Source organism: Diadema antillarum, unplaced genomic scaffold (genome assembly GCF_040938485.1).
Source record: "Diadema antillarum isolate AM-2024a unplaced genomic scaffold, OU_Dant_1.0 scf00000104, whole genome shotgun sequence".
Taxonomy (NCBI): domain Eukaryota; kingdom Metazoa; phylum Echinodermata; class Echinoidea; order Diadematoida; family Diadematidae; genus Diadema; species Diadema antillarum.
Genome location: NW_027270993.1, coordinates 1,608,017 through 1,680,105, shown reverse-complemented (window position 1 = coordinate 1,680,105; position 72,089 = coordinate 1,608,017). Strand labels below are relative to the sequence as shown.

Genomic DNA, 72,089 nt, shown 5'->3' with positions numbered 1-72,089 from the left:
GTTTGAATCATATCAATTAGGAAGAAAGCAATTAGTGTCATACAAAGGTATAAGAAGTGATTTTCTTCCAGTATCTTCCGGTGTACCGCAGGGCTCAATAGGCCTACTGGGCCCGCTTTTATTTTGTATGTACATTAATGACATAAGCAATCTACCTTTTCATATTAGTACGAATATTTCACTGTACGCAGACGACACAACCGTTTTTTTCTTCAGGATATGGAGTACAGGCTGTTCAAACACAGTTACAGAATGATGTAAATGTTTTATGTAAATGGTTGAATGAAAATGGATTGGTTGTTAATACCGATAAAACTAAAGTTATGTTAATTTTTGGTAGAAGAAAGAAAAATCAAGTTAAATTACAGATTAGAATGCAAGACAAATTGCCAGAAAATGTAACCAAATTTAAGTATTTAAGTGTTATTGTAAATAAGAATTTAGATTGGTCTTTTTCAGATCAATGATATTGTTAAGAAAATTATGAATTCTCTTATATGCAAAGGATTAAGCACTGCCTGACGAAACCAGTACTCCTTCATTTATATTTCACTTTGACACTTCCTTATATTGATTATTGTTCAACTGTGTGGGGCTCACTGTCGAAGAAAAACTTAGGCTATACAAAGGTGTCAAAACAAACATTGTCGCTTAGTGTTAGATGCACCTTATCATACCCCTGTTCAAATTATGTTAGATTCTTTGAAATTGCAATCCGTTAAACATAGAGTGGAATATAATTATAATTTATTTGTGTATAAGATTTTGAATGGCCTTGCTCCCGAATATTTAAGACGACATTTACCTCAGCGAACTAATCCATACTCTACGAGATCAGTCTCCATGCACCAACTGTATCTAGCTAAAGCCAAGACCAAGTATACAAAGCAGTCTTTTTCATACACAGCAACGAAGCTATTTAACTCACTACCCGTTTTTATCAAATCCTCCCCCTCACTGCCCATTTTTAAACGCAATGTCCGCAACATCCAGGTGGTTACCCGCAGTAGTTAATTTCTCGTTTCTTTGACATGTTTGAAAGTTGTACACATGTATTCTTCCTGTCACCTTCCTTTCTCGCCCTGTGACGCCCTCTCAAGCTTTCTCTCCCCCCCTCTCTCTCTCTAGCTCTATCTACAGAGGCTCTCCACTTTTATGAAGTGTGTTATTGTGTATGTTTGTATATGATTGTTATGTATATATTTTATTGTGTCATAAATGTGATTTGTTACTGCAGGGCTCCCTTGGAAAGCATTCCTTGAATGGGACTACCCTGCTTTTATAAAGAAGACAATAAATAAAATAAATAAATAAATAAATAAAACAAAAAGCATTATCTACAATCAAATAATTCCTAACTGACATTGTTAGGCCTACATAGTGTATTTATGAACTTCTTCACCCACTTCGTAAGAGAAAGGGTTATCTAAAGATGAAGACCATAGCAACTAACTGCATGGTCAAACTTGTTGAGCCGCTATAAGCGTTCCTAACAACTCTGTCGCACTGCCGTGGTCACTATTTTTTCCTTACTCCCCTATAGTAGCGATTCTTGCGATTTTACCTGAATGCCAGCAAATTTTCACAACATATTGAACATAAACCGTTTGGTTCATACACAAACCCTACACAACTTGACAGAGTGATTTATCACCTTTCACGAAATACAGGTTTCGCTCTGTAATGTTTGCAGGAATCAAACAGTACAATGAACTGTCTCTTGAAATAACTATAGGAGCACATCTCTTTGTGACTTCAAATCTATTTTAAGATTTATTCTTTTAATGCTTAATGTGTTGCATTTTTATAACTCTTGAATAATACTATTGCAACTCGCGTTCCATGACGACATATCAAAGGGCATGTTGTGATTACCGTGTGTAAAATATTTTACCATATCTTATCTCGTATATTGCGATGTAGTGAGTTATCGGAAACCAAAGTACAAATACATAATTTTATGAATGTGAACTGAATGAAACAAGCAATATTAGTAGAACATCACATCAGTGCTAGTTTGATGTTTATTAGATGATTAGAATCCGATCGCCAATCAATTGAAAGTTATGATTTTTTAAAGTTTTGGACTTCATCACTGGATGAAGGAGACTACTACACTTCATAGCGTAAGTACAGACAACAATGTAACGAAAATGTAAACAAAATTTAATATTTTTCACCTTCCAAGCACAATGAAAGAGCACTCGACTTTCCTCTTTCACAAAGCAGGGGAAGTCATATATTACCTTCAACATGATGATGATTATGTCAGTGTTAAAGGTACTAGCCCACATTTGTAAACCTGCAGCAATTGGTCTCATAGTTAGCATGGAGTTTGGGTATGATTGCAGTAACACCTGTGCAAAATTTCGTTCCAATTAGTCCATTACTTTCATAAAAATAAATGAAAATGCACCGTATGCATGCGTATAACGCTCGCTAGCTCCGGTCCACGTACGTACTACATGCATGCGATACATGTGTAAGTTACATGTACGTAGCTAGCTCGGGCTCGTAATTCGATTTTGGGTCGGGTTGACCCGGTTTGAAAATTGATTTTAAAACGATGATTTTCTCTCTTTTATCGAATGGTATAGACAAAGAGCAACAGGTGAGGTATGTTACTGTTATAACTTGTACTTGAAGTCATATTGGACCTGTTTTATGCAGTTTTGATTTTCGTGGGTTTGCAAATGTGGGCTAATACCTTTAAGTCGACGGAATGTGTTCTTTATACAAAATTTCCTTTTTTGTGTGGAATTTCTTTACATCTTCTTTATATATGTAGCCATTATGACGTCACGAACTGTTAGTCTTCTTATCCCGTGATGACGGCACCAAAACTCTAAAGACCATAACTTGAATCGATTCTCTGATGTTCAGTAAATCTTCACTGATGTGGTCCACTTGCTTTTCTATTTTAAATTAATTAAGATTTATATTTGGGTTTTGCTTTCCTTTACCTATATTACCACGCTTTCAATCCAACTAGTTTATTATTATCATTATCATTATTATTGTTATTATTATTATTTGCCCCTTGGTAGGCCAACGCTGAACACGTCGAGAAGGGAAGGGGTGCTGAAACCATCATTTGACCCTTGACCTCCGAAGCATCCCCTTAAAATGCTCCCGTTGCACATGATCCGCGCCGACTGCGTTTACTATCTGGATGCATAATAATTTTTTCCCTCCATTACCTGCGAATGAACTACAATGAACTTTTTAACATATGTTCAAAAAGAACCGTCTGGTTAATCCAGTAAGCCCTATACCACACATCCCACTCCCGAGAGTGGTTAATATGTATCATCTTCTAATGTCCGTTACATGTACAATGCTTACGCACGCAACTCAAACAGTACCTGGACAACGTGCCGCTTGATATGTTTTAGAGGAGTAGATAACTTTAGGTGAAAAAACAAGGTCACGCTAGGACACTCGAGCTAAGTTGGTTTCCAATACTGTAACATATTTGATGTTGAATCGAGGCATAAACATAATTCTCCATAACGCCATATGTTCATAAAATGATTATATTCAATATGGGGTACAGGACATTTTTCCATTGTTGGAGAGTTGATGGTGTATATAGTGTAATCATAGTTCTACTTTCATTTTAGATGGGGGGGGGGGGAGTTGAAAAATCACTCAAATTGACTTTCGGATATGTTCAATGACACAATATAACGCGCAGAACCTACACATATGCATTAAACGTCATATCTTGATTTTTTATAAAAAGTCACAGTTCCCAAAGGTAAACAGGACCTTTAATAGATATTGAGACATGATAGAACAAACATCGAGAAATTCAATCTACGAATACAAAATGATTCCGAGGTGTACTGCTATTATTCTCTTTTGCGAAAATCCCTTTGAGGAGACGAAGCTATAATTATCTAATCCGACAGCCTAGAAGAATAATTCCGTCTGCTCGGTACAGCGGATAAGATTCTGAGTTAAAATTAAAGGGTCCTGTGTTCCAACAAAACATTATCATTGACAATTATGCTGGCCGCAAACTAAATGTCATTCCAAAGAAATTGTATTGAATGTGTTGAGTAAGCTCGCTCATCATCTTACAGCCACTTCTGTCACTCTGGCAACAGTAGAAGCTATTACGGTTACCATGATCAAAGAAGTTATGGGAAACGACAAATTTACTGTAACATTAGCATGATAAGCATGTCATGTCTCGCCAAGTTACCAGCAGACCTACTAAAAAGTGCAAGTACACAACGTTTCCTATTTCTAAAATAAGACGAGAATTTGACTTACCTTGAGAACCAGTTTTGAAATGAGCGTATATCGCGCATCCCTTATTATAATACAGGCTGCTTGATTCTCTGCGCACTACACAGTTTTTGGCGAACAGATGACAAAGACAGGGTGTTACAAGAGTGAAGAGGATCCCAAGTTAAAACAATCGAATTCACCATAAGCCAAGAGCCGCCATAAGAGTCCGATCATACAAGTTTTTATTGTTTTGCTGATTTTAGGCCCTAGAATAACTTTTTTTTGTGCTGATTTCGTACCAAAATATTCATATTAACCTTAGCAATATTTAAGGAGCCTTTTGGTTCTCTCTTGCCTGCTCGGGGATGTTGTTATCGGCTTGTTTTTCACTGAGCTATTGGCGGCTGTAGTGTTAATGTTGGCTACTGTAGGCTGCTTTTAGTAGGACCGATTTGGGGTATTGAAATCTTACAAGGAATTGTTTATTTTTATGCATAGAATTGAAGCAAAATGGTAGCCAAAGGCTAGAAATAGCAACTGCTAAAAGTTAGACATTTTTGCTTTTGCAAAAAATTGCGTTCGGCCCAATGAGTCTAATTTACCGTTAAGTTAGACCCTCTCTCTATTCAGTTGTCGGAAATGCATTTAATTAAAGTACATTCCAAAAATATAATTTATTTCGGGTTAGAATTCATTATGCGTTTGTCCAATGTTAGATTTTAAGTCACTTTTAGCTGTAACACGCTCGAAACGCTATATCTGATAGCGTTTGATAGTATCAATGAACATCAAGCTTCCAAGCCACACACACTCACTCCACCGTGGCCTACGTGAGATACCATACCAAGCCCTTGTGCGGACCGGGCCCTGACCCTTCAACATGCGTGATTGTTCACTGGTGCTTACCTCTTCACAAGCATCCTCAAGGTCACTGCGAACAATGCCTTTTGGCATCATCTTTTTTTTCGCGTGAATTCCATATTTGAAGAGTATGGGAATCATGCTGTCCTCGGCCTCCTTTTCGGAATCCATGATTTAGCTGTTAATAAGACTAAGTTGGTAAAGAGACTAACTTGTTAGACTGACAAGCCGGCTGACAAGTTAATAGACTTTGTTAGTATTGTAATAGATCACCATCTTCATGAGATCTCGACAACGTGCGCGCATGGTGTTGACAAATTTAATAAAAACAGTCATTTAAGTCGACTTGGCGAGATAAGTTATGTCGCCATGACTACATGTAATTTTCTGTAAGTCAACTTGGCAAGATACCTTATGTCACCATGACGACATGTAACTTTTTAGATGTCGACTTGGCAAGATACCTTATGTCACCATGACGACATGTTACTTTTTTACGGAAGCTTTAAAGTGTCATTCGACTTGGAGACTTGGCGAGATAATCTGTCTTGTCAAGTCAACATAATAGCTCTATCATGTCGACTTATCAACTTTATAAGTTGACATGGAGACAAAAATTATCATGTCAAGTCGATTTCTAAAAATGTAAATGTCGTCATGGCAACATAACATATCTTGCCAAGTCAACATCGAAAAAAGTTACATGTCGTCATGGTGACATAATGTATCTTGCCAAGTCGACATTTAAAAAGTTACATGTCATCATGGTGCATAAGGTATCTTGCCAAGTCGACATCTGAAAAGTTATAGTCATCATGGTGACATAAGTCATCTATCCAAGCTGATATCTAAAAAGTTACATGTCGTCATGACGACATATGATATCTTGCTAAGTAGACATATCAAAAGTTGCATGTCATCAGAAGATATCGAAGTTGACTTTCTTTGTGAGATTCGTTTTCATCATTCCGTACATGTGGTCTGACTTATTATGGTTAGGAGCTTTTTCTACGGTATACAGTCAACGTTCCGGTGCTAAGCTTGATCTCCACCTCATTGTAGGCGTAAATCATGGATTTTGTCTCCGTTTTGTGGGTAAGAATGTTTTTTATTGCCTTATAGGGAAAAGAGAATAACACCGTCCAATTTTTACAGCAGCACTTAATTCTAACTCCCATCATTCTGGACGGGTTGGTTAGATTCTATTAAAGGGGAAGGGATTGGAACCCAACAGGCGCGCCGGATTCTGGATTGGGGGGAGGGGGGCAAACACCCCAGGAGGCTCACTTTTTTGGAGGGGGGGGGGGGGGGGGGGGGGGCTCGTGTCAAAAATTTTCGGAGGTGACCAGAGGTGTGTGCAGACTTTTTGGAGTTATGCTGAGTCGAAAGGAAGGTGCATTCCAAGGTCTTTTATTAAACATTTCAGTACATTAGCAATGATTGACAGATGAGGTCATCTCAAGAATATTGGTGTTGAAGGTTTTTTTGTGGGCGTTCCCAAGTAATCTGAAGACAAATAGAAGAAAAAAATAGTTAAAAAAGATATGGAATGTTTCTAGATATTAGTTCCACCGCAAAAGTGATGTTTAGGGTATCATAAATCAACACAAATCAACATGCATTTGGATTTCAGGACCCTTAAGTTTAGCAACTTTATCATCAAGTATATATATACATTTTTTTGAAAATGTTTATTTTCCGTTCACATCCATGACACGCATGATTTCATTTTAACTAGTTTTTGATGATTAGGCATGTGTTTATTTACAGATAATACCAGTTTTTGTTTTTCTCAAAATGGAGAGCTACAAGTACTTCATTCTACATCCTACATACAAGTTGAGGCCAGCGTCTTTCATTCTTCTGTAAGTAACTGTACCACGCGTTTTATCTCTCACGTGACATTTCAGAACAAATAAACACACACACACAATATATATATATATATATATATATATATATATATATATATATATAATATATATATATACAGTTAAACTCGCCTAAGTCGACGTCGCATATGTCGCATAATCGCGCAAGTCGATGATTTTAAAAAGTCCCGATTTTTCCCCATTGACTTGCGTGTATTGATTCACTCACAAGTCGAATTTTGTAAGTCGAATACTCGCCTAAGTCGACGAAATTGCACGGAAAAACCATTGAATTCACTGTGCCTAAGTCGAATAAGATTTTATTGTGTAATAAATCACTGTCAAAATTACGAGACGCCAGTTTTTGTTTACATACAGTATATATACCAAAAGAAACTTTGCGTTGATAAACATTAACGTTTCATTAACGCAGGCGGTTTCACCTGAATCGTTAGTAACGCAAACTAACGATAGGGAAAATTAACGTTTTTAGTAACGATGAGTAACGATGCGCAAATTAACGATGTTTCGTTAACATTAACGATAGGTAACGCAAGAACTCACGCGAAATTTTGGTTTTGTAACGAGACCCGATGAAAGGACGACGAAGCCCCTGCCGAGTGTAGCGATCTATGCCTCATATTTAGCAGAGTCTTTTCGCGAATCGAATCACGATTTCGCGAATGGTTAATTTGCGACCGGGGTCACCAAACACGCACGCCGGGCCACCAAAAAAGCCGGATGTGTGCCTTCAGTTTTGGAAATTAACAGCGGTAACAATCGGCTCCATAAGATGCTAGAATAAATGTCAGATGTTTGCTCTTAATTTTGGAAATGAATAACGGTAATATTCGACTCCGTATGATACTAAAATGAATGTCGGATATTTGCTTACACTTTTAGAAATGAATAATGGTAAGATTCAGTTCCGTACGGTGCTGAAATTAATGTCAGATATTTGATTTTGCGTTCGGAAATGAATAAGGATAAAATACGGCTTCGGAAGATGCTGAAATACAAGTCGAATGTTTGCTTTGACGTTCGGATATGAATGATAATGATATTCAACTCCATACGATGATAGAATTAATGCCGGATGTTTACTTTTACATTCGAAAGTAAATAATAACATTCAGCTCCGGAAGATGCTAAAGTAAATGTCGAATTATCTCTTTGACGTTCGGAAATGAATAACAATAATAATCAATTTCGTACGATGATGAAATAAATGCCGGATGTTTACTTTTACGTTCGAAAGTAAATAACAATAACATTCAGCTCCGGAAGATGCTAAAGTAAATGTCGAATTATCCCTTTGACGTTCGGAAATGAATCACAATAATAATCAACTTCGTACGACGATGAGATAAATGTCGGATGTTTGCTCTTACTTTCGAAAGTTAATAGAAATAACATTCGGCTCCAGAAGATGCTAATATAAATGTCAGATGATTGTTTTTACGTTCGGAAGTGAATAGCAGTAATATTCTTCTCCATACGATGCTAAATAACTGTCGGATGTTTGCTTTTAGATTTCGAAATGAATGATAACAGTAACATATAGCTGCGTTTGATGGTAAAGTTAATGTTTGATATTTGCTTTGACGTTCGGAAATGAATGACAATAGTATTCAACTCAGTACGATGATGAAATAAATGCCGGATGTTCGCTTTTACGTTCGAAAGTAAATAGCAATAACATTCAGCTCCAGAAGATGCTAAAATATATGTCGACTGATCCCTTTGACGTTCGCAAATGAATAACAATGATATTCAACTCCGTACAATGATGAATAAATGCCGAATGTTCGCTTTTACGTTCGAAAGTAAATAGTATGTAACATTCGGCTCCGGAAGATGCAAAAATAAATGTCAGATGATTGCTTTTACGTTCGGAAGTGAATAGCAGTAACATTCTGCTCCATAATTAAGATGCTAAAATAAATATCAGACATTTGCTATTCAACATTTCGAAATAAATAACAATAACATTCAGCTGCGTTTGACGGTAGAATGAATGTCGGATGTGTGCCTTGACGTTCGAATATGAAAAACAGTATAACATTCGGCTCCTTACGATGCTGAAATAATTGTCAGATGATTCATTCACTGTCGGAAGTGGACAGCAGTAAAATTCAGCTCCTTACGAATTTGGAGATCGAATAACGGCAATATTCTGCTCCGTACGATGCTAAAATAAGTAACAGATTGTTTCAGTTAGATGATGAAATAAAAGGCGGATGTTTGCTTTCACGTTCGGAAATGAATAAGGATGATATTCAGCTCCGTATAAGATCCTAAAATAAATGTCGGTTGCTTGTAACGGTAACATTTGGCTCCGGAAGGTGTTAAAATACTTGTAAATGGTGGATGATTGCTTTTGTTGCTTTTACAATCAGAAATAAATAACGGTAACTTTCGGCTCTTTACGATACTAAAACAAATGTCAGATGTTTGATTTTGATTTGATTTTGATTTATTTCTGCTTAATTCCGTTACATCAGATATGATTATGTACATGTCATTTATGACAAACAGTATATTTTCACTGAATATCATAAATGCGACTGAACCCGAGCGAGTGGAGCGAGCGAAGGGGGAGGGGAGGGTGTGGGAGGGGGGTGTCCCCCTCCCACGATAAAAACTTTTTGCATTTTGATATTGCAAATGGTGCAATTTGATGCACGTTTTTGCGCGTTTTATCGACGTGAAACAGTCCCACTTGTTCAAGGTATAGCAGTATATTTTAGTGTAAATTATTATTGAACAATTTGCCTATAAAATGGTATAATTTAAATACACTATAGTCTTCTTGTATTAATTCTTACACTGAATATCATGAACGCTGTCTGTTCAGCAATCAAACAGAAAAAGCATGCACACGAGGGTGTAGATAGGGGCATATCCCCTGCCACACGAAGGTGATTTTGCGTTTTCAGACCTGAAATTCAGCGATCTGGTGCAAATTTTTGGAGCAATACTTTTTCATCGAAGTGTTAAAATCACGGAATTTAGCTCTTATTCCGAATGTGCACCATCTGGGTGTATGTATAAAGTCTAGTGAGGTAGAGCTTAGGGGAAGGGGGATTCCCCCTCCCGCTCGTGGAGCTTTTGCGTTTTTAGAATTGAAATAAAGCGATCTGGGTATAGTCACAGTCTACTTCTATGCATGGCGGGGGGGGGGGAGGGGGGGGGGGGCGAGCAGGGAGAAGACGTGGGCGAGTGTTATCTCCACCCTTCCCTTCCGATGGAGCTTTTGCCTTTTTAAGGTTGAAATTGAGATATCTCGTATACGCATATTTGATGGAATCAACATTTGGGAAATCCCCCCCCCCCAAAAAAAAAAAAAAAAAAAAAAAAAAACTGATGGGGGGGGGGGGGCTGAGGGAGGAAAGGGTCGATTAAAAGGGGAAATTCCCCTTATACATGTGGGAACCTTGAGTTTTCGGAATATAAGAGATAAGTCTTGTGCACTCAGAATTATTCATATTTTTTTTGTAAATCTAAAAAAAAGTACTTAGCTAGGGAAAGAGGCACAGAGGGGGAGGGTTTGGGAGGGGGATACCCCCTCCCAAGCACGAGAGATTTTGCATATTTTGAATTGAAATTCAACGATCTGGTGCACACTTTGAGTGAAATATTTAAAAAAAATCTTATTTGATGAAAGGTTGCAAAGGAGACCCGCTTCATGTGCATGCATACAGTATACACGCATTTTTTTTCCGCCTCCCAAATCCCCGGTCCAAATCTTAGGGGGGCGACCGCCCCCATCGCCCCCCCCCCCCTGGCTACGCCAGTGGTGTATTCAATATTGAACCCTCGCCAGTATAAGTCCGATTCGCTAGAATATAGGTCCTACTGCTCCCAATTGTGAAATGCATAATCGGCCCAAAATGTGCTAGCTACATTGAGAATTGACTGTACCCCAAGTACATTTCCCTTCTATCAACTACGTAGCCTTAACAATAGTACAATGCATAATTATCACGACGTGACTAAACTCTGATATGTGAGAATGATTGTGCCTACAGGCACTCAGCATTCTTGGCTACAACTAGTGAGGAAGAAGTAGACTTCAAAATCATCATGTGATGCACAATTCTCTGACAATGCAGGGATTCGGGGGAACTTGAATCCCTCCCCCCCCTCACCCCACCCACCCATTCCCTGCACTCTCTCCAGTACCACAACCCACTCCATGCACCTGTCGAGTTGATGGCTGTGAGTGCACATGAACAAACATTCTAGTATGCTCCATGATATAGGTGTGCCTTTATACTTCGATAGGTGACCCATTGACTCTCTCAGGTACGGCGACCCTCCGGCTAGGCGTACCTAGAAACAAAATAAAAACGAAAGAAAGAAAGAAATGTGGAAAAAATCCAAATTCACACAAATTTTACATAAACATGCACATACAGACATTCATACGCTCACACACATACAGTTCTCACGATGCTGATTTCGTTGGCGGCATACCTGTGCGTAAAATAAAGTCATCACTAATGGTTTTTCATCATTTGAGGGTGCATAACTTTTGCCGAATCAATCAGAGTCGAAGCTTCTTGACTGAATTTCAGAAGAAGGTGCATATAGGATGAGGGAATATGTTTTCCTATACCAAAGAACCAAAGCAACGTGTCAGCTTCACATACATATCTTTAGTTGGGTTTGGACATTAAAGTACTTTGTACCCCCTGTATACATTATACTATCATACTATATATTACATATATATATATATATATATATATATATATATATATATATATATAGAGAGAGAGAGAGAGAGAGAGAGAGAGATGTATATATATATATGATATAAAAAGTTTGGGAAGTAGTATTCCACCGACCCAAAAGAAGTATCTTCTTTCCATCTTCTTTGATTTAATAGAGCTTTCGGCTGTAGGATTTCATCAGGATATGCTCGTTATGAGCTGTGTGTATAGATTACATTGTTGGCGTTATCTATTCGCAGTTGGCACGATATATTTTGCATCGATTACTCTTATATATATATATATATATATATATATATATATATATATATAAATATATATATATATAAATATATATATATATAAATATATATATATATGGAATATATATATATATATATATATATGATACGTACAAACATACATACATAAGAGGTTTGTTTTGTTTAAATGCTAGCATTATTTGGCGATTTGCAGCTCATTCATCCCTTTTTCTTGCCAAATCCCCTTCACAGGATAAATTTCATCGAAATCACCGTGTATGGATACATGAACAACGCGTAAAAGATGGGAAAGACGAACAAAACGAAGGGTGCGTTAATTGAAGGAATGATGAATCAAAGTTAACGCCCAATACACATTCATTTTGTGATTATGTCATGTTGAAGGGTAGCTGCTTTGACTACGTAAGGTGATTTATCCTTTAAACAAATTATTTATTATTGGCAGCATTGGTCCAATGTATGTACATTCATATTAAGATGTAAAGATTAAAGGAAGAATAACTTGAAAAAGAGGTTGACTTGATTTGAATTTCAAATGAATTCAAATGAAATTTTGAATGATCTATCCGACACAATATACAGGTATACTCCTCGCTCTATCAGCACGTCTTGCAGCGTATTTCTTTTTCATATAAATTTGTAAGGTCAGAGGTAACTTGTATTTACCATTCTTTGATGTCTCCAAAGAAATAAATTAGCATAATATGTTCTAAGGGTAAGGAACAGATCACATATCTTATAAACAAAAACATACCTTTTAATCAAATCAAATGGGAGAAAAATGTCTGAAGTGGAAAACTTATTCAAGTTGTAAATGACTATACTTGGCATTTAAGTAGCAGTGCATTCCGTGCATCACAGTTTGTTAGATAAATGATATGTAGAGAAAGAAAAAAGTAACAAGTGAGACCATCAAAGAAGTAAAATTTATCCATTGCTTTACTTGTCGTCTGTCTGTTCCCATATTCCCGCCAAATTCATACGCACTTGTAGAGAGCACGTGTCCCTGACGACGATTCGGGCTGTTACTAGGCGACACCTTGAACTTGACAACGGCAGCATTCGATACTTCACGTTCCAAAAGGTCAAATATCTATGGGACCCGAGCGTCCAGTTGTTCTTCCCTTTACGGTAACCAATACTGATTTTACATAACACAGATATATAAAAACTCTTAACCAGGCATATGTAAACACAAACGTATTTAAAAACAGCAGCGTTCTGCTTCCGCTGTGTTACCTCATTTTATTGACATGTTACAATGTTGTTTGGTTATGTATTCCTCTCCACCCAAACATGATGCAATATTGTTTCTTTCATTGTTGCGTTTGTTTTTCTTATCATAAGAAATTTACGAGAACCAATCAGTATGAAAATTGAAGTATTGTGTGTGTTTGTTCGTGTGTAGTGCGTCTGTGTGTGTGACATATTACGTCGTATACACAATAATATTTATATGTCAATAATTGTGTTTAGCTTTGAATTGAACTGAATTGAATTGAATTGAATTGAACTGAATTGAATTGAATTGAATTGAATTGAATTGAATTGAATTGAATTGAATTGAATTGAATTGAATTGAATTGAATTGAATTGAATTGAATTGAATTGAATTGTAATGTTGCAAAGCGCGATCAATTAACCGACATACTATTCAGTGAAACAGTCTTTTGTGGGAAGAGGTTTTTCAGTGTTGGGAGGAGATTTTGTATCAGACAAGGGAAGTGGGGGGGGGGGGGGGGATATAGGCATTGCAATACCCAAGCGTCGTGATAAATGATACGTTACGAGCAGTCATCGTGTGCACAAATGAGAATAACACAATGGTGTTGAGACATTCTCAATGTCTAAAAATATTGCATGTTTCTTCTTTGTCCCTCTGGCCCCCTCCGCCCCCCCCCCCTCTCTCTCTCTCTCTCAAGAATATCGTTGTGTTTGTGCCCTTCCCTAAACAACGAATGCGCTGGCAACTATGTCTACGTTTTTAAAGCTTTCCATTAGCTCTGTAAGATTATAATGAGCCTTACGTGACTTTCATTTGTGACTCTGAGTAAATTTATACAGAAATGAATGCAAAACGTATTGAAAGTGTATTAAATTGTGGGATTCGTCTGAAAAGGGATCTAATTTTGCAAAATGAATGATGTTTTTCAACTACTAATCTTCCTTATACAACTACTCCCTACTATTCGGATCATTGGCATGGCAACGACCTTTGACAGTGGACTCGCTCAAGATGTGCCGTGTTCGGAATTGCATTCACTCTACTGCCACGGGCTGAATGAATATCAAACCACGGAGAGGCACGTGAGACCGTCCTTTTGGGTTCAGGTCGCGAGTTCGACACCCACGAGTCATAATGCCCACGGGTCACACAGTTCACGAGTTATAGAGCTCACGAGTCATACATCCCACAAGCTAGACACTAAAAGTGAACAAGGCCCACAAACTCGACATCAAATAAAATAGGCCCACGACCTATATTGTCTACGAGTTAACGACATTAGGTAAATAAGGCCCATAAGCTCGACACTAGGCAAAACAAGGCCCACACAGGCTCGACATTATTACAGGGCTTTAATAATGTACGTAGTGTCGAGCTCGTGGGCCCTTTTTGCCTAGTGTCAGCTCGTGGGCCGGCCTTGCCTGTAGTATCGAGCTCTTGAGTCAGTTTTATAGTGTCTATAGCTAGTGGACCTGTTTTGCTTGGTGTCTTGCTCGTATGCTGTGTGGGATTGTGGGTTGTATGACTCATGGACCTTTTTTTTCAATGTCAAGCTCGTGGGCCGTATGACTCGTGGGTGTCGAGCTCATCTGATGATCACTTCCATTTAACTTCGGAGTCTTACACCAATCTCCATCAGTCTTCCTACATACATACCAAGGACGTCTCGGCTGTGGAGTTCACATAGTATTACATTTCCTTTAAATCCCAACATGGACAAAATTGAAAATCGTTCTACTTCTTAAATAATTAGTATGTTGTAAGAGAAGTTATTCTTACATTTCTGTAGGCTGGAGGGCTCATCATTGGTAACTGTATAGGACTATTTTCAATCACATTTTAATGACAAAAATCAAGCCCACTTGATATGATTTTAAAAATGTCAATGTAAGCACTTTAATGCTTCCTCGTTATTCGAAGAAATAAACACGTCTAGGTATTCATGATATATATATATATATATATATATATATATATATATATATATATATATAGTTGCACTTTGAATTATCACATCTCGTGAACGTCATGAATGTCTGTACAGTTTGTGATTATGAGGAAGGGAAGTTGGCCTCGGTGAGATTGACCGGATTTTGCTCTGTTTTCATGCTCTCTCTTTATAGGCGCCAGCTATACGGGTGCAATCAGATCTTCATCAGGGTCCGTCCAATCCTAGTCCTGCTTCTCCGAGAAGTAAGATCCTCATGTTGCATCTTATGTTCAGTATTCTTCATTATGACTGTGAGCAACGTTTGCACAAACGCAAATTTAAAAAAAAAAATCTTGAAAAATACAAAAGATTGCATGAGTCTGTCTAACAAGACACATCTCTGTCTATTGTGATTTTCTTCTCAAGCACTGCCTATCGCTACGTGTCTGCACTCACATTCTCACTATACACATTACAGCACACCTAAAATCTTACTCGTATATAGATGCTCACTTTTATTCACCTGCTCGTTCACCTACATATAGGCGTATACCCACGCAAGTATACTTTTTTATGCATATATATTCACATAATTTTATATAATTATATATATAATTATATAGTGACAGCAATGGACTAAACTAGAACATGGTGGGGCGGTGCAAGGACAGTTAAAAATATTGACAGCAAAACTTGCACTTAGGGCAATTAGCTCGAAAGCTTATTTAAAGGAATGCTACTCAACATCACAGCCACGTCTCTGTGCAAGGTTTGCTGTCAATAATATATATATATATATATATATATATATATATACATATATATGTATATATATATATATATATATATACATATATATATATATATATATATATATATATATATATATATATATTCATATATATCTTATTTCTACTTTGATTACGTCAAGATATCAAATCATACAACAAACAACCGAATGAGATTAGGCCTCAAGTTAGTAGCCGGGCTTACAATAGCAGCAGAATATCAACTACAACACTACAAGAGATTACGAAGATCAGTTTTCTGGATGTATGTATGTGCTCGCACAATCATCTTGATGATGCTTGTTTGTGTAATAATCTGCGTGTGTGCTTGCTACTAACATACCTCAGTATATACAGCTGCATGAACAAAAAGTTATGAGCTGATTAACGTTTAGGATTTGCTCTCTGTAACACTCACACGTTGCAGGTGATACACCCGTTCTACATCTTCCAACTTTTCACCGTCATCTTTTGGTTCGCTATCAACTACGTCTACTACACCCTGTGTGTAATTGTAATGTCAATGGTGTCGATATGTGTGTCGCTCTACACCACGAGAACGGTAAGCACTTCAAATTCCTCATTCCTCCAACTATGATAGACACGTAACAATGATATATAATCTTTTGGTTCTCCATCAACTACGTCCACTACACCCTTTGTGTAATCGTGATGTCAATGATGTCAGTGTGTGTGTCGCTCTATCTATTCCACGAGAGCGGTATAAGCACTTCAAATTCCTCGTTTTTCCAACCATGTTATAGACATGTAACAATGATATATAATTGAGATAAAGGAAGCTAACTCCTCCTTCCGATGCATCAGCGAAGACAATTTCTGCAGCGCTGTGGCATAGTCATGGACCTAACAGAACTGTTAGGTCCATGGCATAGTGGATAAGACTCCCGACTCCAAATCGGAGGACCCGAGTTCGTTTGCCGCCCCGTGCTCACACCCTTGGACTAGACGTTTTTTACCCGCCACGTCCCTCTTGACTCAGGTGTATGAATAGGTACCTGGCAACGCTAGAGTAGTAATAATAATGGCAGTGCCTCTTGTAGAGCAGTGGCAATACTGAAGAGGCTACCCTGGATAAAGGAGACCTTGTTGATAGCGGGGGCACTGTGGCATAGGGGATAGGACTATTGACGGTCAATTGAAAGTCCCGAGTTATAGCCCCGTTAAGTGCCTATACGTCCTTGGACAAGAATACTTTCACCCAACATTCCGTCTCGACCCAGCAGTATGAATGGGTACCTATAACAACGAGAAGGTAATGATAATGACAGGGCCCTCTAGTAGAGCAGTGGCAACACTGAAGAGGCTACCCTTGATAACAAAGTCCGCATCATTAATTCACACAGGTTTGTCCGTCAAACTGTAAAGAATGTTAATTTCTTTTAATTGTCTCCAACCCAGGAGAGTGTGCGGCTTCGTAAAATGGCGGAGGCCTCTTCGGAGATGGTGGAGGTTCTTCGGCCCGGTGGACGTAAGTGGTGAAAAAATGCGCCTGCATACGCAGATATGTCTCATATAGTGACATAATTATGTCAAGATGTGTGTGTGTGTGTGTGTGTGTGTGTGTGTGTGTGTGTGTGTGTGTGTGATGTTCAAGAGATTGTCTAGACCAATATGATAATCTGAGCCATGTAATTAATTCATTGATGCACTAAGAAGATACCTCAAATTTTATTATGTTTGATAAATAATGCACGTCCCATGCATGAAACTGTAACCCATTCATAAAATGCCTTTGAATAGAGGAACGTGAAATAGCTGTGTAGTTGCTTGTTTAATGTTCAATTAGAAAAAAAAAGGTTAATAATGATTGATAATGATGATATGCTTTTTAACTAATTAAGTAATTTACTTACTTATCTAGATTTCTAATCGAAATTCTGCTTTATCTATTTTCGACATCCACTCTGGCTTATGTCTTTGTATCCAACATACAGTAGGCACGTGAGTGTATGTAAAAGCGTGTGTATACATGTATATTTATACTAGTACTCATCATGAGCCAGTGAACAATTACCTCACCATCGACTGATCGAGGTGAAATCAAAAGATATAGTCGATTTCAATAACTCTACTCACATTCCTATCACTTTACAGTTCAGTTTAGTTAAGTAAAATAAATAGATTGTCTGAAAGCATAGAGAGTGGGTGTTACATACCATTCTGAACCTACCTACCTCTGCTGTTAAGTGCAACACTGTTTCTAATATCTATGAAATGACTAGATAGATTAGTGCTACAAGGGTTTCGTGAGTTTAGCGAATGATCACGACTTCAGAACAGAGAACCAAATTTTACCTCCTCTCTTTATTATATTCGTCGATGGACGGACGTCTTTATACGCAGAGAGCGAATCTGTGAAGAGCACTCAGCTAGTGCCTGGTGACGTCATAATCATACCCTCCACCGGCTGCAGTTTGACGTGTGACGCTGTGCTTCTGGCGGGCAATTGCGTTGTCAACGAAAGTATGCTGACGGGTGAGTGTACTTGAAGTCGGAGGACTCCATATATTTCTATTCCATATAGTTTTCTGCTGAATCATGTTGTACGTGACATAAGAATAATATGATACACTCTCTGTATGTATGAGAGATCTATTAAATGTATTACATTAGATGTATTAAAAGCATTATATAAATACATATAATTTATGACACCCTAGTGAAAACAGAAATCCATGAACTAAAAGGAGGAGAGTCTGTTCAACTGCTCATTACCTTATACAAACTGACAGAAAAGTTGCATTATTCCTTTCGGCACTACCTGACTGCATCGTACAATAACACTAGAATTCAATCATCTGGGGCGCGAGATAAGTGAGCTAAATTCTGCAATGAACCATGCATAGAAGATGCACCAAAACTCATTTGATATCTTAAATGTGTGCATGACGAGGGTGAGGAAAATATGCTACTGTGTTGAGTGGGCGTATAATTCATCATTCTTTGCCTGAAATAATGATACCTACGAAAAGAACAAAACCGGTCAAACACTGCATCACAAACGCCCATTACAACACACTTATGTATACCAGTGTGTGTATGAGTAAGCTCCAGCACTACATGGTATAGGCCTAACCAGTGACAGAAGAGGTCTTGAAAGAGATGATCCAGTGTTTATTCGTACTAAATCTTTTGACAGGTGAAAGTGTTCCGGTGACAAAGACACCGCTGCCAAACCCTTCTGGAGTCCGTCTGCTTTACTCAATGGATCTACACAAGAGACACACTCTGTACTGCGGGACAGAGGTTATTCAAGTCCGAAAACACGGGGACGAGGTTGTTACAGCAGTGGTTCTTCAAACAGGTAAACCAACATAGTGGTTTTCATATAATTATTATTGCAACAAAATGTAATTCCTTAATGGATAGTTAAGGATATTTGTAAGACATCTAAGTATTCATAGTTCTTCCATACCTTATCTAATTTTTGCTGGCTTTATATTTTTTCTGCAGTTTAGCCCGTAAAATATGAACACAAATGTATCAGTGAAAGTACATTCAAATTAACGTTGTTGAATAAACATGTACAAGCATATTATCTTAATTTATGATTAGTAACTTCATTGAACGAATCATTTTTATGCTTTACACAACATAACGAAAAATTATGAGATCATCACAAAACTGTACCTACATTTTGGCCATCGTATAATTCTTTTCCACTTTCATTTCCCACGCACGTTATATGTGACTTAGTAGGGCAATGCCATCATCATGTATGCAAGTTTCATTTGTGAAAATGGCTGATTACACAACATTTATTAAAACAAGGGGACGGAAAACAAGAACATGAAGAAAGAGGAGAATAAGTGAACAAGAGTAACTTGCAACAACATCGGCAGTCTAACGAAATAACCAAGGCTTATGATTGTGGCATTAGAGTTACCCCATCCCCCACCACCAACCCACCCCCAAACCCCGTTTGAAGTACCATTATTAGTACTGTCATGATTGTATCAATTTTCTTTGGACGCTATGGGACACCATTGACGGAAGTCACACTCTTCTGACATAATTCCCTGAGGAATAGTATTCATCATCGCCAGTTTTGAGATTTGATCTTTGATCTTGTCGGTTGTAAATGACAGCACTGCAGACTCATAATGGGCGTCTCGACATGGTGTAATTTCTTGAGATAGAAACTGAGGATTTCTGGAGCCGGATTCAGTCGCGAGCTGTCGTCCGCCCTTTGTGTCGACATGACACACAGTATTCTACAAAACGTGACAAAGTAAAGACATTAATTACACCTGTTTATTTCTAAAGTCGCAAAAGAATAGAATGCACTCCATCACTCTATAAAACGCAACCCAAGCCAACATTCATGAAAACAGGGACATCAATCACTGAAAATTGCAATGAAAAGGGTACTTCTGAAGAAAGCTGCAAGTACAAGCATGCTGGTACGTGATCTTACGGGTGATGTTCGCGGCTATATTCCAAAGGTTTGGTGTTCCGAAATACACAAATCCCATACATACGTTAAAGGCTCGTTAATCCGAAAATGTATAAAAGACGGTGCGTACTAACAAGCCTTCTGAATTACGAATAACGAACCTTTTGGAACAACAAACCTTATATCATTTTTGAATTAACCAACCTTCGGAATAACGAACCTTTAATTGGAATAACAAAACTCATTGCACTTTCGGATGAACGAACCTTCGCAGTGACTGGACTGGATTCGAACTCGGGACCTCCCATCGAAAGTAAAAAGTCTTATCCATAGCTGACACCCCTACTGGAAAGACACAGTGTCCCGCAGTGTTCACAGAGTGTTCAATTATTCGACTTTGTGAAAACTCTCGAATTTTACAGTGTGGAGATGATTTCACACTGTGGTGTGCTTTTCACAGAGTGTTCACATAGTAATGCTTTGTTTCACACTGTGAATTGATGACTCACATTGTGTTCACACTGTTGAAATGCTCGAATTTAACAGTGTGAAGAGATTTCACACTGTGTTCACACTTACTTCACAATGTGTTTCACAATGTGTTTCACATTGTGTTTCTCACACGGTGGACAGTGTGGGGTTTTTTCCAACAGGGACACAGCAATGCCCTAATTGTATTATTCGTTCTCACCCGGCAGGATTTTCCACGGCAAAGGGCAGGCTGGTGAAGTCGATCCTCTACCCCAAACCAACAGAGATCAAGCTTTATCGAGACGCACTACTTTTTGTTGGCATTCTCTTCATCATCGGTAAGATAAATTCAGATTTTAAGATTAAAGGGATGGTATAGTGGTATATGGTTGAGGTGACGATTCAGCTTTTAACTTTTTTTGAGATACTTAGAAATCACTGCCTGAAATGTTGGAAAGCATACAATCCTAAGAGGAATTCAAAGTTTATCTAATGAAAATCGGTTATGAAATGGCTGAGATATCCAAAAACAAGTAAAACTAAGTGATCCTAATAAAAGGTGTAAGTTCCACCTTTTATTAGGATTGCTTTGTTTTGGATATCTCAGCCATTTCAAAACCAATTTTCATCAAATAAACTTTATTCCTTTTAGAATTGATATGCTCTTTCACATTTCATAGGAGATTTCTCATTATCCCCAAATTCATCTTCTAAAAACGTTGGAAACCTGAAGCCCCATCTCAGCCAAAACTGTACCATCCCCTTAAACGTATACACACTCTCCTTGGATGGGAAAAATATATACAAAAAAAAAATACAGATGGATGAACGAGTAAAGTCGTTGTGCTATTTTCCTCCGTGTTCTACAACCTACAACTGTTTTTTTTCTCTCTCTCTTGATATTTCCGGCTTCTTCTGCTGAATGACTGTAACGTGTAGCAGACGATAAGATAATGTATTTGACTAAATATTGACTTGCGTCTGGTGTGACCGGGTAATAAATCTGGTAGATATGAGACGGGAAAATGTATCTGTCAACCTTTAACCGTAGATAACAGAAGATATCACGTCATACCGCCATTGTAAGTTATGCGCACGTCTTATTACTAGACGTCGGTTATATTTTTTCTATATGTCCCTTTGTATACCCTGTACAATCAACATTGACCATAGGGAATGTGTGCTTCCTACTGCATAATCGCCACTCTCAAACATTAATCATTAATTTTATTTTGATCAACATTTGATACAAGCAAATATACGCTGAGATTTGAAACTCTTTTGAAACCGTTTGACGAATGAGTAGTTTTGTGTAACGTGCACTACTTGTCAGACGTATTCTGGCGCACAGCTAGTGTATCATTCTTGTTACATTAATCAATTTGTAAGTGACACATGATGCTATTTTGACATTGATTTTCTCTGAAACGTTACATTACGTGTTACATTTAATTATCTTTTCATTTGATTGACACTTGACAGCTATTCTGGGAGTTATTTATACCAGTACTATGATGGCTCTTGCTGGCGTAAGTATAATGTGGCGCTCAGGTCGGTATTCACAACGAAATTTTTGAGTAATACATGTATTTTACAAATTCGACTGAGTAAATTTGCAAGACACATATCGCATATTTACTGACATCCAATCAGGTACGCTTGTTATGCGTTTAACGTGAGTCCAATTCTAAGGACTATTCATTTGATTAAAGCAACCTTTGCTCATTCGAGCCTAGTAAAAGTGCGACGCCACTTTATTATTGCCTCATGTGCACGTTGACTTTTATGACCAGAGTGTATTGAAGCAAACAAACTGAATGGTATGAGTTGCATGAGGATCGCACGTGAATTAGAGATAAAAAGAACAAATATGATTGCGAAATTTCACATGCTGCCAAAGCGATATCTAGTTTCGTCACAACTATACTTAACTGGCAAATTAGCTGAAGTGAAGGAGTCACCTTTAAGTCACCTTTGACCTACACATCACAAATCTTCACTGAATGTCCTTTTGTTCTTGTTGTTCGGTTGTGAGCATATTCTATATTAATTGCTTCAGGTTACAGTAGTGTTTCAATAACCTAATGATAATCATTTCTATGGGGAGCAAGTGGTTGTGACTACTATAGACCTACTGGGTTATCAATCAAAAACAATTCATAATTACAGTCATGTTAAAGGTGCGTATAACTTATATACGCGAATGTTATGCGCCACTTCTTGTAAATGTCGCAATGTAGAAATCAGTTACGAAAACCGAATGTTACCGTATCCGGTTGGAATGACTGTGTAGAGATATGTAAACGCTTTAATTCCTTAATATTCATTAAAAAAAAAATTATGTCAGACTTTAATCAAACTTGTACAATTCTGTTCATTATTGTTAAGGTGAAGGTGGAATAGATTTGATATGCTGATTGAAGTTACTGACATAACATGCATCATGTGTGTATCAAACTTACTTCAACATTGATATTATCAAACTTGCAATAGTGAGAATGTGTCTACCAAAAACCCCACATATCCATAGTCAGTAGTACGAATAGTAGCATGATTGCATTACGAAATAATGATAAAATGATATACCTATAAGCGTCACAAGACTACTACGTTGTATTTATTTACTCTAACATGATTTCCGTGTTATACAATATGTAGTGAGACATTCAGAAATATAATTATTGCCACCATGTTGTGTTCACAATTAATTATGAATACATAATATACACGAATGTGTGTGTTGCTGTGTGTGCGTGCGTGTGTGTTATCGTTTGCTACAGTTTGGAAAAAAATAAAAACATAATTACCATTATTTTTTGAGACACATTATTTCTTTCTTAATAACGGCAGTCTAGCGCGTCGAAGACGGCAACTCACGCTATAGACATCATCACCATAGCTGTACCGCCGGCCCTGCCCGCTGCTCTCACCATTGGCATGGTGTACGCACAGTTCCGACTGAAGAGGCAAGGTATCTTCTGCATTAGCCCACAGCGAATCAACCTATGTGGGACTATCGACGTTGTTTGTTTTGACAAGGTAATGATTATTCGTCTGGTTATCAAGTAAAATCTATGTCATTAAAAGCACTTCATGAACAACAAAGATCGACATGGCACCACTTTACTTGGAATAAACACCGATCTCCTCAAGCGGGCGTTTGAAAAAAATGAATGTTCACATTCAGCGATAAGACAGAAATCTGAATAAATGCGGAGGGACTTTTTCAACATTTGAGTAAAGAGTGCAAGATTTGATAACAAAGTTTATACACCAGCTGGCCACGCCCCAAGGGTGGGCCGCAAAGCTCTCGCATGGACCGCGATGTCTTCCCAAAACAAAAAACGAACAGGATTTGTATTCGATCTACACATGTAACTGCCCCCCCCCCAAAAAAAAAACAAACAAACAAACAAACAAACCAAACAAACAAACAAAAAACAAAACAAAACAAAAACAAAAACAAACAAACGAACAAACAAATAAAAAACTTTGAAATAGCTAAAGTGGGCCTCGGGTTTAAAAGAAAAATAAAGGTTGAGAAGCGTGTCTTTAGGAGACTCTCCTATTGTGCCACGCCGACATGGTAAAGAATGGCCCGAAAAGAATTCGCATTGAGAAAAGTATGAATGTATGATATGCATGGAAACCGAATATTTTCCATAACTCTTTTGCGTATATGCTTTATTCGTCGTTGTGATGACGATCAATCGTCAGTTATGTTGCACTGCCATTTTGTTTGCTAAATCAACCGAACCATGGACTGTGTTGTGATAAGAAGCATAATCTTCTGACAATGGGTTTTAAATCACGCAGACTGGAACACTAACCGAAGATGGTTTGGACATACAGGGTGTCCACCGGGCCAGTGATGGGCGGTAAGTGTAGTGATGTTCGCTGCAGCTGTTTTGCGTCGACTGTGACTAGATTACCATAATTCACCGTGTATCCCACAGATAGTAGTATCAGAATTAAGAATACGGTGTATTGGCATAGTGAAGTTTGTGCGTAGATACATTGACCGTTACACAGTAAGCTTCGAAATTTGCAATACCGGTGTGTGACGTAATTTTTCCGTACACTACACCATAATTCTCATTTTAGAGCAGTATGCATAGTCCGACAGTGCCTTTAATAGCTACACAACAATATTTAAAATTGTCTTAAATATACTGTTTTTCTTTTAACCGGGAATTTTGTTTAATCAGTTATCATTACATTTTGTTCCCTCTGGACATTTCAAACCTTCTCCACAATCGCAGGTTCCGTGAAATGGTCCGTGACGCGAAGCTGCTCCCACGTGGTCCCGTTCCCGCCTCCATGGCAACGTGCCACGAGCTGATGCAGGTAGATGGTGAGGTCATGGGTGACCCGCTGGACATAAAGATGTTTAACGCCATAGGATGGGTGAGGAAAGATCTTGTTTACCCTTGATTTCTCTCGGCTTGCAGTTACATTATTTAGATATACATTCTCTGATTGCTGCATAATATTATGTCTAAAAGTGGATAGGTGGGTACTTTCTCACAATTAGGTAATACTCAATTTAGTTATTGACATATTATTGATATATATATATATATAATTATATATATATATATATATATATATAATGATACATACTTGTAAATCACCACAAAAGTCTGAAAATGTTGTAAATATCAAACTAAAGAAAAATAGAATATTTGCTTTTTCTTTAAACATTGATTAAGATTGATATTTATATGCATTATCTTAGATAATTTAGTTTATCTTAACTAAGTCCTTATAGATGGTTTGAAAAGCGAAATTTTCAAAATTTTATGAAAAAAAATTTCCGAGTGCAATATTTGTTTTACATATCTATATTACCAAGCCTGTGATTGTCATGTCTAAACCCATAACATCGAGATTAGTTTGAGCTGAAATACACTTTATCACCTTATGTCGCTTCATAATTATCAAGAGTTTTGACAGAACACGGCATGTGCTGTCTCGCTTCATGAATTCGTACATAAATATGCTTTTGGGTGCATCTAGCTTCGTCTGTTTGAAAACACAACTTTATCTCATGGCATCCTTTTCATGATTAAAGTTCGTCTGTTCGTTTCCTCAAAAACAAAACAAAAAACAAAACAAAACAAAACAAACAAACAAACAGTCACTTGATCTGGGTGAAAAAGAAGGACACGACGCTAGAGGGCGTACTGGCGCTGGCACGAAATGAATCGTGGAAAGAGACTTCAGCTGACCCTTCGGAAGACGTCGAGGAGGTAAAAAAAAAGTGGGAAGCAACGCGTTTTCACGTGGTTCAAGTTTGTGTGTACATGTGTGTGTGTATGTGTGTGTGTGTGTTTATTTCAAAGGGACAGTTGAGGTATATGCTTAAGTGTGCTGTGTGTAATGTGTTTATTATGTACGTATGTATGTAAGATGTGATCGAGTTGAATAATGATTGGCGTCAAGATACATTATCATCATTATGGTAGGCCTATTAGTTAAATAAAGTATCTGTGAAGGTATTATTTTGCATCATATAGAAATCATTTAGAGATTCATCTGTTTATTGCAATTATTCAAGGAAATGGAAGAGTTTGCTACCTTGAAGATCTACCCTTTTTCTTCGGCCTTGCAATCGATGGGCGTTATTACAGCGGAGACGTCAACCAGAAAACCGTATGCCTTCGTCAAAGGGTCGCCGGAGAAAATACGACAACTGTCGAAGCCAGATTCCGGTAAATAAACCGAACACGGATATGAAATTCTTCGTATATCTTTTTCCTTTTTTTTTTTACATAGCTCATCATGTATGCATTATTCAATCATGGATATGCGCAGCAAGAGTGTGTTAAAGGGACTGGGGATGAGTGTTGGAACCCAAAATGCAAAAGTGCTATTTCATGAAGTGAAACAGGCAAAAACAAGGACCAATGTCTATGAAAGGACTAAGCAATGAAAAAGAATCGATGAAAAATACGGCATTATGAAGATATCTATGATTTTTTGAAGAGCGTTACATGTAACGCTTGTCAAAATCACGGGGGGTCGGCTTAGAGGCTCTCCGTTCAAGTGTTGTTTTTGCCTCCCTCTTTTGTCCGATTTTGGCACAGCGTTAATGTATTGCCTTCTCCTCGGCGAAAAGCAAGCCCAAGATATCGCCCCTATTGCGAGGCGAAACCCGGGTGCCTGTTCACTGGCTAGCGAGCGTTATCGGTGCATTTCCCGGGATCCGCCCGGCAGCTTGTAGCTGGCACGGGTCCGCTTGAACTCTGATCTGCTGGCTGCGTATAAATACCATCCACACTAACAATGGAGCCGCAGATGGAGAGCGAGAGATCTGTCTCCAAGAAGAGGAAGACCATGAAAACCAGTGACAGAGTATGGAGATGGTGACAGAAAAATAAAATGTAGAGTCCCAATTCCCCTCAAGACACTAGAAGATAAGGGGCTGAACGACAGAGATGTCATTTCACTTCGGCTGGATCGGTAATAAATTTGTGAAACTCAGAAGACCTCATAGTCATACTAGTTCAGTGTGAGTAGGACCTATAACAACTGTTACAGTGTTTAGTGTTGTTAGTGTAACATTAATTGATAGAGATGTCACTTAGAGGATCTACACACACTATTGGCCTACTATTTAGTAATACTGATAGTAGGCCTAGATTAGTAATTTTGTTAGGTGTCCTATGCCACACCCTAACATTTTTCTATTAAACTAAAAGATATAGTCCTATACCGGTACTTGTAGGCCTATCAGAGTTTGCCTGAGATTTTTAATACTCACATATGTGGAGAAAGGCTACATGCAGATTCACAAAAAGGTGTATTCAGAATGCGATTGAGGTATGGTAGGTATCTTAGACCTAGACCTATGTATTTTGAGACCCATAATTTAATGACATGAAAGTAGAATAGGGCAACATAATCCAGTATACGGTAAAATAGGAATTCGCGTATTATCTACATGCAAAACACTTTATTAGCGTGCCATTTCTTAATGTGAACAGCGATTTATGTGTAATTAATAGAGAAGCACATTTCAAAAAGGAGAAATGTTGAGCCAAATTTGGGATGTCATTCATAAGCAAAAAAATTCCAGTTATGGTAACTATACACAGCCCAGTCGCTGTACGTACGTAGCGACAGGATTCGCACAGTGTACTTACAGCGTGTGGTCGGGCTACAGCTATAATGGCAGAGAAAAAGGGCCTCGGACTAGGAGTGGTAGACGCTGTAAGTACGGTACGCTGTGCGAATCCTGTCGCTATGTACCTACGTACAGCAACTGGGCTGTGTATAGTTACCATAAGTTAACATGGAAATTTTTTTGCCTATGATTAGTATGAATGACATCCCAAATTTGGCTCAACATTTCTCCTTTTTGAAATGTGCTTCTCTATTACACATAAATCGCTGTTCACAGTAAGAAATGGCACGCTATTTGTGTTTTGCATGTAAATACGCGAATTCCTATTTTACCGTATTCTGGATTATGTTGCCCTATTCTACCTTCATGTCAAATTATGGGTCTCAAAATGTCGAAATAAGAAAGTTACGACACTCATCAGAACTGACGTTTGTTACAAATTGGCGATAGGCGAGAAATCCAATTTTACGAAACGACACTGAATGAATGAAAGTGTCAGCGAATCTGGTAACTCTCGGTTTTTACAAAATACTTTGTGGAGACTCAACTGTGTATATGTTGTCATCACAGCTATGATCGGACCAAAAACGTGAATTCACATGTTTGGTAAGGTACCAGTACCTTGTTATTGTCTCCGGTACACATGGCATTGCAAAAATGTTGATTGAAGTGTATCTATTGTGCGTACATACATAAGTGGCTAATGGCGTATATGCATTGTAGCGCAGTTCACTCAGTCTCTATAGTGTAGTGGTTAATGGTGTATGCTTTGTAGCACAGTAGGTGCTAATTGTTGAGAAAGGTCTGTCGGATATTATTGTGGGTATCTTTTGTAGAGCAACAGCCAGCATCGCATTCAAGGACCATCCTGACTAGGCAGCTCAGTGAAGCCAGTGACAGCCCCTCTGGTCAGTTGAGACCAGCCCTCCCAGCTACCCAGCTTGATGAAGCCAGTGAAATTCCCTCTCGTCAGTTTTGACCAGCTACCCAGCTCGGTGAAGCCAGTGACATCCCCTCTCATCAATTGAGACCAGCCCTCCTAGCTAACCAGCTTGATGAAGCCAGTGACATTCCCTCTCGTCAGTTTCGACCAGCTAGCCTATACCCGGCTTGATGTCCCCTCTCATCAGTCGAGACCAGCCCTCCCAGCTTGATGAAGCCAGTGACATCCCCTCTTGCCCATTGAGACCAGCCCTTCCGTTGGTACAAAAGGTTTGTACAAACTAACTTTAATTACCTGGTACTATTTTAATACACCTAGATCCAACAACTGTTTTGAACCTGCAAATGAAAGTTAATGTTGATATTTAGTACACAAAACATCAATAAATTGAATAGATAACTCTGTGTTCTCAAACGATGCTGTTCTTATTCTTGCTGTAATTTAACTTATAACATTTTTTTTTAAAACCCAAAGCTGTGGTAGTGGTTAATAAGATTATGGTTGTCTTGATCATTACTTTTAGGGTTACAAGTTACATAGTTTGTACATTGCAGCCACATATAGGCCTACTATATGATTGTATGTGGAATTATACAGACCCCCAAATCCCTTGCATGTGGCTGGATTGAAAGACATCATAGGCCCGATATGAGGTTGTATACACAACATATAAATAAATAGGGCCTACTTTGTAGATGGGTAATTCCATGAAGTTGGGGCAGTGTCCATGTATGTAGCATCGTGATATTGACAAAATACATGTCAGCATAACTCAATATCAATTATGCTATACATTTATTGTTTGTAGGCTTTACATTTGCATTGAGGCCACACATTTTCCTGGAAATTTTGTGCCATTCAGACTCAATTTTAATGAAGTTATTAAACAATATGTAACACTGTGTCCTGGAGCATCGTGACGTGTCCACGTAGCATCGTGATATTTTAAAATTTGGTCCAAAGAGACAAATTATGGCAATGAGCTTGACCAAAATTTGATGCAATATGCATATTTACAAGGTATGAATAAGATAGCTAAATATCTCAAATTTCCTGTACACAGTTTCAATTTTAAAAGAAAATTACAAAATGTATCACGATGCTATGCGGTGTCCTTTTTTGTGTAAAACTGTGGAAAGGAGAGTTAAGATATTTAGCTATCTGACTAATCTAGTAATTATGCATATTATATCAAATTTTGGTCAAGCTAATTGCCTTAATTTGTCTTTTAGGACCAAATGTTTACTATCACGATGCTACATGGACACGTCACGATGCTACAGGACACCATTACATATCGTTTTAATAATTTCATCAAAATTGAGTCGGAATGGCACAAAATTTCCAGGAAAATGTATGGTCTCAATACAACTGCAAAGCCTATAAACAATACATGTATAGCATAATTAGTATTGAGTTATGCTAAAATGTCACACTTCGTGCCCCAACTTCACAGAATTACCCAGATGCACAATGAGAGGCTGAGGTCATCCCGACGTCATGTGCAGTGTCAACTCATCAAAAATTTGGCTAGGGTCTCTGTAGGTCTTATTTTCCTTTTTGCTATTTAAGTTCTACAGTAGACAGTCTATTTCTAACATATTTCATGGAGTTTTCTCTGTTGCATGTATGTGAGCACTACAAGATAAAGCTACCTGGTAGACTCTACACTGAAATACATGGGATAGCAAGTTCTGTGACTAAATTTACAGATTGGTGAAGAACTAACGGGACTATCCTAATTGTAAGTCCGTGTTAATGCCTTTCATTGTGTCTGATATACAGATGAACTCCAGTCCAGATGCCCCTGTGAAATGGAAAAAGGACAAGTTCATGAATGCCGTTGCCTTCTCCAATTAGTTGTGGAGGAAAATGCTACTCTGAGGAAAGGACTTGGGTCAAATTGAAGTGGATCAAAACCTGGTGAGAGTGCTGACAGATATTGATTTTATCAGAGCCTGGGCAGATGTAAGGAGATAACAGGTTACTGTAAAAGTGGATATTTTAGCGCGACTAATTTTTTGCGGTCGGCGGGGTAAGAAGAGCTTCGCATGTTTATAGTTCCGCGGAATCAAGACATCAACTACTTGAACAAATGGCGAGCAAAAATATTCGCATGCTTTTATTTTCGCGCTAGTTTCGGCTTACGCGAAATGCGTGAAAATTTCAACCAACACCGCAAGAAATTTCCACTTTTACAGTAGATGATGAAGACGTCCCTTTGGCATGCATATTAGGGAATTTTTATGTAAATATCATAAATAAAATGAGCTATTTTCATTGGACTTTCAGCATATAACATAATTGCTTTCATCAGTACTAAACTTGTCATTGCTTGAATGATAGTCTTTAAAGAGAATATTTACTATGTGTATTACTGAATAGTTAATTGAGTCTATATGAGTAGTAAAATAATTTTTCATTGTAAATGTGTAGTAGTTACTTTATTACCAACATTCAGTCATTAGATGAGAGATCAATAGAATGTGCTTGTTGGCCTCTATTGCAGTGGAACAGCTAGCATCACATCCAAGTGCCATCACAGATATCCAGGTTGTTGAAGCCAGTGACACCCCCTCTCGCCAAATAAGACTGCCTCTTCTAGGCTACGCAGCTCGGTGAGACCTGTGACATCCATCTCGCCAGTGGAAACCAGCCCTCTCTGCCACCAAGCTCAGTGAATCCAGTGACATCCCCTCTCATCAATCAGAACCAGCCCTCCCAACTACTTAGCTCCATGAAGCCAGTGACATCCCCTCTCATGTTCTTCTTTGTGGCTGGCAAATGTTTGAAAACTGAACTTGGATGACTTCAATATCATAATTATGTTGAGTGCATCCAAGTGATGGCAATGATAATAGCTCTGACACCAGTTCTTCCTGTAGGCCTACTGTCAATTTATGCCTTCATTGTGTATTATAGCAAAAGACATGTTAGTAATGAAAAAGCTGCACCTTTGTACCAGGATTGTTGGGGATTCTGATAAATGCACATTGAACATGAATAACATCAATTCCAATCATAGACTACATTCATGTGATGGCAGTGATAACTGATATGACACTACATTTACATCTCTGAACTCTCTATTTCTGTCTTTCCTGTGAGGTAACAACAAACATGTTAGTACTCAAATGTGTGAATCAGAATGAAACAGTGAATTGATTGCCTGGAAAATTTGTTCTTGCCCCATGTAGCAAGTAGGGAAAATAAATCCTGTAAACTCCTAAACTGCATGTGCGTTAAACTGTTACTGGAAACTGAAAGGGCTGCAATATCCAGGCACAAAGTGTTTTGTCCTTTTTTAGCTCACCTGAGCCGAAGGCTCAAGTGAGCTATTGCGATCGCTCTTCGTCCGGCGTCCGTCGTGCGTCGTCCGTCGTCCGTCGTGCGTAAACTTTTTACATTTTCATCTTCTTCTCGAGAACCCCATGACCGATTTTCACCAAACTTGGCAGGTAGCATCCCTAGGGGGATAGGATCTCAATTTGTTCAAATGGGCACCATGGCCCACCTGGGGGGCCCCAGGGGAGCCCAAACACCCTAAAATTAAGGAATCTTTAAAAATCTTCTTCTCTAGAACCAGAAGTGATAGGGCTTAATTGATACTATGAGTAAGTACATTGATGAATGTAGTTTCAAGTTTGTTCATGGGGGAATCAGGGGTGCCCCCCTTGGGACCCAGGGGAGGGGGGTGGGGAGGAGTCCTATTGGGGCCTAAATTGTACATTTTCATCTTCACTTTGAGATCGCCATATCTGATTTTCACCAAACTTGGTAGGTAGCATCCCTAGGGGGATAGGATCTCAATTTGTTCAAATGGGCACCATTGCCCACCTGGGGGGTCCCTAGGGGGCCAAACCCCCTAAAATTAAGGAACCTTTAAAAATCTTCTCTAGAACCAGAAGTGATAGGGCTTAGATGATACTATGAGTAAGTACATTGATGACTGTAGTTTCAAGTTTGTTCATGGGGGAATCAGGGGTGCCCCCCTTGGGACCCAGGTGAGGGGGTGGGGAGGGGTCCTAATGGGGCCTAAATTGTACATTTTCATCTTCACTTTGAGATCGCCATGTCTGATTTTCACCAAACTTGGTAGGTAGCATCCCTAGGGGGATAGGATCTCAATTTGTTCAAATGGGCACCATTGCCCACCTGGGGGTCCCTAGGGGGCCAAACCCCCTAAAATTAAGGAACCTTTAAAAATCTTCTCTCGAACCAGAAATGATAGGGCTTAGATGATACTATGAGTTAGTACATTGATGACTGTAGTTTCAAGTTTTTTTCATGGGGTTGGCGGATTCATTCCCCCCCCCCCCCCCGTTCATGGGGGAATCAGGGGTGCCCCCCTTGGGACCCAGGGGAGGGGGGTGGGGAGGAGTCCTAATGGGGCCTAAATTGTACATTTTCATCTTCACTTTGAGATCGCCATATCTGATTTTCACCAAACTTGGTAGGTAGCATCCCTAGGGGGATAGGATCTCAATTTGTTCAAATGGGCACCATTGCCCACCTGGGGGGTCCCTAGGGGGCCAAACCCCCTAAAATTAAGGAACCTTTAAAAATCTTCTCTAGAACCAGAAGTGATAGGGCTTAGATGATACTATGAGTAAGTACATTGATGACTGTAGTTTCAAGTTTGTTCATGGGGGAATCAGGGGTGCCCCCCTTGGGACCCAGGTGAGGGGGTGGGGAGGGGTCCTAATGGGGCCTAAATTGTACATTTTCATCTTCACTTTGAGATCGCCATGTCTGATTTTCACCAAACTTGGTAGGTAGCATCCCTAGGGGGATAGGATCTCAATTTGTTCAAATGGGCACCATTGCCCACCTGGGGGTCCCTAGGGGGCCAAACCCCCTAAAATTAAGGAACCTTTAAAAATCTTCTCTAGAACCAGAAATGATAGGGCTTAGATGATACTATGAGTTAGTACATTGATGACTGTAGTTTCAAGTTTTTTTCATGGGGTTGGCGGATTCATTCCCCCCCCCCCCCCCCCCCCCCCCCCCCCCCACGCCCTTAGGACCCAGGAGAGGGCTGGGGAGAAGTCCAACACTTGTAATGGAGCCTGAATTGTACATGTTCATCTTCTTCTTGAAAACCTCAAGATGAATTTCGACCAAACTTAGCAGGTAGCATCCCTAGGGGGATAGAATCTTAATTCCTTCAAATGGGCACCATGTCCCTCTTGGGGGCCCCCTAGGGGGCCCACCCCCCCCCCCCCCCCCCCCCCCACATTGAGGAATATTTAAAATCTTCTGCTCTAGAACCAGAAATGATAAAGCAAAGTTAACCATGAGTTTGAACATTGATGACTTTAGTTCCAAGTTTGTTAATTGCAGATTCAGATCCAGGACTGCCTGCCCCCTCCCCCCCCCCCCCCCCCCCCCCCCCCCCCCCCCCCCCCCCCGAGTTGAGGGGGGGGGGGGGGAGGGATCCATATGCAGACCTAAAGTTTCCAATGTTCTCAGGTAAGAGTGTGCAAGAATGCATGGAAGGTGAAATTGCGATACTCAGGTGAGCGCGTGACCCGCGGGTCTCTTGTTTTTCATTTGGTCTTTTTTCCCCCTGTGTTTCCCAGGTGTTTCAGAGGTGAAAAACTACAATTACTCCGTTACGATAAAATATTGCATCAGTGTTTTAAAGTGAACTTATGCAGGGCTGTCATGCACAACAGTGTACATCACTGAAGGGCCTTTCACACATTTCATTATTGCTCTAACTATTATTATTATTACTACTACTACTATTGTTGTTGTTGCTAATTTTTTATTACTATCATCATCTTCATAATGATTATTATCCTCATCATTTATGTGATCACTGATATCATGCCATGTGTTACATTCAAGTGGCACAGCAGGTCCTACACAGTAGCATTGTCCATCAGCATTTTGGAAGACACTTTTTCAGCACAAAATTTTGTGATAACTCTATCAAATCACATTATTATGAGGACAATATTTTTGTGGTAAATGGAGTTTGTGCCCTTGTAATATTCATTGCATCTATATTTTGTGGCCAAAAAAAAAAAGTATGAATTTTGATAAACAAATGTGTTGGAAGTGCTTCAAACAAGATGTTCAGTTTTCATTCACATAGATATAAAAATACATTGTAATATACATTTTGGTAGGTCCCTACATGATGTTCTACTGATATAATTGTATATGCTCAAACCCTAAACCAATTGTGTTTTGACAATGCAATATGTAGAAGGTCTCCACACTGAAATAGTATAGTGTTCTTTGTACTTGAAGTCATTAACCCTGTGACATTGATTCTTGGACTTTCACTTCAATATTTTTTCCCTGCAAATGTACAAGTTATTTGAAAGTGGTTGCATTTGTAAGGTTCTTTTAATTTACATGTTATACATTGTAGTATTATTATCATAATTGTTCAATATGATAGGAGTATAATGTGTAGATGCCCAAATTGACTAATGACAGAATGCTGAGCAGTTTCTTTTTTCTTTTTTTTTTTCTGCAAATGATTACCTTACCTGTGTCAATTGGCAATCTTTGCTATACAATTATTTCTATTATGACATTTTATATTTAAAAGATATAGGCCTACATGCAAGTAGCCAGCACAGATTTGTTATCTCTACATTGTATATCACATCACATTACTGTGAGAGCAGTTTCTAAATACATGTAGCACATTTGCAATTAGAACCTGTGCTCATGATGCAACACCAAATGCAAATATACATGCAAAGATAAAAGAAAATGTAAGGTCAGTGTACCCTGGTACACACAACTTCTAATGTAGGTCCCATGTACACATGCAATTTATATGTGCACATGAAATTTGTATTTATGCATGGTAGTATAACGTAAGTGTAGGGATTTATTTTGAACCTTTTATTAGCTCACCTGAGCCAAAGGCTCAAGTGAGCTATTGCGATCGCCCTTCGTCCGGCGTCCGTCGTGCGTCGTGCGTCGTGCGTCGTGCGTCGTCCGTCGTCCGTCGTCCGTCGTCCGTCGTCCGTCGTGCGTCGTCCGTCGTGCGTCGTGCGTAAACTTTTTACATTTTCATCTTCTTCTTGAAAACCCCAAGACCGATTTTCATCAAACTTAGCAGGTAGCATCCCTAGGGGGTTAGGAACTCAATTTGTTAAAATGGGCACCATGCCCCACCCAGGGGGCCCCCAGGGGGGCCCAAACCCCCCAAAATTAAGGAATCTGTAAAAATCTTCTTCTCTAGAACCAGAAGTGATAGAGCTAAGTTAATACTATGAGTTAGTACATTGATGACTATAGTTTCAAGTTTGTTCATGGCAGAATCAGGGGTGCCCCCCTTGGGACCCAGGGGAGGGGGGTGGGGAAGGGTTCTAATGGGGCCTAAATTGTACATTTTCATCTTCTTCTTGAGAACCCCATGACCCATTTTCACCAAACTTGGCAGGTAGCATCCCTAGGGGGTTAGGAACTCAATTTATTAAAATGGGCACCATGCCCCACCCAGGGGGCCCCCAGGGGGCCCAAACCCCCCAAAATTAAGGAATCCGCAAAAATCTTCTTCTCTAGAACCAGAAGTGATAGAGCTAAGTTAATACTATGAGTTAGTACATTGATGACTGTAGTTTCAAGTTTGTTCATGGCAGAATCAGGGGTGCCCCCCTTGGGACCCAGGGGAGGGGGTGAGGAGGGGTCCTTATGGGGCCTAAATTGTACATTTTTATCTTCTTCTTGAGAACCCCATGACCCATTTTCACCAAACTTGGCAGGTAGCATCCCTAGGGGGTTAGGATCTCAATTTATTAAAATGGGCACCATGCCCCACCCAGGGGGCCCCCAGGGGTCCCAAACCCCCCAAATGAAGGAATCTTTATAAATCTTCTCTAGAATCAGAAGTTATAGAGCTGAGATAATACTATGAGTGAGTGCATTAATGACTGTAGTTTCAAGTTTGTTCATAGGAGATCCAGGGGTGCCCCTCTTGGGTAGGGGGGGGGGGGGTGGTTGGAAGGGTCCAAATGGGGGCCTGAATTGTGCATTTTCATCTTCCTCCTGAAAACCTCATGATGGATTTTTGTCAAACTTGGCAGGTAGCATCCCTAGGGGGTCAGGATCTCAATTTATCAAAATGGGCACCATGCCCCACCCAGAGGGCCCCGGGGGCCCCAATCCCCCCAAATTAAGGAATCTTAAAAAAATTGGGCCCTTATTGTACATTTTCATCTTCTACTTGAGAATGCCTGATCAAATTTTGGTAGAGCTGTGAATAAGATTAGTGACTGCGTGAAAGGTGAACTTGCGATACTCAGGTGAGCGCTAGACCCGCGGGTCTCTTGTTATAAGTGTATCCCCCCTTCTTTTATTACAGGTACCACCCCTCTACACATAAATACGTCAACCCACACATACAGTAGTACCGGTATTCACATCCACATGCATCCACACACCCCACCTACAATTGTATCACAGACACACCACATATCACATGACATTTTCCACTCTTTCACTTCTCACCCATTGTTCCCTGTACCGTAAAACGGGGTGAATAGGGACAAATTTAAAGTTCTTATGATTGTATTTTTTTTCATGCAGCCCAGAGACTCAATCTTATGTGGCTATTTTATGTCCACCTAAAATACCTTTAATTTGGTATTGTGAAAAAAATAAATATTTGGGGGAAAAGTATGTTTTTTGATAAAATGACGCTGTCCCTATTGACCCCAAATTTGGGGTCAACAGGGACAATACTATTTTTTATCCAAAAAAAAGCTGTTTGGAGGCATTTTTTTCAATCCATCCAATGAATTGGATTAAGGGAACAACTACAGAGTTTAAAAATGATATACAAACATTTAAGAGTAATCTATTCCATTGATAAATCAATCTTTAACAAAAATTGCAACAGCCCAACAAAATGAGCTGATATAAAAAAATGTGACCCATCAGGTCAGAGGTTAAGATTGAAAAGTAAGTCAAAACTTTACTAATCCATTGAATTGCACTCAAGTATTAACCCACTTCTTCTTCTAGTGGCAAATCATGATGTACAATCTTATTCATACACTCTAAATTCAGTGTAACTTGACTCTTATGATGTCGGGGATATTTTGGGAGTTCTTACAGCAATTATAAGCTGGCACCTATAGTATGGGTCTGACCCAAACAGATGTGTTATTGGCATTAAAACATGCAGAAGACAGAGAAAAGGGTCATGAAATACAAGTGGAAAAGTCCTAGCCTGTCTTAGGCAGTGAAAAACATTCCCAAGAGGGTGGGTGGGGCCGGAGTTCCCAGACCCTTCCTCCCCAAGTTAGGGTTAAGACAGCAAAGTTCACTCTCATCTATGTATACGAAAGTGAAGCCACATATCCAAAGATCTTCTTGCTCTCTTGTCAAGAGATTTAGAATAAAAATTCACACTTTTGGAAATAGCTGGACATAACAAACATTTCAGAGCAATTCATGACATTGTAATAGTTAATCACACAAAAAATTTAAAGGGCCAATCAAATGACACCATGGTGTCCCTATTCACCCCAGTCTAACTGATTTTTTGCCCAAGAGAAGAAAAAATGTGCTGTCACAAATTCCTGTAGGAATAATTATTTCATATTTAAAGGTGTGTTGTAGGACCTAATAGGCTAGATTCATGAACATTTTCAGCGAATTTCATTAATCAATGGCCACAGGAGCAGAAAAGTTTTGACCGCCCTGATTTTTTTGTGATTTTTTGAAAACTTTTTATTTGGACCTCCTGTACCCTTTAAAAAATTTTTCACATCAGGAGGACCACTTTCTGGACACTGTTGGATGGTCCTTCCATCCTGTGATAAAAGTAAGAAAAAAAGTTCAAGCAAATATGAAACATGCACATTCAAAAAACTTTTCTCGGTTTTGTCCCTATTCACCTCGCCGTCCCTATTCACCCCGTTTTACGGTAATACTGAAATCATGCCTAAATCACCCAAGCCTGCACATCATTTACATATTATTATGAATATTTAGTTTTAACCTTTGTTTCTTTATTTGCATGTTTTGTTATGTTGATTTTGTGTATGCATATTTATGTAACAACCCACATTTACATGTAAACCCATGCCAAATTATGTGAAGAATAAACTGGCTACAAGTTAGTTAGCCAGGGGACTCCTTCCAAGTAACACATGTGTGCTGCCCTAGTTTGCTTTTAGTGTGATGAGTGCTAGAGAGCCAAGTGAACCCTAGCCCTACATAAGTAATGTGTTAGATTTAAATTCACTGAAATATCACAACAAGATATTACCTGTGTATACAGGCCTAATTGTTAAGCGTCAATTTACCAATGAGAAAAAAATGTGTTCTGATGATAAAAACCCAATCAGGGTTCTAGATAAAACTGAGTGAATGTTGTTGACCTATGTGGAAATAATTGACTTGAACAGATTATTCCTTGTGTCTTGATTTTCTCCTTGTATAGGTGAACAAGACATTGCATCATGCATGGTTGCATTGTACATACGATAAATAAGAAAATGTATAAGATAGCCTCAGAAATTGTTGGATTGGTTATTAGACTATTACAGGTGTCACATTATTCAGTCTAGAAGACTGAAAATGATCTGATTCCCAACATTTTTGTGTGTATCTGTGAAATAATTCCAATTAACCCTATTTATACAGAAAATAGGTAAGGCCTAAGCCATACCAATGACCAACTTTCTAACCTAGTATGTGCATGTGTCAATTGTGAAGAAAATCATCCACAATAAATGTTACAACTATTAAAGTCACATGAAATTACAAATACATGACAAGTTGTACCGGTAATAAAAATGAACTATTGGTTAGTTCCAATGCAAGTTTAGATATAACATTGTACCGGATACTTCGAATTCTCTGGCCTACTCGGTACTTGTGTTTCAAATCTTTGAAGAAAAAAAAAATGGGTTTGCCATGAAGATTGCATTGAATTGCATGTACATGTAATAACACAACCCGTTTGTGTTTCATGTAATAATTACATGAATTGTAAATTATTGTAAATTGAGATTTCGTTGATTTTTTTTTTTCTACGTAGCCCGACTAGACGCCGTGCGAAGCACGGCAGTTACTGCGTACATGGTACCGACCTAGCGCTGGGCCGGCTGTGTCCGTCCTTACCCGGAAAAGTTTCTATGTACGTACACGCACAGCCCAGTCGCTGTACATAATAGCCCGCCCGGCGTCTGGTCGGGCTACGTATTACTTTACCGCATTCACCTATCCCGCTTTCGGTACTTCTCAACGAAGAATCTTGTAATAAATGGAGTTTGATGGCTTTTAGGATACGTAGCCTACCGAGTCTTCTGACGATAGAACTAGCTCTCATAATATCTTGGAAGAAGGACATGTGAATCTGAAAAGGAGGAGTCCTTTGATTTTAGGTTAGCGCTCTCATCAAATGAAAACACGCAAGATCGTACAGCAGCTCGAGCTTAGAAGCACTAGCACTGGACACTGTGTATGATGATGCAAGTGAAGTGCGGCCAGCGCTCGCCGCGCCCATAGCACAGCCAGCCGTAGAGCTAGCCACAATTGCTCTACGTATAACTACTAGTAGTTCCGCAGCTCACTCGGCATGTTGGCTTGATTTCGCTGTAAGTTGGCTTGATGTTCGCAGTCAACAAGCAGTATTCCGCAATTCAAATACGTATCGCCATCGTATCGAAGGGTCTTTTTCCAGAAAAGTATGTTTTGTTTTTCGCTTTTTAAAACATTTGAGAAGATTCCGATTTCCAAGATATTTTCACACATGTTAAGTTACATATCTACCTTTCATTTTATACCCAAAGCACCTTCTCTTTCGCATGTTTTGCACAACCGAACACTCATCCCCAGTCCCTTTAAGGGTACTCGATTTTCAATCCTTTATTACTGTGAAATTGAATCGGACAGATCAGGCATAAAAATCATTATCGTCATCGCCTCTTCCGAAATTACGATTTTATGGTGAAGATGTAAGTATTTAGAATAGAATTTCCCGAAGTCAAAACTTATTGAAATCATCTAACTCTACTCTGCTGGATCGAGCGGTTTCTGGAAACCAGGTGCACAGCAGTCATCATCCCTGGACTAACGTTGTTTGTCTCAACCTGTGTAAACAGTCCCGGCAGATTTCGAAGCCGTACTGCAAGGCTACACCAAGCTCGGACTGCGTCTCCTCGCGTTGGCATGGAAACCACTTGATATCGATCCGGAGGACATTGCCGGCATTACAAAGATCCAGAGGTAATGATGGTGTGGAAGAATATTTCAGCGATGATGATGATGATGTTGATAATGACGCTTAAGCTGATAATGATAGTATAAGGATGAAGATTCTGATAATAATTATAAAAGTGATGATAACAGTCATGATAATTATAAGGACAAGAAGAAGGGAAAAAAGAAGAGGAGGAGAAGGAGATAAAGAGGATAATCATATTATTGATCCACTTTTGCTCTAATGCTATCACTTTTCTCCTCGATTTCAGAATTATTTGGAATAATATTGGAGCCATATACACACCATGTAGCGGCATGCCCGCGCATATCAACAAAAAGTCAATGCTAAAACGTAAAACATACTATTATTGCAATCTGAACCAAATTCTACGTTTTTTTCTCAGTTCTCGTGATTTATATATTATAATGCCATTGGAATGATTTGTAAGTGATGACTGTTGTCGTCATCATAGTATCTTTCCCTCAATGAATTATGTAGAACTCGAACTGGACATTACACAAAATTAATGATTACCCCATCAATTGTGCCTTGTATAAATTTCCATGTCATCTTTCCTCAATTAGTGAAGATTTGTAGTGAAATTCATAGGTGCAAATTGAACGATGAAAAGATTATAATTTCATCAGCAAAATTCCCTCAGATTTGTTATCGATCCATCAATCAATCAATAAATCAATCAATCAAATAATCATTCATTCATTCATTCAATCAATCAATCAATCAATCAATCAATCAACCAAGTTCATCAACACATATAGGCCTACTATTTGTTCATTCACGACGTCCACAGGGACGCGATCGAATGCAACCTGGAATTCCTCGGCTTCCTTATCATGCAGAACAAGTTGAAACCTGCGACAAAGCCTGTCATCCAGGAGCTCAACGAGGCGAAGATTCGATCCATCATGGTCACAGGTAAATACCGTCATGAATTATTTTTCGTTTTTTTTTTTGTGTGCTTGTTTTGAAGCTTCCTTCGAGTGTGTCTTACTTTTAGGGCATATTCATGTAACCATATTGTACTACAGTAGTTTCAGTTTCCCTGCTCTATATTTTGTTTTCAATTCAAATAATATACATTTCCAATATCGCAAATTACATTGAAGATAAAACGATTACGACAAAACAATGTAACTAATGAAAAATATGCAAACATACAACTGTATATACACTGGCCTTGCATACTCGACATGTAGTCTACAAATGTGACTGGACAAATAACTGGTGTCTTTGCTGGTGTTTGTGTCACTGGATTTTATAAACAGAATGATTACTGATAAATAGCATGGATTTCCCAGAAACTGGGGAACAGGATGGTACAATAATTGTTCCTCTTTTGGAAGCTATGGATATCTCATCAAATCACGACAAGTCACGTAAGAGATAGACATGGGGAAGCCATATGAGTATTTGACTTTATAAATAGGATGCTAGGTTTAATTTTAGATCGCATTGTCATTGTACGCATTATGTCCTCTATGTATAGGAGACAACATCTTTACTGCAATCTGCGTTGGGCGGGAGTGCGGAATGATACAATCGGGCACCACGGTGCTGCGGATCGAAGCCAAACCACCGTCAGCGGAAAACAAGCCCATCATGACGATCACTCCGCTGGAGGATGAGATGAAAGAAGAGCCAGATGAACACGCCTTCAACTCAAATAGGGAGTGTTTGGTAAACGATATACTCTGTATCGTATAGTTTTGACTGTCAAAATAAGGCATTATAGCTGTCCATCAGCAAATTATCCACGCAAGACTGGGAATTTAATGAGAGGGATGAACTACCAATTAATTTAAGTCGTTGCGTGTAGCATCCCATTTCTCTTTATTACTATCATAGATAATGACATCACGTGACTTCCATTATCATAGTCACCCATTTGCTCTGTAGGCATTTACTTCTGTAACGCATGCATACATCTATACATCAAGGTTAATGTATGTTTTTTTTTTTGTGTGTGTTAGCGTCACTCTTGCAAGAAGCTAAACGCTCAGTTTCGGTATTTTTTCCCTCTTGTAATTAGTTTCGGTATTTTTTCCCTCTTGTAATTAGTCTTGTAGTTCGTGAAAGGTCTGAAGAGTGTGTAAATATACTAACAAGCTTAACCCTATTAAGCCCAAGCTATTTTGACCCCTCGCAGGCCCAAGGGGGGCATATTGTGCCCCCCCCCTATATAACTTTTTATTATTTGATGTATCATCGTCATATTTGGCACGTGGGTAGAATAACTCATACTCTTCATGACCGTACATTGGAATTTTCACAAGGTCACCCATGGAGGGCGCTATTTACCAAAATATAAAGAAATACATAGGAAATATGCTAAAAACATGATTTTTCTGTATAATTTCTTTATCCCCATTAAATATGTCTTATTATAGACCAATCATTTTCATATTTGCCACAAGTGATAAGCAAGTGGAATTTTATTATTTGTTACGGTTGAAATTTCTCAAGGTCACCACATGGGGGGGGGGGGGGGGCGCTATTCATATCAACATAGTGATACATTATGAGACCTGAGATGAAATGTTTTGGATGGGTACATAATATAGTTATGACATTTCACATTTGCATAATACTGGAATTTTGAGATTGCAAATTGATAATATGATAAACTAATGATATTAGAGGCATGACTTGGGTGAAGAAATCAAAATAACTCAAAATATGAGGACAATCTTTAGAAAATATTATTGTTTTCAATTATCTCTATTGTATCTATTGTTTTATGCCTTTGTCACATAAAAACAAAGGAAATGATAAGAAAAACTTTCCAGGAACATAATTACTTCAAATTTTGCTCCTTCAACAAATTTCAGCCAAGAAACACCCATTTCATACGCTGTAATGCTGTTAAATGAAATGGGAACAGAAAAAAGATGCAAAATCTGACTGACATGGTTGTCAGTTTATGGTTGCCATGGCAACCAGCAACATCAAATATAGCTAAATTATTGAATTGAATTGAATTGAATTTATTTATTTAACCACGGTAAAAAGCCTGCTATCAGCTATAAGCTGTTTTTCAGCAAGGCCGTGAAATGATATCAAAACGTAGAAATCATACAATGAAGAGAATGCACATAAAAAACACAAAATAATCATTACAAACGAACGCCAGAAAAGAAATGAAAAAAAAAAGATTATATATCAAAATATTCGCAATAGGATTTTAGGAAAAGTCACCAAATTTGGTTGAAGTCGGATTAAGGGCGAAGGTGTGGCAAACGAAAATCTGGTAGGGGGGAGACACAATGTGCCCCCCTTGGGCTTTATAGGGTTAAATAAATGAGTACTTGTAAGACATGGGATTTTCTTCGGAGATTCTTTGGTGCTGCGCCTCTTTATCATATAGACGATAAGGCGAGACGGTCCCCTCACACTTCCCATACGGAATGCTTTCGTTAGTGTCACATTGCGTTAATCATATTACCTAGTTATCTGTTTCATAGACCCATGTTTTGTCTATTTCCTATCAAAGCTTGGTGAGATGGAGAAGGCGATCGGAGAAAGAGAAGAATCTCGACTTCTTGTCCTGGATGGAACTTCTTTTGGAGTCATCTGCGAACATTATCCCGCCATGATCCCCAAGGTATTAACACAATGAATATTGATGGCTGACGTCATAATCGTTAATTTATTATTGCAGTATGATCTGCAGTGGATGAGTACTTAAAGGGGCATTTAAACGATTTTCATAATTTCACATCATGTAGCACATAAATCGTCAGCTCCATTTATAGATTCGTGGAATTTGTTGTGGTCCTTGAGCTGAGAAACCACTACTTTGAAAATCCTTCAACAAATTACGCTGAAATGTGTTGATGACATAGGAGCTTCACATGATATTTCGGAAATGTAACAATTTCACCTGTGTAGAATCTATGCATGCCTTCTTCTTTTGTTCTGCTTCCTTGAGCCTCAACTCATACATTCTAATGGTGAGGCTGCCATGTCATCATCCCTGTTCATTGCAATTTATTATAAATTTTGAAAACCTTCGTATTTGTCATCCCAGTCACTTTAAATTCTGAAACTCTGTACTCAGTACATGTACAAATAATTTATAGTTGTTCTAATGTAAAAGTCTGTAAATCATTGGGAGGTCTCCTTTAAGGTGAAACCCTTGTGTTCTTTCGCTCATCGTTACTATACAATAATCAAGCGATTTGAATACATTGGGGTTTGAGATGAATAACAAAGAAGGAAAATCAAAGCCAAACCCTGGTAACATCTGCTGCTTCATCGCCTGACTCGAGAACGTTCCCCTGCGATCCCCTACAGGTCGCGGCTCAGGGGATAGTCTTCGCCCGTATGTCACCCGACCAGAAATCCCAGCTAGTCGAGGAGCTGCAAGCTCTTCAGCTTTCGGTCGGGATGTGCGGGGATGGAGCTAATGATTGTGGCGCCCTCAAACAAGCTCATGTGGGAATCGCCTTATCACAAGCAGAGGCGTCGGCGGCCGCACCTTTCACGTCAAAGACCGCCACAATCAGCTGCGTACCGATAGTCATCAAGTAAGTGCTATGTAAGAGGTATGAAAAAGTAGATTGTGTCCACAAAATTATACAGAGATGTATGAACACAATTTTGTTTTATGGAGACAATTTTGAATAATACATTGTTTACTTATTAATTATCTAGCGATCCACGTCCCACAAGCTTTGCTTTTTAGTGGATCACTATTTTCCAGAATCGAATTTATTTTCCGCATGCCCACGAAGTATATATGCATTGTTACTCCTAATTATTGTTGTTGTTATATAACTTATCTTGTATATTACATGGATCTTCTGCAAATGTTTGAACAATATCATTTCATGACATGTACACTTTGTGCTATGTTTTGATTTTCGTTGATTGGAAATAAACTATGATTGAATTGAATTGAATTGAATTTCACACGTTTGTACACACACATACACGTGCGCGTATCCCCCCAGCACACGTGCACATTTGAATACTCATACTCCCATTATTTCACTTCACCTCCATCTTCAACTTTCGAAAAAATAATAACACTTACTATAATTATGTGCTTTTGATAGAATTAATACGTATTTTAGAGAACGAAAAATGGTCTATACTACAATATTTACTTAATTTCTGTTTTTCTGTTTTAGCTGCTCAGTCATTTCGTTGAAGTGCGGCATTTGTTTTGTCGTTTCGTCTCTCAAAATAGTTAACCAAAAGAGTGAATGTGTACACCTAGCTGTCCTGATGACTATCAAGAATCTGGTGTAGAAAGGAATGCAATGCAGCCTCTGTGTCGTAATATCATCTTGTTAATGCCGGAATAATCATAGTAATGCCAAAGCTGTATTGGAGGACGGTGCCCTCATACATGGGGTAAACGATCAATTAGAACATTAATTCGAAAATGTATGCCAGTAACTATTGGTATGGTCATCTAGGATATCTAAGGGAGCGTATCCAAACCAATGATCTGTTATCATGAATAAAAAGTCTGTTTTTGTACTTAAAGTGTGAATGTAAAGATGGGATGATGTTTGTTATTTTGAAGGTTCGTCAATCCGAAAATGAATAGAAGGTGCACACTGCTAATAATAAACGAACCTTCGGAATTACGACCTTAATTCGTTTTCGGCTTAACGAACGTTCTGATTGGAATTCAATTCAATTCAATTCAATAAAGGTTTTATTCAGTCATGTATCGCAGCTATAGCGGCTGAATTGGACATGTTTACAAAAATAAAAGATACAATCACGATTATTAATTCATATAAAACAACAAGAAAATTGAAACTCCTACAAAATACACTTAACTAAAACTGAAAATATTAACTTAAACTTAAACATTAAAAAGCTTTAAATACGCAAAAAATTATTACTTAAATAATTATCACTATCAATGGTAAACAGTAGAAAAATAATATGAAAATGATTAAATCATCAAATTACAAATGGTAATTACATTTCTATCTATATACTCCCTAGATCAACAATTCAAACCTTAAAGAGACACTGATATAGCTGATGGCATAATTGCACATATTTCTATAATAAACATTGATATAATCACTATTGAAAAAGGCAATATCTATATATGATACTCTCAAAACAATCAAAACTAAACTGAATTAATGACAAAAACATGAAAATAAAAGACATAATTATAAGAATAATAATTCATATAATATACTCTATGTTTGATCACAAAAATAATATATTGCACTAGGAACAAAATCAATATTGAAACTTCAATTATATATTTGAGAGTGTGTGCATATTTGCGCATATGTGTGGAAAGGTGTGGAAAGGGGGTAAGTGCGTGTGAGTGTGTGTATGTGTGTGTGTGTGTGTGAGTGTGTGTGTGTGTGTGTGTGTGTATGTGAGTGTGTGTGTGTGTGTGTGTCTGTGTTTGTGCGTGTGTGTGGGGGTGGGTGAATGTGCGTGTGTGCATACCCACAATCAATGAATCAAAATTACATGATAAATTATATCAAAATAAGAACAATGGAAACATTGTCATAATCAGCTATAATATATAAAATACACAATCTTTAGCGAACTGTAACCATAAAAGTATGTCAAGTGCTCACGCCTCCTGTTTGATCTTTTCCACTACACCACCACACAGGGAAGGGCGTTGTGCCATGGTGACGTCATTTGGTCTATTCAAATACATGGCACTGTACAGTCTTGTCATGTTTGCTACCGCTACCGTTCTTACCTCCGTAAGTACCCCATTCTTGGGTATCGCATTTTAAGTATTATAGTTGTTGATCTGGCCTTTGAACTGTTTATCATAATTGCTTCTAATACGATGCTTACCAGGACTGGTACTGTGATGAACCTAAACAACAGAGAAATTTGCGATTTTTGTTTTGCTTTTGTTTGTGTTCTTTGTATGCTTGTTTGTTTGTTTTTTATTTAGTTTTTTTTTTTTGAGGTGCAGTCAGCCAGGGTACCGTTATAACAACAGAGACGATATCCTTATTGTAACATCTTATTCTGTAAATATAAGATTCCTTATTATATAGGCTTAGAAGTTATGCTGGGGCGTATTATAATAGTTTTTACAGTATTTCTAAAATGCCAAAGCCACGAAGAATTCTAAATATTAGCATTTTAATCCAGTTGTCTATAAATTTAGTTTTAGCAGGGGCAAAACAAGTTTCATAATGTACGTGTTCATGCAATATGGAGCAATCTTGCAAAGCTGTTGAACATAAAAAACACAAAGTAGAAAGTAATAAGAACAACATGAAGTTAGAAAGAATAGAATTTGGCATCGTTTGTTCTCAACTGGTACTTAAAGGGATAGTACAGTATTGGTGGAGATGAGAATTGGGCTTTTAACTTTTTGCGAGATACCAAGAAAACAGTTATGATATAGTACGGAGTATACCATTTTAAGAGAAATTCAAAGTTTATTTGTTGAAAATCGGGTTTGGAATTACTGAAACATCCGAAAACAAAGTAAAACAAAGCGATCGTAATAAACTGTGGGTCCCACACTTTATTAGAATCGCTCTTTTTTGGATATCTCAGCCATTTCAAAACCAATTTTCATCAAATAAACATTGAATTCCTCATAAAATTACATGCTCTTTCATATTTCAGAAGAGGTTTCTCATTATCTCACCAAAAAATGTTAGAAACCTGAAATTAGGTCTCAACCAAAACTGTACGATCTCTTTAAGATTTGCCATATTATACCAGACCGGGAGGGTTGAGCTTTCGTAACACACATCGAGGTACTTGATTATTGACATATGCCGTTGCCATTTTCAAAATTCTTTTCTATTGCTATTCGTCAACAGGTGAAATACTACATCGGCGACATGCAGTTTTTCATATTTGACATCGTCTTGTGTACAGCATTTGTCCTCACAGGTGTGTATAGGACTACTGTTTGTGTAAAGCCCCGTCTAAACAGGCCGCAGAAAAAAAGGTAGCCTCGGGGTAGCCTCCGGAGAAGATTGTGTACGATAAGACACAACACGGTGGACAGCCTCCGGAGAGCCTTCAGAAAAATCTTACCCGGCGATCGACCAGGGTAAATGCGGGGTGGCTTCCGGAAAACCACCGGAGGACCACCAGAGATCTGTTAAGACGGGACTTAAGATGATGAATGGGGTTATTGATTCTAAATGAGTGGAATTAGACGCGTATTATCAATAGCTGCAACATGTTATTATTAACCGCTTAATAGGTTCCATTATGTTATAGCTTAAAGGACAAGTTCACCTTCATAAACATAAGGATTGAGAGAATGCAGCAATATTAGTAGAACACATCAGTGAAAGTTTGAGGAAAATTGGACAATCGATGCAAAAGTTATGAATTTTTAAAATTGTTGTGTTGGAACCGCTGGATGAGGAGACTACTACAGCTTGTGAGTCATGCGTACAACAGTATAAAGAAAATGTAAAGAAAATTCAACATATTTTCACTTTTTTCGCACAATAAAAGAGCACTTGACTTGCCTCTTCCTAAAGGCAGGGGGAATAATATAGGTTTTCCCGGCCAATTTCGCACTTTTGTCAGTCCATTTGATAAAAGGTTCATTCAATTTAGCGAAAATCCTCGTCACTGCACATTCTGTCATTCAAAATTGCAAGTTGGTCGTTCAATTTAGCATTTCGATCAATGAAATTTGCACATGTGCCATTCGAATTCGTAAAACGAGCATTCAAATTGGCACGTGCTCTTCAGTCATTCAAATTCGCCAACACTGGCCGAAAGGGGTATTTCAGTCATTCAATTTCGCGTATGGGCAGTCAAATTCCTAACATGTTCATTCAAATTAACGTCATGTTATTTCTCTTTTGAAAAGGTGATAACATTTAAACGCGTATTTCTATGTGACTTTTTGTTTCATCCACGCACTGTTAAGCAGTAAAAGTATCATACTTTTTACCATACATAACTCGGGTTTGTTGTTCTGTAACGCCCCTTTTCTTTCATACATGTCATTTTAGGCCTACATGTACCAATACTAACTTCATCTTCTTACAGTCATGACAGCACAAATTAGATACAGACGTATTTCTCAAGAAGACAGAAAAAGAATTGTAGAAACATTTGATGATCATAACCTTGACTTCCTAGAACTGGCCGACACACTCGGAATAAAGCACTCAACGGCCGGATAAGTTGTGGCCACATGATGCACTAAATCTTCGGACTGGAAGAATCACTAAGCACATTGAAGAAAAAAAAAAAACCTGTTGCCAAAATCTTTCAAATAAGTACGAAAATATGAAATGTAATGACGCTTGCAAAACAGTAACTGTGTTGACAAAAAAATAAAAATAAAGAAAGAACCAAAGCATAAACATGCGTGCTAAATTGACTGCAAAAGATGTTAAATTGGATGCCCAAAAATGAATTTGAATGAACGAGTGCGGCATGTCCGTGATCACGTGACTATATCATTCTAAATTGAATGAACGAATAACGAAATGGTGCTAGTTTTACGAATTTCAATTGAAAAAGTGTTAATTAGAATGACGCTAAAGGTAATTTGAATGCTCCAAAATGAATTTGAATGAAGAGATCATGAAATTGAACTACCGAACATGTCATCTACGCTAAATTTTGCTAAATTGAATGCAGCAATTAGGAATTGGACTGACACAAGTGCGAAATTGGCCGGGAAAACCTATATTACCCATAACATTTGTCGGTAACGAGTCGGGGGAATGTGTACTTTTTTCAAAACATGACATTTTGTGAAATTCTCTTTATATTTTCCTTATATTGTTGTACGCATGTGACATCTAAGTTATTCACAGACTGCAGTAGTCTTCTCATCCAGCGGTTACTGCACAAAAACTTCAAAAATTCGTAACTTTTGAACGGATTGTCCGATTTTCCTCAAACTTTCAATGATGTGGTCTACTGATATTGCTACATTCTCTCAATCCTTATGTTTATGAAGGTGAACTTGTCCTTTAACCGTTTGTGTGCATGCTTTGAGGGCCAGTTAGCACAGAAATCCCCGTGTAGCATTGTACACACTGTCCAAAGTCCCTGGCATAGAGAGAATTAAAAGGAGAAGTTGTCTGCCTGCTAAGCGTACGGCATTCCCAAGCAAAGCACTCTCCCAGACTCTCAGTAACTTTAACTTTTAACCCAAACTCTTGACAACGAAAATAATTTGCGTCCTCACAAATTTGAATAGCACGGGAGGCTTGATAAAGTATGCGCATACTTAAAAATACCCAGAAAAGACTTCGATTAAAGTTTCAATTCAAATGTTTGGCAGAAGATTTTTAGAGATAGAACAGTTTAAGAGGGAAGGTCTAATTTTCAGTCATTTCCTTTAACTTTCAGAACTAATGCTAGATACAAACGTGTTAGGCCGAGGTAAAAACCAGCGAGGCGGTGCGTGACTCACAATCCTTCCTATAACTTGAAAAAGAAAAGAACCTACACACATATCCCAGAATATTATGTGGAACATTAATCAATTAATAACACCGTGAGCAGTGGAGAATCTAATATAATATCCTACCTGTAACGAATTCATCTATCGACCTCGAAAACATGTTCAACCGGAGAATCCTGTCTATTCCCTGTCTGATCCCCAGTTGGTGGCAACAAGGCCCACGACAAGATCTCGACCAGACGGCCGCACACCAAACTCGTCACCCCACCCATAGTATTCGCCCTCATCTCACAGGTGCTCGTCCAGTTCGCCATCCAGATTGTCACTCTCGTCCTGGTCCTCCGGCAACCCTGGTAAGTTTACGGTGGATCATGGAAGAGATCACACTTGGCATTACTTGAATTGAAGCGAACTGACTCGAATTTCCTCCTTCCGCAACCAGTGCATGGTTGCTGCACTTGCACCGCTGATGGCGTATAATCATAGATCGAACTTCGCTTTTCACGATTTATGGATACAATGAAATAGTATCGCGAGATGAGAAATATTGATTAAGTGGCAAGATTCTAAAGTAGTGGACACGTTGAAGTGCAGATGGAAGAGTGAGAATGAAGGGGGTTGCTGTGTTGTTTCCCTTGTATTCCTTACTCTACTCCACCACCACCGTTCTTTTTCCACTCCAATGAGGACTGTTATGTTGACAACTGATGGGTCAAATACGGGGGAAATTTCTTCAGATACGCAATTGATACCCTTGACGCAAAACCATTCGTAATTGACGTAAGACTGTACCATAAGGAAATGCAGTCAAACCAGTCTATAGCGGCCACCCAAGGGAGACAGGTGACCGCCATTTGCAGATTCTGTAGTATTTTTTTTTTCTCAGAGGGAATCGTTTTAGTGGTCGTATAGGGCAGGAGCCCGCTATTGACAAGTAGTCGCTAAGACAGGTTTGACTGTATACATAAATACTTAGCCATGTCTATCATGTTTAATATTCATTCATCTGTGTACAGGTACGAGCCACACGAGATTGATTCGGTGCACAGGAACGTGGTGTCGTACGAGAACACGGCTGTCTTCTTCGTTTCAAACTTCCTCTACCTAATCTTTGCCTTCGTCTACACTCCGGGTCCACCTTACAGCAACCGCTTCTACAAGAACAGTGGGTTTCGATTCTTTCATTACACTACCCCCTGCGAGATATAGACTCGGGTCCTGGGCACCATTTCATGAAAGTTGTCAGCCCCGACAAGTTGTCAGTCTCTGACAATTACCACAAGTCACTGACCAGAGTGCTGACCTTCTCAGCCAATCAAAACCAAGGAGTTTACTGGAATTATCGGAGACTGATGACAACTTGGTAGGGCTGACAACTTTCATGAAACGGTACCCTGATCCATTTTGCTTGCTTTCTTCATACGTGTACTCCCCCATCGCCGTCCATCTGCAAATCGTCTCCGTGTCTTAGGATTAGATTTTACAAACAAAAACAAAAACAAACAAACAAAAACAAAGACAAAGAGAAAAAATCTGCCGAAAACTGCTTATATCCAAATGTTGCGTGCCAATGGAGTCATATGGAGTCAAAAGGGGCCTGAACTTTCGATCCGAGTAGAATCTTCGTCAGGAGAAGATGACTTAGGAATTAATAGATCAATATCATCCTTCCCGGCCATCAAATGAAATAGATTGAAACTAGTAAAGGTAGCCGACATGCAACGACATTGTAACTTTCAGTCATGGTAACACGTGCCCCGTAAATAAGATATATTCTTGAGATATGCTGGATCAGGCGTTAGGGCTGTCCCATTGGTTTACATACAAACATATTACAACATAATCCTGTTTTGGGTCGATAATTCCACAACTAAAATCCCTTTCCCTTAAAAGCCATAGTTGGTCGGCTATTTCACAGGAAGCTGATGCAAAGATAAAACTTCTTCTCTTTTAATTTAAAGCAAAGAAGAGGATATATAGTTGATTCATTTGTGCAAGGGTCATTTTATGCACTTATACAAAATATCCACTTCCTCCAAGATGCGTGTATGTTTGCTCCTAAAATTGCTGGCTTGTGAATACATGTGACATGTTTGAGTTCCACAACTCTCTTAAATTTATGTCCGATGTGGTGACACGTCTCCCTTTCTGCATTCTGTCCCTTTGATTCTTTTAAAATTGATGATACAAACTGGTAACAAAGATTTTTTTTTTTTTTAAGTCTTGTGGTGTTTGGTCCGGTGTTTTGTTTCAGTCCCATTGCTGGTGGTTTTCTGCGTACAACTCTTCATCGTACTTGGATTCCTCTTTGCCTCTCCCCCAAAGATCGTCAAAGCGTTTCAGGTAAGACGGCTGTAGGTGAGGTCACCCTTATACAATGCACTCCCGTTATACCGGAATCCTCGGGACCAAGTATAGATGATGATTTGGGGACCTAGTATATTTACTTCGTTGTAACCAGGATTTCGTTTTACGCATGTTCGTTATAACGGGATCGAGTTCACAGTGTACTCCGAGACAATCCCTTCCACTACTAATCATTCATTTAAATAAATTTGGATATGTACCAGCTTTAGTTATGCTGCCCCCAATGTTCCGCCTTTTCTTGGCCAAAGGTCGCCACTATGTTGTATTTCTTGCGTGTGCTCTACCATTCATTTTCTTGATATGTTTGTTAAATATATTTGTTTCCCATTTCAAAATTCATGCGGACCTGCATCATGGTGAAATTCAGACCTCTGTTGTTTCTGGTAATACTGCATGCTCCCTATGATCCGTCTTTTATAGGGCCAGAGATCATATTGGTCGGTGTCTTATGTGCGCCACTGCAGGTGACGTCTCATGCTGAAATTTTGTTCTCGGGTTCTTGATGGTCAAAATAAATTCCCGTTGTTTTTAATGATACATGTGGCTGTCAGTACTCCGTCTTCTGTACGGTCAAAGTCATATCTAGGTTGTTGTCTTGTACACTCTGTACTGGCCACACTCTTTGCCTGTTTTTTTTTTTTTTGTATGAAGGTACATCATGCTATACTCTTAACCCCTACACTTCAACGACCAGGGAGATACGCTTTCGTTGAATGGCAACGGATAATTCTTGTTATTTCGTTGTCGCTGAATCAATCCTTTATTAAAAAAGAAGCACACTATGTTTCATTTCAGCTGACCGTGATTCCATCGTTGACATTCAAGTTTGTCCTCTTGGGCCTCGTAGCTATTAGCTTCATGGCTTCCATGAGCATCGAGGTAAGCTCAACATCATTAGAAGAAAAGTGAAGAGTGAATGACATCGATATTTAACGGGGGGTTTGCCCCAAATGTGAACGTGAATTCTGTGAATGTATAAATTGTATAGTAGAACACTTTATTGAATTCTAAAAATGTTATCTGTTGTTTCAGATATTTATGTTAGTAGAACATATCACACATCAGTATGGGAAACTGGAAATCACTTTAAAAGATATTTTCGGTAAAAGTGTTGGTTGAAATCATCGGTAAAAGTGTGTATACCCTCCACAGGAATTACGACTGCGATAGGTCCAAATGAATGTGTAAAAGTTGATATTCATAAAAATCTTTCTCTCTCTTTCACTCTATCGATCTTCTAATCTACACACTGTATTTCTTTTTATTTATCCACATACAGTATTATACCCATTCGTCTCTCTATCTATATTTTGGTCTATCTATCTATCTATCTATCTATGTATCAAGACAGAATTGTAATAAGACAACCTTTGAAGATACTGTCACATTTTTCTTTAGTATGGTTGTTATTGTTGTTGTTGGTTTATTTTTCACAGTACGTGTTGGCGCCCTCAACGAGACTGATGAATCTGATCACGTGCCGACTGTGCCGCAAGAAGCCGCCGCGCAAATACCAAGGGGTGGAGCTCCGAGTCCTGCAGAAACCGTTCATGGAACTCATCTGCGAAGATGGGGCCGGAGTAAACCCTTAGCTCCTTAATACAACAAGCAATAATATGATGTATGAAAAGAGAAACTGTAGTCAAGAGAGCATGTATGCTCGTGGATTTTTGCTTGCAATGGATGAGCAACGGAAATATATCTTTTGTTTGCGTCATCCGGACTCTGATTTATCAATGAGAGATTGATGTTTTTATGTCAACGCTTTATGAAAAGTACTTTTTTTTTGTTTTTGTTTTACTCTGCAACATGATTATATGCGACAATTTCAGATGTAATATTTATCGTGATTTAATTACTATGCACATAATAATTGCTATTTTGTTATCGGGTAATATGCTAGCTGTAATCTCATTTTAATTGATTATACTACCAGCTCTTCGAACTGTGTCCTATGATGTCATCTGAGTATACAGTATACTGCTTTTCTCTCACTCGCAATCTATCTATCTATCCATCTACAGTCTATCAGTTTATCTATCTATCTTTACTACATCGACGTATCCCCCACCTCAACACCTTTGTACAGATATTACACATAATGTATTATAAGTATGTTTTTCATGCAGAGAGAAAACAGTACTGTTAGAGAAATTAAAAAAAGTGTCGTCTACAACAAGACATATCATGAAAAATCCAGTACAGTTGTATATAGTTCATGTATTCCATCTGTACAGGTGAATTGAAGAAATGAACACCAATAATCAGACCAAAACATTAAACCACAAGTTCAGTCTTTCTAACATTTATGGCGGGAAGGAGAAAAGATTTACTCTACATGTACGTTATACATTTCTATATATATATATCTTTATACTTTCAGTTCATCGTGACGTGAAATTTTGTTTCTATTTTCTGAAAACGATGGAGAGGAGACGGTGAGTGTGGAACTAGGAGGGGGGAGGGAGGGGTGGTGCAGGGGGTTTAACTCGATCCCCCCTCCCCCCCCCCCCCCCCCCGAGCCGCCTAGTGAAAATGTGATGAGCTTAGAAAAACGGCATCCCGTGTCAAGACCCACGCAGTGTGTCGGGGGAAAAAGTGTGAAGACCTTTTTTTTTTCTTGTCAGTCGAGAAAATTGTCATTGGAACAACCCCCTTCCAAGCAAACCCCTTCATAGATCCGTCCTTGCGTTCATGGAGATATCGTTAGACCAGGACCAAGAAGCAAATTTTGCTAACTTTAGAATATACCTCAATTTAACACAGTCGTCCAGACCATACTTGATCGTTCTTGGGACCTTATGAACAGGTTCTTACCAACTTTCATGTTTTAAACGTGGACATTGTGGTCTATAATTCTACATCAGGAATTTAACGTACATTAATATGCAAAAAATACCTCTCATTACAATAGTTGTTACTTGGTCCCACTGTCACCGCTTGTTGTTAATGGGAAACACGCCGATATTAAGTATAGTCTATGGAGTTGTGCGCTGGCACAGTGTAAAATGAACATTCTAAAGAGTCAGTGTCCGCTATTCCATCCGTGTATCACTCTCTATGTGTGCAGTGCTGTGAATCAGTAAATGTTGTATACACTGTAATACATTTTCATTTTGAATATCGTAATCACAGATGTATAGTATTATACCTGTGCATGCATAAACGCGCGGTGTTCATAAGTCAGCATTTTGGTTGTTTTATTGTTCATGCCTGCTTCCGCAGTTGCGCACTCGTCATACTCATTGTACATTATTGCTGCAAACGGGTTGAATGCTTTTGTGCGCTTTCACATAGCGTCACTATTCATTTTTGTTGTTGTATTTTCAGTAAACGCAGTAGATTATTGTTGTGACGAAAGAGGATAAATTTTCCAGTGCTATACCATACCAGAAAGTGATTTGGCAAAATGGATCACTTTTTTTTTTCCATTCAAGCTTGTCTAAAGCTTTTCTCTTCAAAACAGCGCACAATTCATGTGATATTGCTGCGTATATAATATACCTTATACGTACAGTAGCTACAAATAAATGTGATTTATCAATTCAAATTCACATCATACCATAAAAATCTATCAACTATTACTGCCTAATCGTGTGCGTGAAGTAAACTGACAACCGGATGGATGTTTATAGCGAGATACCTGATATAACGAGCTACCTCGTAAAACGAGATATCACATTTTATACCGCTTAGAGTGAAAAGATAAGAGTGGTCTCACGTTTTCCTACAGGGGCGGGGAACTTTTCGTTTTGTTTTGTTTCAGGTGATGTTCTTACGTATGTCTGTTATATTTATACTTAAGAATTGGTGAATAATACAAAAACAATGTGACACCTGGTATAATTGCAAAATGTGAGTAGTACATGTACATCGTATACTCGTATGCATTTTAGATCACAGAATCCAAAAAGTGTGGTGGAATGGTACCGAAAAGTGTTTTTTCGTGTTTTTGTTTTTTTCACTTAAGATGAGGTAGCTATCACAGAGTCAAGAGAGTCAGGTCGAGTCGACCTCATGACGGCTTTCCAGTATGTATGAAATCGCAGCAATAAACCGGCTCAGCTTTACTATATTTTGACATGATTTAGAACATTTGTTTGCTTATTTGTGGGATTCGATGTAATTTTCACGTGATTTCCCCAGATTGCTACACTCGAATGGCGCAGCAAACAGGACAATGCCACTCCTCCTCCCTCCCCCCCCCCCCCCACCTCCGGAGGGTTCACTGTCACACTGGATTTTTGCCGAACTCTTTCAATCACCTGCCTGTTACAAGCCACGGAGTAATGGTGCGTTTAAACGATGACTGTCTTACACAGTGGTGCCGGAAGGCCTAAGGACAAAATCCACACCTTGTTCTCACAAACTTCACAAAAGGGAGTACTTAGAGTTACATAAACCGAAAGACAGACATTTCGTTGAGAGATATATCATGGTAATAAAACAAAAAGATTACAGCATTCATATTTCACTATTTTTTTTTTTTACCGCAACCTATGTAGGCCTATACTTCGTACTCCCGTTATAACGAACTCATCGGGACCGGCGGTTTCCTTTCGTTATAGCCAAACAGTACAGTAGGCTACATAAATGCATAGATGTTAGACTTTTGACTTGAATTCTTACTTCGTTGTAACGAGCGTTTCAGTATAATCGTGTTTGCTATAACGGGAGTGCACTGTATGGTGATGGTATCATTGCACAAGCTTCCCACTGGCTTGTACAAACAAAGCTCTCTGTAAAATAGTTTGTGTCTATTAAAAAGAATAAAAAGGACACATCATTGTTATAAGTTTGCATCTTTTAAGAAGACGCAGGCATTCTTTGAAAAACATCAGACGACAAAACGTCATAATTATTCACTCTCTAGCTATATATATCTGTGTACACGTAGAAACATAAGGATAGACAACTTAATTATATAATCAAATAATGTATATCCATGTACCTCTCTCTCTCTGTACATATATATATATATATATATATATATATATATACATATATATACATATACACTTGTATATTATAAAAGAGAAATAGAAATATCAATCATATAATTTTGTGTGTGTGCGCGGACGTATCTGTGTATATATATTGTTTATCAATAAATAACATCTTTCACACGTCTATCTTACTGACAAATGAGGCATAGCTGTTGATAATCTGACATAACTAGAAGTCAGAACAACCAATTAATGCAAATGACAACATAGAACCCCAAAGATCTTTTTCTACGTCACGACTGAATGATTTTATTCCAGATAGCTCTCCATAACAAACAATCACCTTCCTGATGAATTTTAATCATGGAAAGAATGATTATGACTCACTATCTCTTTATGCTATTACAACACTTGTCAGGGGCGGATCCAGGAATTCTGTAAAGGGGGGGGGGGGGGGGGGTGGGCATAACTAATATTTCTGGTGCCACTTCGGGGTTCAATTTCATTTTTTTCTTTGTATTTCTTTTGTTTTTAACGATAAATAAAGGGGGCGTGCATCCTCTGGATACGCCACTGCTTGTTTTTTTTGTTTTTTCTATATGAAACTTGTTTTAATGTGATTTCACATTTTTGACGATATCATATAACCATGTGGTTCACTGGAACCAAACATAACGGCATCTATCTAAATAAATACAGTGGACTCCCATTATAACAAAGTCCTCGGGACCAGCAGTTTTCTTTCATTATATCGAAATTTCGTTATAACCGAACAAATAAACAATAGAAATACATAAGGATAATGTTGCAGCCCAAATTTTTACTTTTTGTAAGCAGAATTGTGTTATACCCACGTTCGTTATAATGGGAGTGCACTGTACATCCTAAAGCTCATGTACATCATTTATACTTGTGGAAAGGGAATCAAGTACGTGTATACGATAAAAATCTAATTATCACTTGTGAATAAATTGAACAGACCTGGGCCCCGTTTCATAAAACTTGTTATCAGTGACAAGTTGTCATAGTTGTGACAAGCAAGCTACTGAAATCCTTGCATCTGATTGGCTGAGAGCAAATTTGTCATAGAAATGTGGCAGTTGTCACTGATAACAAGTTTTATGAAACGGGCCCCTGATTAGATATTGCATGAAATTTCACACGTACCATATTCATTCATTCATTTGTTCCTTCATACCTTTTTTGTTACATTCATTCCTACTTTATTCAGAATACAATGTACCTTGTGCCTCAATTGTGATAGAACTGAAAACCTGGACAAAGCCTGCATTTTCTTTTGAAACTCATTACATGCGAACATGATCAAATGCCACTGTTTGTTTAAGACAGTATTTCTATATCACCTCTCTCAAAAGCTACATGAATCAGAAACAAGCAGAGAAGTTTATACAGAAATTATATGGATAGATTCCACATATCAGACCATAAAAATAAAGTTTCTGGTACTCTTGGGACATTCAATACATGACACTATTAGTATTTCTGTTCTATGTGGCAAATTCTGCTCTTGGAGATAATGTAAAAATAATGTTATAGATACTCACAAACATTTTCATAGAAGTGAGAAGCTTTGAAGCCGCAACAGTTAATGGAAGCCAAGCTCAGAACAGCACTAACCTGCTTGTTGTGTAATCATTATGTGGGTCTTGACGGTGATTGCACGACTATGCCAAAAGACAAGAAACCTATGAAGTCACTTGCATTTGAAGGGTTTTATTGCAAAACGAGTTAAATCCACTCTTGAAAAGTTGAGATATTAGTGAATAAATCTGCTAAAAACAAAGAAAATAAAAAAGAAGATATGGCATATTCTGAATTATACCTTTACAAATAATAGGCCTATTCCTTGTTATGTTACAAGTGATGTATCGATGGAAAGGTTTGGTTTTGCTCTATTTGATGATGTATTTACAATTGTACTTCAAAATGTTTAAAAATGGCACGTAGTCCATTTTGCAACCAAACTCTTCATTTGAAGACCTCTAAACAGACACATCCATGCAAACTTTGAAACCGTCCAAATGAGTAGTTTCCACATCAATACAGGCAATTTGCTGTAATACCAAATGTGCTTCAAAAACATATAATTGCATTCATGATGGGATATAGATGGCTCTTTCAGGGAACTGCCTGAATTTCTCTGCATTCAATTACTAGCACTGCAATTCAGTGCATGCTTTCCATTTTGTTGTTGCTGTAAGGTGCAAAACCTTGATTTTGTGACTGTCATATTCAATTTTTAAAATCTGAAAGTTAAATGCCACTCTGCACACTGGTGGGAACTGAGCCTACTAAGTAGGTAGATGGTGAAATGTCCATATCATTTGGGAATAAAAATTGAGAGAACATGTCTATGGTGAAAAACTCTTGAAATAGTGTAGCTTTCATGACATGTTTGAAGACTCATGTTCCTATATCACTAATACTTGACTTCTCTGACAATTGTAAAAAGGTTATATGTTTTTTTCTTTCTTATGAACATAATAAATACTTAGATACTATGCGCTTGGACACATACAACATGATGAGAACACAAACGTCTGTCATCTACAAATTCAGATGTAACTGGAAAAATTTGGGCTTATACATGTAAGTGAGAAATCAGAATGTATTTTGTCATTTTGAAAGTACATGGGCTTGCTGCTCTTCACAAACCAGTTGTGGCTGTTTACAAAATTGATGGGCAATAAAATACAGAATGTATCAAGTCAACGACGGGTACATCTCTACGCCCACTCCACTTCAACTGGAGGCTGATTGGATAGCTTTGTGCTTCCTCATGTGTGAGGCGATCCCACCGGCCACCTGCTCGTCCGTCTTGTTTTGACCGTAGTAGTCCAGAAACTGACCCTCTGGTCCAATCAGGTACATGATGATAGTGTGGTCAACCTGGGAACGATTCACAGCAATTGCTACGCTCATTGCAACTTGATACATGCATTTGATACAGAATTACACACAGAACAGCCCAACTTATTAACACTTTCAATTTCTATGCATACCTCATTAACAGACTTTTCCTGACATCCAGATAACTTGCCCAAGGCTTGTAATACAAGTAATACAAATCAACTGTACAGTACACTCACGTTATAATGAACACTGTTATGACAACATTCTCGTTACAGCAAAGTAAAAATTCAAGTCCCAAAATTATCATCTACACTGTATATGCCCTTATGTACTTAATTGTTTGGCTATATTTGCGAAAATTTCGTATAACGAAAGAAAACAACTGTCCCATGGACTTTGTTATAGCCAAAAGCGAGAGTATTGAAAGTACTAAAATGCATTAATTATGTACAGGTGAATGGAATAGCTTGTTACAGTACAAAGACTGGTCTCCGGCAGAAAAAAAAAATGCCTGGAATTTGAATACACTAGCAAACTGGCCTATTGTATTGGTACAGAGACTTCAACCCAAAGCACCTTCTGATCTGGAGATTCTCCCGCCTGAAACCCCTAGCAAACGGGAGACTCCAATTTGATGTGTATGAAGCGCGAAGTTCCTAGATTTCTAGATGCTCTCTGGTGCTATCTAAGGCTTATTTTTTTCAACATACGATAGCAATAAGCAAGAAATCCTTTCCAACGGGAGACACAGAGCCAGGGCGGGAGAAATTAAATCTCAAACGGGAGAATGGGAGATTTTCCAAAAATGGGTTTTCGGCGGGAGATCTCCCGTCGAAAACGGGAGAGTTGGAGTCTCTGTTGGTACATGATTAATTGCTCAAAAGCAATGTACAATGTGCAATACTACGCTGTTTAATTGTAATGCAATGAGTTCACTCACTACTGTAAAGATTAGTGACTTTACGTGTTGATTCATTTACCCATGACAATGTCAAGACATACGTGTATTTATGCTAATTGATTTGGATGTAGTTCAGTATACCCATCAAGACTGCACGCCATCTTGTATATCTACATACATGTACGTTGTAAATTTCTGTCTATTATTTAGTTTTACCCTCATAAAAAAAATGTCATATAAAACAGAGATGAAAAAGATAATAATTGTAGAGAACATGGTAGGGAAGACAATTCACCTAGAAGTTATCTATCACAACAAAGGAAAAGACTTATGATAATGCCACTCACAATATAGTCATTGTCCTCATCCTTTGGTCCCATGCTGAAGTAAACTCGAAAGTTCCTGGCCACCTCATCAATCTTCTCTCGGCTGCCAGTCAGCCCAACCAGGTTTGGGTCAAATTCTGCGAAACAGAAGCATCCGCCATTAGAGAAGGTACAGCACAGATCAAATTCCTGGTGTCCACTTGTGGGGCTACACACTTCATACTTGATCCTGAAGATCTCACTGATAATAGCGGACATCATTTAGCTTGCAGGATGTCAACATGCAGTTGTTGTCTCTCAAATGCAGTTGTTGTCTCTCAAATCTCCGGTAATTTACATCTCTGTATTACGGAATGGCGTCGTCACATGTGAATACCCCCGATATTCCTGCTGACATTATGCCTATGCGCGACAGTAAATATTACACACCCCTTGAATTCAATGATATTGTATCGTATAGTTCAGATAATATTTCACTTCTTCATATAAACTCTAGGAGTTTGAATAAAAATTTTGAATATTTGGAAAATCTTTTGCACTCTTTAAACAATTTTGAATTTTCTGTTATTGGAATAAGTGAAACTTGGTTACATCAAAACTCCCCAGATATCTTCAATTTACCCAATCATAAATTAGTTAGGGCTGATCGTCAAGGAAAAAGGGGTGGCGGTGTTGCGTTTTATATTGCGCAAAACTTACAGTTCAAAATCCGTTCTGAAATCTCGTTAAGATATGCAGAAACGTTATTTATTGAAATTGAGAACCCAATTTCTGAAAACGTTATTATAGGTTTAATTTATCGACCTCCTGATCTGAACTGTGAATTATTTTGTGATGAATTGGATTTATATCTCCATAAGATAGATAATGAAAGCAAACATGTTTTTATTTTTGGTGATTTCAACATTAACTTTTCCCCCACATCCGATAACAATAATTCCCTTAATTTTATGCATTTAATGTATTCATATGGTTTTATGTCGATTATCAATAAACCCACCAGGATAAATCCACACTCGTCAACTCAGATTGATAATATATTTTCGAATGTGTATAATAATACAATTATGGGGGGTATATTATGTTCTGAAGTTTCTGATCATTTACCAATATTTTCAATTTGTGAATGTAAAGTGGGTCGTAATAAATTACATGATAAAATATGGTACTATAAAGAGTCAAAACGTAATGTGGAATTATTGAAACAGAATTTATTTTTAGAGGAATGGACAGATATTTATAGTATTAACAATGTTAATTTGGTATATAAATGTTTTAATGATAAATTGTTGTATTATTATGAAAATAATATTCCTTTATGCAGAATAAAAAGTAACCGAAATAAACCAAGAAATCCTTGGATTACAAAAGGTATTTTGAAATCCATAAACACTCGTAATTTTTTGTATAAGTTACATATTCGTAACCCAACTGAATCTAATTTGAATATGTATAAAGTTTATCGAAATAAATTGACAAAATTGATTCGTTTATCCCGCAGATTATATTTTTCTAATAGAATGAAAAAGGTTTCTTCGAATATTAATGCAACATGGAAAATTATTAAAGAGGTCCTAGGTAAAAAGCCTGATTCTCTGCCAACGGATGATATCACATTAAACGGTATTAAAATAAATGATCCTAATATGTATGCTAATTCATTTAACTCATTTTTCGTTAATATCGGTCCGGAACTTGCTACTAAAATTAGCAATACTTCTGCTCATTTTACAGATTATCTTTTTGACCAAAATCAAGAGTCTATTTATTTTAACCCAACAAGTCCCAGTGAAATCATTAGTATCACTAAATCTTTAAATAGCTCTAAATCTTGTGGTTCTGATAAAATAAGTATGATGTTATTGAAAGAAATAGTTTATCCACTCGCAGAACCGTTAAGTTATATATTTAATCTTTCTTTATCACAAGGTATTTTCCCCGACCTGCTGAAAATAGCGAAAGTCAATCCTGTACATAAAAAAGATGATCCTTATGAAATTAGCAATCATCGTCCTATTTCTTTATTGCCTAGTATATCCAAAATCTTAGAAAAAATTGTTTATAATAGACTTCTTAAATTTATTAATAAGTATGATTTACTTATTCCCAATCAATATGGTTTCAGAAAAAATTATTCAACTGATTTAGCACTAATACAAATTTATGACAAAATTACGAGTGCTTTTGCAAACAAAGAACATGTTGCAGGTATATTTTGCGATTTGAGTAAAGCATTCGATACTCTTGATCATTCTATTTTACTCACCAAACTTAGTCATTACGGTATTCGAGGACAAGCACTTTTATGGCTTAAAGATTATCTAACTAATAGAAGACAATATGTTATTTTTAATGGTTGTGAATCTGACCCCCTTTTAATTAAATGTGGTGTTCCTCAAGGCTCAATTCTAGGCCCATTATTATTCCTTCTTTATGTTAATGATATCATAAATACATCCTCTCTTCTCTCTTTTGTTCTATTTGTTGATGATACGAATATATTTTATTCTCATAAAGATCTTAAGATTTTAAATGACACTTTAAATATTGAAATTAGTAAAGTATCAAATTGGTTTAAGTCTAATAAACTTTCTTTGAATATAAAAAAGACTCATTTTATTCATTTCAAACTTCATTCTCATAATGAAGATACGTTGATACATATTAACATTGATGATATCCCATTAGAAAAGAAAATGAATTCAAAATTTCTAGGAGTATATATAGATGAAAGTTTGACTTGGAATGAGCATTTACATTATGTTACAACGTGTATTTCTAGAAATATAGGGATAATTTCCAAGCTGAAGTTCTTTCTTCCTCGTTCAACTTTATTTCTATTATATAATTCCTTAATTCTCCCATATATAAGTTATTGCAATGTTGTATGGGGTACTTGCGGCTCTACCAAAATAAATTCTATATTTAGATTACAAAAGAAAGTTATACGTATTTGTACAGGATCGCATTTTCTGGCTCATACTGATTCTTTATTTCATGAGCTTAAAACATTGAAGGTTTTTGATTTGAATATTATTCAAGTAGCAGTAATTATGTTCAAATATATACATCATCAACTTCCATCATCGTTTGATAACATGTTTAGGTTTAATACTTCTGTCCATTCGTACCCTACTCGTATATGTAGAAATTTCCACCTTTTGAATCCCAAATTAATAGTGACACACAAATCTATAAGACATTCGGGTCCGGATATTTGGAATAATCTCCCGGATAATATAAAGTCTTGTTCAAGTATTTATTCTTTGAAAGCTTCACTTAAACGATATTTGATACAATTATATTCTCCAAACCAATTGAGCTAACAAATATTTATAGTATTGATTGTCATCTTATTGTCAATCTCAATTTTCTTCCTACAACTGCATCTTGCACTCTCACCTGCAACTGCACTGCACTCACCTGATCACCTTCCTCCAAGAGAGTTATGTCGTTGGATAGTCATTTTATGAGGCCTCCATCCATTTCAAGCTTAATCGCTTATGATGGTGGTCTCCTGCATTCAATTATCTCTGTTGTTTACTGAAAAATACTGTATATTTTATTTTATGTTTCTGTGTATCTACATTGCTCAATGCAATCACCTATGTGAATCTATTTATGTACTGTTATCGATTTATTTCACTGCACTTGTTATTCTTTGTCTTTGTACTTTTTGAAGTTTGCATTCAAATTGCATCTGATTGAATGCAGAAATAAAAGCAAACAAACAAACAAGTACAAATGTATGTTGCAATTTGCATGAACAATCATTGGCTTTACATTAGCTCCTTTCCTAATTTCCTACATTATGAGTTCCTAATTTACAAATACAAAATATACAACTGCTTTTCCTGGAATCAGAAAAAGACTTTTCACATGACTAGAAACAGCATTATGCTGTTAACTTACAAAAAGGGAAGCAAGAATAAAACAAAAATTGCAATTTAATTCTACATATTTTTTTTCCTTTTTTTAAAAAAAATCAGATGAGTTGCACATAAAGGCATGACACAAATATTCAGTTCAGAAGCAGTCATGCAATAAATTCTGGCAAAACTGCAGAAATCAACTAAACTTGAAAAAAAAACAATTGACATAAGCTGGTTGTACTGTTATGTCCAGGTGAAAATTAAAACTTTATTGATATGCTTTATTATTTGAAGAGTAGAAGTGAAGATGGTCCTACCTTTGACATATTCCCTCATTGTCTCCACATCGTCCCTGTCGGGATCGATGGTGATGAAGATAGGGATGACCTTTTCCAGGTTGGGACTGCCATCTGTGGAATGAAAGATACAAAACGAAGTGACTGCATATACACAGTATATACGTGTATAAATACCAACGATTGGTACATACAACTGCACTTTGCTTTTCAATTGATGACCTCCCATCGTTGACTGTCAAGGCAAGAAATACTCTTCTTATTCGGGAAAATGCAAATAAGAATGAAAAGAGGTGACAGTGAATTATGTCATTCCTATAATTTGTTCACATTACAGCCACCATACATGTGAAACTTCATTACAGGACAGCTTCTTCAACTTCATACACTGATGGCTTATCTGTATGCGAGCTAATGTGCATGGCTGGTGAGCAATCTGAATTCGCTGTGATCTTGGAAAAACTTTCACAATAAAACATTCTGTGTTGTTTGGTTTATACAACAAATACTGACTGCTATATCATTTGGGTCCCAATGCAAATTTTTTACCCCTATTGATTTTGCAGGACATGCAATGACTTTCACCGACACCTTGAGCCTCTGTTGGAATAAACTTGGGTCAAGGAGTTGCTCTCTGCTCCTCATACAGCAAATTTTTATTTATTTATTTATTCATTTATTTATTCATTAATTTATTGTTATTTATTTATCTATTTATCTATTTATGGTCATAATGTGCCATGTACACCGATTTCCACACCAGCCTGCATGTTCTGACACTCAGATTGAACGAATAGGATCATTCATCACCTCACCTCAGTGGATTTTGCCCATTGAGCATTATGATAAGGTTTGTGGTCAAATTTAATTCCAAGAGGGCAGATGGAATAACTGAACAAGTTACCAAAAAGTGCAAGGGAAAACATCACGTTTAAGACAGGACACATACTAGGGATAGATATAACGGAAACAAGGATACAGTCTCCTATTCCAGTCAGTTTATCTGATCTACATCAAAATTACATATCATGCCATTAATGAGTGGATTGTGAGCACAAAGAGCTTGTTAAAAATAGACTGTGCTCCCACTAAAACAAACGCAGTTATCAACAAAAAAAAAATTCTCACAATAAAATAAAAAAGTAAATCTCAAAATCATTATTTATAACGTCAATATCATGAAAGGAAGTGGCTGGCCCCTAGGACTTCATTATAACGTGAAGTCGCCTGTACCAGACATATTATTTGTCAAGAGCAGAAGCTGTGACATGTGCACAGAGATGGTTTTGGAGTACTCACTGACTTTGTTGACAGCAAGGATCATTTTCTCCAGCTCATCAGGACAGATGTCTGGACAGTGTGTGAAGCCAAAGTAGAGCAGGATCCACTTCCCAAGGTAGTCTTCGTTTGTTTTGCGCTGGCCCGACGTATCAATCAGGTCAAATGGTCCACCTATTGCAGCCTTGCCCACTGCTTTGTTCCTTTCCTTCTGTATCTCTGAGGGTCAGAAATGTTGTAGAATATTTTATTTACACATCAATATCACAATACTTTGCTGCTTTGGTGGCTGCAAGGACAATTTTTGACAAATACTGAATTGAAAGAAAGCGAAATTCCAATCAGTGTTCCAGCTGAATTTAAAACAGAAGAGTAGAGTCAAACAAACAGAAGGGCAAAAGTTTCATTCAGACTGGACAGAAAATGAGAATTCTACTGCATGGCTGCACTTATAGTTATGCCTTTGTGGATATAACATCTAAAAAATGAGCTTATTCACACACAACACTTTACAACATAGCAGTCAGTGAGAATGCAATAGTTTTTACAGAACATCCTGGTTTGCCATAATTACTGTAAAAGCTGTTATTTTTGCATAACATTTTTGTGAGAATGATGTTGTTTTCACGATTTAACACCAAGATTATCATAAAGTGATAATTTTGTTTACAAGTTAGGAGTTGATATAAGTTGATGACTTAATCATCTCACAACAATCCCCAAATCCTGTACAGAAATGTGCAAGCTTACGTAGTTCTTTCTTTTCCTTTGCGGACTTGAAGACATACAAAGCTGATCCACCGATGGCAAATGTCACAAGCAGCGATTTCCAGGTTATAGGCTGGGAATGTAAAGCAAGATATTTAGTGAATTTAAAGCTGGGAAACAAAGGTTCTATACACATCAGTCGAGCAGTCAATGCTGATTATTTGTTACCTTCGGACATAGTTTACAAATTATGCAAAGGGGGTAGGTACAAAAATTTCAATAGGTTATAGGAACCAGGTTATTCCTTGTGAGGCAAAAAATGAGCTCTTAATGTTTTCAGTAAAAGAAACTGGAGCTGCTTGCTATAGAGAAACATGTAATGGGAGAATGAATTATTTCCAAGTGGTTAAACTTTACATTGATCTAATGATAATTGTAACACACATATACAATAAATGCAAAAGGGGAAACTGACCAGAAATATAATTTTGTAATGTACATGAGTAAATGTGATTCATATCAGACAGACTAACTCACCCCTTTCTTTCCAGTTTTACTCTTGTTTTGCCTTCCGCTACTTGCTGGCCGCCATGCAGTCTGTACGGTAGAGGATGCCGTCAGCCATTGGTCTCTCCCTGCCCTAGGGAGAGTCGTATATGGTGCAGAGACTTTTGTCTTGCTACATGTGTGCAAGAGATGTCTGCAGGGGATACACTGGAGGAAGAAGATAAAATGAGAAATCTAGAATGTAAAAATCTTAACCCCAAAAAGGGCTGTGGGGGTGGGGGTGGGGTTGAATCACCCCCCCCCCCCCCCCCGACATTTTCCACACCTGATGGAGAGTCGTGTATGCCGCAGAGACTTTTATCTTGCTACATGTGTGCAAGAGATGTCTGCAGGTGATACACTGGAGAAAGAAGATTATGAGAAACCCAGAATGTAAAAATCTTAAATGGTACTCTTTGCTCAAACAAGAAATCATATATAGTGGAGATGTTCACAGAAAGAAATTTGACAAGGGAAGTAGGCCACTGCCATGGTGGGACATTTGATAATTAATGTTCTCATCGCATCATGTCAGAAATTCATATTTCCACTGTCTTCTGTCATCAAAGGGTGGTGTGTAGGTCTATAGTTTTCTTACATGAACACTGTCCTGAAGTATGATCTTTGCAAGTCAGGCTTTCCATTCTGTTCTCATCTGAGAAATTGGGGAGAATGTACAATCTCTAGATTTGGCTACAGGTGAGCAGAAAAAAACCTGGGAGTACTGACTCTCACATAAAGTCACAGGATGACAATCTATACCGGTACTACACTACATAATGTAATGCAAGCCTCAAAAACATCTCATTATATCCATTGCTCGCTAACATGGCTTTTGCTCTTCTGATAAACAAAATATGCTGCATGATTGCGACAGATCTCCAACATTTGCAAACAAAACAAGGAAATATTTCGTGCAAACCAGAGATTTACTTTAAATTATAATCTTATATTATTACGAGAGAATATGATATGAGCAAATTCCTACCTCAGTACAGCTTGTGGAAGCAGTGGTCTGACTGAACATCTTCCAAACAAAACAAGGAAATATTTCGTGCAAACCAGAGATTTACTTTAAATCATAATCTTATATTATTACGAGAGAATATGATATGAGCAAATTCCTACCTCAGTACAGCTTGTGGAAGCAGTGGTCTGACTGAACATCTTCCAAACAAAACAAGGAAATATTTCGTGCAAACCAGAGATTTACTTTAAATTATAATCTTATATTATTACGAGAGAATATGATATGAGCAAATTCCTACCTCAGTACAGCTTGTGGAAGCAGTGGTCTGACTGACCATCTTCCAGACTTCACTCCTTGGCTTGTTGGCTGCTTGGAGTAGGCAGCTTCTCCCAAGAAGACGCAGGCCATTTCCTGTCATTACTTGCATTTTTGCACCTCCTTCTAGTGAATAGCAGAGAAGTTATTGAGTTTTGATTATACTGTAATACCAATAGATAATGAAATACTAAAAGTGCGGTTAAGTGTATAAAAATAAAATGTAAAATTTACTGTATTATGAAGTGCTGTCGTCATCACCACTTGCTAAATGTGTGAATGTTAAAAAATTTAAATTTAATAGTTATTTACGTCAAAATGAGTGCTGGAGGTACATGCAGGTTGAGGAACTCTTGCATTAACAGTCTACACCTGTTTGAATGTTAGTGTTTATGAATATTGTTAAACAGTCCATTGATAAAGGCAAGCTGTAGTGTCTAGAGTATTATTAAGAAAAACTGTGTAAGTTTGGATCAATACAAACTCTGCAATCTCCAGACTCCATGCATATCAAATTTATGATCCAACCTTTGCTAAACAGTTAGTCTAGAGCTCCTAGATACTACAGAACCAGCGAAAAACCCTGTTGGCGACAGGCTTTGTACAGCCTATTTTTTTGCAGCAAGGCCAAGGGCCATTTACTTTCATTCATGAAAAGGCCCAATACAACCGAACAAGGCGTCACTTCCCATAACACTTGCAAGTACTGATGGCACGCCCTCCTGCTTTGCTCTAAAGTGTGACTACGCACACATGATGTTCATTAGGGAAAGAGTTCCTTATGCCCTCCCCCCCCCCCCCCCAATTTACACAGGGTGAGTGAATTACTTTTTTTTTTTTTTTTTTTTTGCTAATGATGAACTAAATAAAGGTTATGCCATTTATGGGAAGACTTCCATAGAACTGACAACTCCTTCTTCCATAGAACAGCGAAGGATTGGAATAATCTGCCGAGTAACATAAAGCAGATTCATAAATTTGACACATTCAAAGAAGCGCTCCAGCGTCACCTCCGTTGTGATTAGCTGCACATCACACACCACAGTGCTGAGTGATACTCTATCCAGAGTTTTTCAGCGTATTCATCCAGATCCAGATCCATATTTATACCTTAGTTTGTCGTTGCAATGTTGGTAAGAAAGAATAGTAATTTATTTATTTTGTGCAAATTAGTGGGGGAGGGGCATAAAGGATTCTTTCCTCCATTAGCTGTTTTATTGATGAATGATAGTGC

At 38.0% G+C, this 72,089-nt stretch overlaps 2 protein-coding genes and 2 long non-coding RNA genes across 4 annotated transcripts; 3 read left to right on the top strand and 1 right to left on the bottom strand.

Annotated features, from left to right (window-relative positions):
- Positions 1-12,146: 12,146 nt before the first annotated feature.
- Positions 12,147-14,251, top strand: LOC139719114 (uncharacterized). The gene is made up of 3 exons (XR_011710069.1): positions 12,147-12,281; positions 12,967-13,104; positions 14,196-14,251. It is a non-coding gene; the product is annotated as an uncharacterized lncRNA (long non-coding RNA).
- Positions 14,252-15,077: 826 nt separating this feature from the next.
- LOC139719116 (polyamine-transporting ATPase 13A3-like) lies at positions 15,078-55,415 on the top strand. Its single transcript, XM_071630548.1, has 24 exons — positions 15,078-15,085; positions 15,322-15,391; positions 16,344-16,478; positions 17,336-17,405; positions 18,281-18,412; positions 19,077-19,241; positions 21,032-21,142; positions 22,287-22,333; positions 23,655-23,843; positions 24,621-24,682; positions 25,067-25,226; positions 26,365-26,518; positions 40,966-41,089; positions 41,878-42,002; positions 42,574-42,764; positions 44,578-44,688; positions 45,381-45,613; positions 47,698-47,794; positions 48,884-48,956; positions 51,659-51,809; positions 52,473-52,621; positions 53,711-53,799; positions 54,619-54,702; positions 55,260-55,415. The coding sequence occupies exons 1-24, from the start codon at positions 15,078-15,080 to the stop codon at positions 55,413-55,415; spliced, it is 2,886 nt and encodes a 961-aa protein (XP_071486649.1).
- LOC139719113 (uncharacterized) lies at positions 29,049-31,937 on the top strand. The gene is made up of 3 exons (XR_011710068.1): positions 29,049-29,145; positions 30,662-30,799; positions 31,386-31,937. It is a non-coding gene; the product is annotated as an uncharacterized lncRNA (long non-coding RNA).
- Positions 55,416-61,430: 6,015 nt separating the features above from the next.
- Positions 61,431-71,013, bottom strand: LOC139719103 (protein SCO1 homolog, mitochondrial-like). Its single transcript, XM_071630536.1, has 7 exons — positions 70,839-71,013; positions 69,562-69,738; positions 69,067-69,157; positions 68,338-68,535; positions 67,060-67,152; positions 62,892-63,007; positions 61,431-61,679 (listed from the first exon to the last, which is right to left on the bottom strand). Exons 1-7 carry the CDS (start codon positions 70,965-70,967, stop codon positions 61,533-61,535), a joined length of 951 nt encoding a protein of 316 aa, XP_071486637.1. The 5' UTR covers positions 70,968-71,013; the 3' UTR covers positions 61,431-61,532.
- Positions 71,014-72,089: the final 1,076 nt, after the last annotated feature.

Coding starts and splice junctions, on each gene's coding strand:
- LOC139719116 (XM_071630548.1), top strand. Junction 17,406..18,280: donor GGTTCTTCGGCCCGGTGGAC/GTAAGTGGTGAA, acceptor CTTTATACGCAG/AGAGCGAATCTGTGAAGAGC. Junction 42,003..42,573: donor TCGATCCATCATGGTCACAG/GTAAATACCGTC, acceptor CTCTATGTATAG/GAGACAACATCTTTACTGCA.
- LOC139719103 (XM_071630536.1), bottom strand. CDS start 70,967: ATGCAAGTAATGACAGGAAATGGCCTGCGTCTTCTTGGGAGAAGCTGC. Junction 69,739..70,838: donor CTTCCACAAGCTGTACTGAG/GTAGGAATTTGC, acceptor TTCTTCCTCCAG/TGTATCCCCTGCAGACATCT. Junction 67,153..68,337: donor CCTTGCTGTCAACAAAGTCA/GTGAGTACTCCA, acceptor TTCATTCCACAG/ATGGCAGTCCCAACCTGGAA.